Source organism: Tursiops truncatus, chromosome 11 (genome assembly GCF_011762595.2).
Source record: "Tursiops truncatus isolate mTurTru1 chromosome 11, mTurTru1.mat.Y, whole genome shotgun sequence".
Taxonomy (NCBI): Eukaryota; Metazoa; Chordata; class Mammalia; order Artiodactyla; family Delphinidae; genus Tursiops; species Tursiops truncatus.
In genome coordinates this window covers 83163177-83235265 of record NC_047044.1, presented here as the reverse complement: position 1 = coordinate 83235265, position 72089 = coordinate 83163177, and the positions used below count along the sequence as shown (strand labels likewise).

At 37.6% G+C, this 72089-nt stretch overlaps 2 long non-coding RNA genes across 3 annotated transcripts; both read left to right on the top strand.

Annotated features, from left to right (window-relative positions):
* The first annotated feature begins 7436 nt into the window (after positions 1-7436).
* Positions 7437-9125, top strand: LOC141275896 (uncharacterized). Its single transcript, XR_012324497.1, has 3 exons — positions 7437-7485; positions 7900-8063; positions 9015-9125. It is a non-coding gene; the product is annotated as an uncharacterized lncRNA (long non-coding RNA).
* Positions 9126-19753: 10628 nt separating this feature from the next.
* LOC141275898 (uncharacterized) lies at positions 19754-39290 on the top strand. Of its 2 annotated transcripts, none has more exons than XR_012324500.1 (3): positions 19754-19935; positions 29215-29374; positions 39208-39290. It is a non-coding gene; the product is annotated as an uncharacterized lncRNA (long non-coding RNA). The 2 variants fall into 2 exon arrangements; XR_012324501.1 differs by lacking the exon at positions 39208-39290 and adding an exon at positions 31546-31629.
* The last annotated feature ends 32799 nt before the right edge of the window (positions 39291-72089 follow it).

Here is a 72089-nt window from a genome sequence, read left to right as displayed (position 1 = left end):
AATACTAGAAGTATAGGACTCTGGAGTTAGAAAGACCTAGACTAGAGTGCCAGATGTGACACTGCATAACCGTAGCCTTGGGCAAATGATTCCCCTCAAGGACTTTGGGGGTCTTACAGCTCTCTGTCTATATAACTGTCACTATAGGTATAAAGCAAGCCATAGATGTGACTGACCTAAGCCACTCTCACTCCCACAGTCCCACGGCTGCTCAAATTCATACATATCCAGCTGTCTGGAAAGCAGATAGACTGTGCCCATCAGGTGTATATTTGCCTGAACCACAAACGGTATCCCGGGAGAAAATGAGAACAGAGGCTCATAAACTCAGTCTAAGGACAATGAGTTAGTTTCAGAGGAGAGTGGCACTTTTAAGTACAGCAGGTTACATGGCTTAAGATTGTTTTCTGAGCCCACAATTTCTCTCAGGGGCTCAGGTCAGAGTCCTGGGGAAAGAAAAAGACAAATACGAAATAAAAGGGCTGTTTCACAAAATTCATGGGGAACACTGAAAACACAAGGCAGCTGTCCTTTGCAGCCCATGAAACAGCAGGCAGCTCCAGTGCAAGAATAGGGAACTTGTGCCCTATTGCAAGGAGATCATAGGGTGGAAGGTGACGTTTCTGCTGTAGTCAGAGCAAAAGGGGAGAAATGGCGCAAACACCGCACATGGCTAAGCGCCATATTTGGGAGCACGTGTGAGACGTTCTCAGCTAGGAAGAAGCTAGAAGAAATGGCGGGATTCACTCTGCTTTTCCAGGTAAGGAAAATCTTTTTTTCTTTTTTTTTTTTAACCCTCAGAGGTACATAGTGATAGGAGACATAGACTTAAAGCTTGCTCTTGATACCTCTGTCATGTGTAGTTTTTCTCAGCCCACAACAAACCCCATCTCCCCACACATGTACACACGTATTGAACGTAAGCAGTACAATTTGAAAATCAATGAAGATTTACACTACTTTAGCAAAAAGATTTATACTACTTCGTTTGTGTTTAAACAAAATATCTCTATGAGTTTTTGCATACATAAATTATCAAGTGCATTATGAATACATATGGCACAAAATACTCTTCCCAATTATCAAAAATAATGGAATTTGGCTTCCATTCGTGAAGTTAATCTATTAGCCAAAGTGATGCTCTGCATTCAGAGGACACAGCATATTGGGATGCCACTAATGAGAGGCCTTTGCCAAGTAACCGCACCTCCACCGCTTCATCTACAACCTCATATGCATTCATGTAGAATCTGGGGATAATCACCCCTCCCCCTGAACCACCATAACGAAGAAATGTGTCTTGGCAAATAGCTATCCTACTGAAGCATCATTTTCAGCTCTGTTTGGTCCAGTGGGGTTCCAGAATTCAGTGACGCTTGGTAAGTCTGGTTACTAAATTAGAGTGCCTTAGAGACAGTACAAAATTGAAACGTGATAGTTTGTTCCCCATATATTTTACCTGTAAGCTTTTTCCTCTGCCCCCAAAAGATATTTTTTTATCTTTTGGGGGCAGAGGAAAACTAGCCCTAGTTTTACTTGTTTTTTTTTTCTTTTATTTAGTCAGCCAATAGTTTCTAAAGATTTGATTGGTATTTATTCAGCATTTTATTGAGTCACTGGAGAAAAACAAGTAAGGCCCAAAACTTGCCTTCAAATAGCATCTCTGGGGATACAACCATGTAATGCACTACCACTGCATGATTAGTGTAGCCTATGTACTTATGCCCTCTGTAGTGTTCTGTGGAGGGCATACAGAGATACCCCTGACGGGCTCTGATTGAGGGGAAAAGTCTCCATTTTTACAGAGAAAGAGGTATTGAAGTAGAGTCTTGAAGTTAGGGTTGGCATTTATGAAGTCTACTAGAGAGAAAGATAAATCTAAGAAAAAGAAGAGAATGTGGATAGACATGGAAGGATATGAGACTATGGCATTTTGAGGAATGACAATAATTCATTATGGCTGGAGAACTGTGTGTGAGTGTGGGTGTATATGTGTGTGCCCACACCGGTGTGCAAACAGGCTTGGAGGTCGGAAATAGTAACAAATTCTAGGCCCCAAACATGCCTTGTACACTGCTCTAAGTTTGGATTTAATACATCCTGCAGAATCACAGAAGGATTTCAAGCAGAGGAGTAACATGGTAACATTTCCTTTCAGAAAGTTTCCGTTTGGAATGGGGGAAGCGAACGAGGGGAGCCAGTATGGAGAGAAGTTCACAGAAACAGGCAGCAGGCTCTCTCTTGGCAGGAAAGAGAAAAACATCTGAGGGAAAAGCAGAAAGATGCAGGAGGTGACTGTCCCTACTGTGAAGAGAATGCAAGATTTTAAATATCAGAAATTTCAATTCAAATAAGTTAGAAAGACACAAACAGGTCCAATAAAGTATAGTCCATTTTGCTTTGAAAGCACAGTTTTCTCAAGTTGCAGGGCACAGGGATCCTAAATCTTTATTATTACACCCTTGATAGGACTTTATTAAAAGCACCCTAGGAATCTTTTCATAAAAATTAGGTGCTTCCCTTTGAAGTCGCACTTTCTATTTTAATGTGCAATAGCAGAAATTCCCAGAAACTAAAAATAAGGTTCACTGGGATGAGAGGAAGAAAAAAACCCCAACAAACAAAAAGAGGGATTGTGAGGTTGAAGCCCCAAAAGGGCCTGGCTCCTGATATCCTCAGGTCTTTCCTCTCCTCTCACCTCATCCAACCTGATCCAAACCATTGCAACATCTCACCTTCACACACATGTGGACACTTGAGTTTTGAGCCATAAATCTTGCAAAGTCTGTCAACTGACAGCCTAATAACATGAAAGGAGTATCTGCAAACAAGATGGTTTTGAGCCATTGTTCCTGACCCTGAACAAATCGGGGCCTGGTTCCCTTTGCAGTGTAGAGCCTCTCCTTTAATCACTTAACCGGGCAGATTGACGTGACTCTTAAGAAATAAACTAAGAGGTCTCTATTTTCCAGCTATCTACTGGTCTCATTTACTCTTTCCCTACAATTAAGTCCAGCTTGTCATATTTTGAGACTTAATCAATGCATAAATGAGGGGCAGCTGATAACACGGCCATTTCTGCCCTGTGTTAGTTATTCACAAGGAATGCAACCTTTTCCAGCTTTCTACGTGGTAATCATTGAGGAGTATTCAAATAACAACATGGTGAGGTTAAGGGCTAAGGCAATGGTTATCAATCTTGGCCACACAGAAAAAAATCACCTGTGGAGTCTGGTTGTGGGGAGAGGGGTACTTTAATATTTTAATAGAGAGGCTTAGGCTGTACACCAAACCTAATAAATCAGAATTTCTGCGTGTGAGGTCTAGGCGTTTTTATAAACATCCACTGTAAATTCTGATGTTCAGTCATAGATAAGAATAAGAAGGTATCAGAGGTGGAAATGATTGCTCCATAAAGCAAAGTTTCACTAGGGAAGCATGCAAAAATGCAGATTCTCAGGAGCCACTAACACCTATGGAATCAGAATCTTGGGAAGTGGGACCCAGAATTCCGAGTTTTGACAGACTTCTTAGATGAATTTTAGACTAATCCAACTTTTGAGAACCACTCAGTAAGAATTACAAATAGCTGCTTATTTTTTTCGATGTCAACTCTAGCAGATATTATCATTACTTGGGGAGTTCTGAGGAGCCTGGGGGAGAGTCCCTGGGACCATGCCCAATTACCATGCCACATATTAGTGAGGAAAGGCAATAGGGGAAAAAGCCAACACAAGACAAGGAGGAAATATAAATAAGTTTCCTGCCTTAAAAGAAGACACAACTCAGTGGAGAAAATAATCACCAAGCAACCAACTAATGATTACAGATTAACAGAAAGAGAAGTGCAGAAATGCTAAGGGGATGCATTGCAGCCAGCCTTTTTTTTTTTTTTTTTTTGCGGTACACGGGCCTCTCACTGTTGTGGCCTCTCCCGTTGCGGAGCACAGCCTCCGGACGCACAGGCTCAGCGGCCATCGCTCACGGGCCCAGCCGCTCCGCGGCATGTGGGATCCTCCCGGACCGGGGCACGAACCCGTGTCCCCTGCATCGGCAGGCGGACTCTCAACCACTTCGCCACCAGGGAGGCCCCAGCCATTTTTTGACTAGTCACATTTCTGGACGTATCTGTGCAGAGAACTAAGAGCTACTTTTTGATTATGAAGCATTCCTTGGCCCACCCTATCTAAAAGCCAAAAAGTATGGTTCATACTTGTCCCAAAACTAAAGACAGGATGTAAATATCCTCAACTTTTGCCAACTATTGTTAGAATTATACTTTAAACCCTTTACATGGCAATTAAATATCCCTCCTCTTGGGGCTTCCCAAAGGGGAAAAACAAAGGGGAAAAACAACCCCAAAGCAAAATAAAACTAGGACATATCAAAAAAGCACAGGGGTGATTTGGGTTGACAGTATTTCCTTGGAAGTAGTACTCTGCCCTCGGAAGCTCTGTTTCCACAATGGTGGATAAACCATCAATTTTCTGCACAGAAAGCACATCACTAGTTCACTGGAGGCAAAGGTGCAGTCTTTTGCATCTATAGACTATATTTTCATATACAGTCTCATATATGCCTCCCATTCATTCTCTGTTCATCCCTAGTGGGTACTATAGATGCCACAAGATCCCTGAAGCCATCATGAGAAGGGCCAATTACCAAAGAACTGTAAGAAACATCAAATAAAGTAGGAATGGGCATATTGACATTATCTGCTGCCTATACTAGCAAAATTTTAAAATACTTTCACTGGAGAGGGCCTCCATGAAGTCACAGACCTTGTTACTACGGAACTCTGGTTTCTCATCTTGGACACCCTGTCCTGGGCAATGACCCCTCTATCATAAAACTAGCTGGTTTCCCGGGTTCTTTTCCAAAGGCAAGGCCTGCCAGGTCCCATTAAAAACAATCCCAATGAGACTCCTCACACAGACAAAAACTGGGATTTTTTTTTTTAAAGCTAAAAAAAAAAAAAGAGGGGAATGGAGAGTAAATTTACTGTGGAAAGCACATATGATTAAATCTTTAAAGATGAGTGGGAAAAAACTTACTAACAGTATGTTTTAAATATTATATAAACATACAGTAGTTAGTATTAAGCTAAATCACTGGCCAGGTATCAGTGCCATTCACAGCCCGCTATGGTTTAAGAAGACCCCTGATATGAGTGTGTTTCACACCAAGTGAGTGAACAGATAGTGCAAATAAGTGTATGGCTCACAGACTGTAGAAAGTTTGACTTTAAATAAAGAAGGTCCATTGCCAAATCCAAGATCATCACATCAGTGAGAGGTCTCTTCCTGTTCCCTGGTGTATGTACTGCCTTGGAGTGGGGATGAGATAGAGACCAAGGAAATCTCGGACTTCAGCGTCCTACGTTTCTCCTATTTTCAACTCCCCCACCCCTCCTAACACTCTTAAAAGTCCCTGTTCACTGGTACCTGGATTTGCAGCTTTAGACTTTGGACAAACAGCTAATTTCTGATGATTACTTGTCGATTAGCAGACCAAATGGTTGCTTTTGGATGTGATAATTCACTGTACCTCACACTATATTCAGAGCATCCCAACCAAGCTTTATTTTCATTTTGTTTATATTGGGTGACTGGATTGAACCATCACAGAACACGTCTTCATCTAAACCTGGGCTGTGTTTGAAGTGCATCTTAGACTAAGTTAAGTATCAGTAACAACTAGCATTTATTTGGCCTTTCTGTGGGCTAAGACCTACGATCATTTGTTCTTCTCACTAACATTATTAGGAAGGAACTATTATTACCCCATTTTTTAGCTGAGGAAAGTGAGGTAATCTCGAGGTTAAGCAACTTGCTTAAGCTCCCATAACTGGCTAATAAGTGTTGGAGCCTGACTTCAAATACAATCTGATTCCAAAGACCTCTTTGAACCATTGCACTGTTGTGTCTTTCTAGACAGTATACTCAGAAAAATCATAATAAAGACCCTAGAAAAATGCAAATGTGATCTTTTGTCAAATTCACTGTGATACTTTATGGTTATTTCCTAAATATAAGATCATGGGGACAGTGTCAGAATAATCTAGAAACAAAATTCAAGTTTTCTGTCTCCAGAATCTTCTCTTCCATACATTCCACATTTTGGATTTACAGGCATGCCACTATTTCTATATTTAATGGTTGTTTCTATATTAAAGGAATGATTGTGCTTACCTCCCCGCCCCCGTAAGTATATTCTGTGGGGGACACTTAAGATTTGCTCATATAGATAATGGTGTACACTTGTAGCCTGAGGGCTAAACAATAGGTCCTATTTTCATTAGTCTCTCGGGACAGTAAAATTAATAACACTCAGCAGAGTCACCAGACTCTTGTCAAAGCAGCCACCGAGTCTTTCTCATTCAAAAGATACACTGCTATAACTGACCTAGCACTATGTTTTAATTTGTGTATCCCAATGGGATCCCCGCCGGAACATCAGATTAAAACCAATTCTAAATAGCTTTGCCATTTGTTTCAAGGATGAACATAGCACTTTAATTTTACAAATGCTGTGTAGTTGCCACCAGACTCCAGGGCATCCGGACAAGGGGGATAAAACTGTGAACACTACCTTGAAAATCCACAGTAACCAGTCAACAGCGTTAATTGGGTGTCCACGTGGTTCAGAGTCACAGTAACAAAGTTTTTTTTATGGAAGTCTCAGTTTTGAATATTTAGTGTCATCTTCAGATGCTGAGTCAACCTAGTTTTCAATTTGGAAAGTATGACCACCTTAGATGTAGCACAAAACATGAGCTTGATTTTTTTTTTTTTAATTTAAGCACTAAAATATCTATTTCTACTCAACCTTCATTTGTTCTTCTTTGGTCAAATATCATGAAATGAAGAGTTATCAGGAAAAGGATAATGTATTGAAGGAGTCCCAAACGCAAAGGCCTAGAGAGCTAATCTGAACGACTGAAGTGGGCTGGGGGTTCTGCAATGACGTCAGCAAATGCCTCATAGAAGGGGCAGCTGATACTCAGCTTCTGCCTATTGTTCAGGACAGAAGTGGGGATGCCACATCTCAGAAGACACAGTTTTTCAAGGAAAGTGAGAAATGCAGATTTTTCTATCGCAGTTACTGATGCTTAAAGTTGACAGTTACTTCAAAAATAATTGTTTTTTAAACTGTGTAGGCCATATTTGGCCTTTTGGTAAAAACTCAGGTTAAAAATATCTTAGGAATTTTTATTTCATCTTGTTTTCCTTCTAAGAACTTTTTATATAGAAAAAAAAGCCAGTTATTTAGCACCTATTATGTACCAGTTATTGTATTATATGCAACCCTATATAATAGGCTTAATTATTCCTATTTTACAGATAGAGAAACTACGAGAGAGATCAAGTACTATTCCTAACATCACTCAGCTAGTGTTTCATCTAGATCTGCCTAACTTCAAAACCTGTGTTTTTGCCACTATACCCATCACTGACAGGCCCTAAATAGAAAGAGAATTTGAGGGTAATCTCAGAGCATATAACCTTTTGAAATAAAATTTAATAAAAATCAATGTAAAAATGGACAGGTCTTACCACCTGCAGAAAAAAAAAAAATGACTTCGAGAAATGGTCTGTCAACACGTAAATGGTATCAGAATGCTCCTTAAATCTAATTAAATACCTCTAATGTTATCAAGGAATCTAAAACATAAGTAATACAAGTTACTTAAGCTGTGAGCTAAATAAACATTAAATGTTACAGAGGACTCTTTATATAACTGAATGGTACCTAGAAAACCAAAATACAAAGGAGCCAAAGAAAGAGAACTATTTATTTTTTAACACTTTCCATAAAAAAAGATGCCCTGATAAGTTACCTTGACAGCTGGCTGAATAATCTGGTCTATACAGTGAGATAATGAGTTAACTCTTCTAGGAGAGAAGCAGGCATATGAGGCCTCAGAACCCAGAGACTTCAGTTAAAACCATCTTACTGCCTCCATCCAAGTTCATGAAACAAGTTCATGAAACAAGCTTCAGAAGTATATTAACAAGTGGCCCAAGGAAATCTTTCTACTGAGGAGATTTCTAGTTATCTTGGTAACTAAATATCTCAACCGTATATATCAATTTCTTGTAAATTTGGTTAACAGGAATTAGTCCTCGGGATCCAATCACTCCTAGAAGGGCTACTGCAAATAAGTTTCTATATCTTAAGTCTAAGGGCCTGTAGTGACCATACAGACCCTTCAACATCCCAGTTGGCCCAGTCTGGAAGATGGCAATCCTTTAAAAACAATGGGGCGTGCATGAGGCCCTTTTATACCTGGCATCACTGTACCATTGTAATCTGTTCTCTCAGTCAGCATTCCCTTGGGTTCCTTCTTCATCTTTCCCTCCATCCAAAATTTTATGGAGCATAAATTCAAGCTTCACAGAAGTTAAAGCAATGCTTATGTTACAAACTATAAAATTTCCTTCATATATATATACTTCAAATTGCATGCTTGTATGTGCATTATACTTCAGTGTCATATCATACATACATTTTCTTATGAGAATTTCAATTTATTTTAATGTGTCAGAAATAGGAGAAAGTTTGTCATTTAGGTAACTAATATACCTTGCTACTCAGCTCACTCATGGCCCAGAGTAAGCATGAAATGGGAGATGGGAATCTGCCACTTTCTAGGCCTCAGATCTCCTGTGTCTCATGGTGTGAGCAGCTCACCATGAGGGTGATTCCGGTTTCTAAAGAGAAGTATTTTCATGTTGCATGGCTCCCAGCTCAAACTGTCTACTTCCCCTGCTTCTCACGTGCAGAGGCAGCAGAATGTTCTGATGCTTAAGACTGTGTTGCACCCTACGGAGGAATGGTGTTTTGGTCTCAGTGATAGGACTTACTGGGGCTTTTCAAAAATTCATGGTACCATATATATTCATCTTAAACGTTGACTCTATGACCCGACTCCTCTATATGGGTTTGGTTCCACTGAAATGCAAATTAGTGCCTAGCTAATTATGGTTCCACTCTCTTCTCTACTCTTGTAGGTTTGATCATCTTACCCTGCTGCTCCATAGTCTGTCAACCAATCCCACCTCAATTTTCATTCACCAAGGTTAACCAGGACAAAATGAATACAGCTAAATTAATGACAGAGTAAGAAAATATAGCTTGCTAATGACATACAAAAATATCAGACACAGATTCTGTTTTTACCTCTTTACGTTGTTTTAGTGTATGTATCTCTATTTACTAGGTAATCATGAGCAAGTTATTTAAGCTCCCTGTGCCTCAATTTCCTCTTATGTTGCTTTATGTCAAAGAGTGGAATTAAAAAAAAATGGTACTGATGAATCTAGTGGCAGGGCAGAAATAAAGATGCAGACATAGAGAATTGACTTGAGAACAGGGGGTGGGCGGGAGAGGGGGAAGCTTGGGCGAAGTGAGAGAGTGGCATTGACATATATACACTACCGAATGTAAAACAGATAGCTAGTGGGAAGCAGCTGCATAGCACAGGGAGATCAGCTCGGTGTTTTGTGATCACCTAGAGGGGTGGGATAGGGAGGGTGGGAGGGAGACTCAAGAGGGAGGGGATATGGGGATATATGTATGCATATGGCTGATTCACTTTGTTGTACAACAGAAACTAACACAGTACTGTGAAGTAATTATACTCCAATAAAGATGAATAAAAATAATTGTCTAATATAATGAGGTGCAGAGAACAGATACCTATCACTTTCATAAGGAGATCTTTTTTCTACGCCTGTAAATAACAGCAATTTAAAAGTTCTGATATACACACTATGATGGCAATTATATCTCAATAAAAAAGAGGTGCAATATTAAAAAAAGAAGAAAACAGACAACGTAAAAAAAAAATCTCCTCTTACGTGAATGAGATTGTAATATGGCCTGCCTTACAGAGTTGTGATGACAATTGAATGATATAACACATGGGAAGAACATAAACTAGTGTGTGGCACAGAGTAAGCAATTTTTAAAAATCAGAAATTATTACTATTCTATTTTTCAAATGTACTGAATATTGTTCTAGGTTCTGAGAGGCAAAGATGAATAGGCTTTTACCCTTAGACAGCTAAAGTTCAGCGGGAAAGAAAAATAAAATAAACGCTCATAATTCAAAATAGCTTTCTATGTATATGCCTCTTGGAAGTTGGTCTAGATTTGTCAAATGGGCTTGTTTACAACCTCCTTAGTTTCCAGCTCCATGTATGTACAATGTAAAACAAATACATTTTTTTTTTTCTTTTTTTTTGCAGTACGCGGGCCTCTCACTGCTGTGGCCTCTCCCACAGCGGAGCACAGGCTCCGGACGTGCAGGCTCAGTGGCCATGGCTCACGGGCCCAGCCGCTCCGCGGCATGCGGGATCTTCCCGGACCGGGGCACGAACCCGCGTCCCCCGCATCGGCAGGTGTACTCCCAACCACTGTGCCACCAGGGAAGTCCCAAATACAATTTTTGATTCTTTTGTGGAGCCAGATTTGTTTTCTGTAAAGTACCTTCTATTTAGAATTAACTTGGAAAATAATTCATAGATTATAAAAGCACGATAGATTTTGCAGTCAAATAACCTTTGAATATTGTCCCCCCAGTTTTTAGATATAATAGTTAGAAGTCAAGGAGATTTCAGGGTATGACAAGTGAAAAAGGCAGTGAACAAATACTTTCCTAAAGAACACAAAAGCATTAATGGACCACAACAAAATGGACCAAAAAGACAAGGTATATCATTTAAAGGGAAACGTCTTTTCCAAATGCCCTGAGTCAAGGAGGCCCATTCACAGCTCTGGGCTTATTAAATAACGTTGAGCGAGAACACTTAACTACTTACAAGAAGGACTTGTGAGCATAAATCAGACATCAGTCCACATATTTCAAGATCAAAGCTGTAAAGCAAAATGATTTGTGGGAGGAACTAAACAGTTCGAATATATTATGGCTCTTTTCAGAGAATACTTAAGCATATTAGTTGTCCAAATTACGGTTTGTTGTTGTTGACAGAGCCAGAAAGAAAAATAGATGCCACTGAGATGATTTTATTCTCACCTACATGATACCTTCAATGAAAGTAAAACTTTCTCAGCACATCTTAGCAACAGATTATTTAATATAGATATAATTTACTGGGAAAGCCCTCAATGTATGATTAGGGAAAAAATCCAAATTTCCAAATGATTAATTCTTATGAAGACAGCGTCACATTTACCAGGATTGTAATTTGCATCATTATGAAATTTCTTCCACAGAGAAGGCAAGAACCATATTCCAGCACCAAAACGCAAGACAACTGTATTTGCTATTGGTATTCATTTTCTAGAATGAATCTTTTGGGCCATACTTAGGCTATTTTTTTTTAACATTCCAATAAAACTATACTACTCCACTACTGGAAAAATATTTTGAGTCCTAATTTTCTTTCCATTTCACAAAGAGCTAATACTACCACAAATTCAAAAGCAAATTTAAAAGAGTATACATGAGTTTTCTTGCATTCAGTAAATGACTGCAAAGGCCTCCCTGTCATTCTCCACAGCTAAATTTATTTTGCATTTGCTACTGTGTTACCAGTGTACTAAAGGGAACAGAAAGAACTAAGCCATCCCCACATGTAATTTGTCTGAGTCAAAGTTTCTTCATCTATGTTCTCACTAGACAGCAGACACCTAGTAAGTCATTTTAAATATATAGGGTATGAATTATCTCAGGCATAAAGCAACATATTGGAAAATATTCCATATGTGAATTATTAGGGAAAAATTCTGAATTTTCAAAAATTTCCAAAATTCTTACCCAAACTGCCACATTGTGTCACTGTTTTGATTTTGTTTTTCTATAACCTGAGTCAACATGGATTGAGCACAGAATCTGGAGTCAAACTGCAAGGGTTTGAATCCTGACTCCACTGCTTTCCAGGTACATGAAGTTGGCAGGTGACAATTTCTGTGCCTCATTTTATTCATCTGCAAAATGTAGATAGTGATAGTACTTATTTCATTGTTTTTTTTTGTTGTTGTTGTTGTTTTGCGTGAGAATTAACTGAGTTAATGTATTAAATCACTCAGAAGAGTGCCTGGTACAGGGTTACAACTCTTTAGGTAGTTGTTGTTTTATTTACTCACAAATATATAATTTCACACTCTCTGCATCGTCTTTGTTCAAAAGGTTTATTTAAGCCCAGGAATCAGCAAAATGATTTGATTCTGATATCCAGCAGGGCCTTTAAAGGTAAGATGAAAAATTATAGGATAGATAAATGTACAATTAGATAGATTTATAGCTAATCAAATAACATCTAGCAAAGTCAGTGGAAAGTAGAAAGAAATCTTTACTAAAACATAAGCTCTAATTTTCTCTATCTTATTTGATATCAACAACAAAACTGAAGTTGTAAAAAAGTTTATGCAAATATGTACAAAAAAAGAAGCTTGGAGCAATAACTATTACACTAGATGATAGAATCACTGTTCAAGAAGATTGCAACCAAAACAATTAAATAATTTAAATATTGAGAAACCTAAAGTAGCCTACATGAGCTCAAGCAATCCACAGCACAGTTATGGGATGCCTCGCTTCCAGAACACTTAATGTAATTTGGAGCTGAGGTAATTAAAATAGTCACCCCAAATAAAGACTTGATGGCCTCACTGCTTCGGAACTGGGTAGAGTACATGGGCTGTTCTGACTCTGAGTACTAGAGCTAAAGAAAGAAAGGGGCCTCAGGTTGGTACACGGAATGAGGCAGAGTCTGGGTGATATATTATGTGGCTGGAGGGACTGGAACAGAAATATTTCAAATAACTGTCTTCCATTATTTGAAGGATTATCACAGAAGAGGATTTATACTTATTCAGTCTGGGTCCAAAAGGCAAAATTAAGTAGAATTATAGGAAGTTAGCTTTTTGGCTCAAAATGAAAAAATATCTTCTCACACGTAAAGCAATTTAATGGACTGCTTGGTGTGGCACAGAGTTCCTTGTTTCTGGAAAGCTTCAAGAAACGTATAATGATCTATCAAGTCATTCAGTCAATCAACAAGCATTTATTGTTTTGCTACATTTTGCAAAGTAGTATATTAGATCTGGTGGATACAGTAATGAGTGAAGAAGGACACCAGCATTTATTAAGTACTCATTGCAAGCCTGATACTGTGTTAGACACTTTCAAATATATCATGTCACTTTCCCCTTTACAGGTATTATATTACCATCTTTGCTGAAAAGCCTCTTCTATGCTGTAGCCTCACAGACCTTTATAAAATAAAAATATGCTCATGAAATCCCCTCCTTAAAAACACTGAATCACTTCGCATTGCTCTTACAATAGATAAGACTTAGCATGGCCTAAAGGACTCTGGGTCCCACCTAAATGCAACTCCAGCTCCTCTCCAGTCATGTTGCTGGCTCTCAGGCCCTTCCACAGGCCATATACCCTTTGACCACAGAGTTTTTCCACATTCTGTTTCCTGAACATGGTGGCATTCTTCCTTCCCTTCCTTACCTGGTTCACTCCTACTTCTCCTTCAGATCTAAGTTCAGATGGTACATTGTTAGGAAGAAGTTAGGAAGCATAGGCTAATTCCCATACATATGTAAAATGTATTATTGTTTCTCATAGTACTGTGCATGTCCCCTTCATAGCACTTACCGTCGTAAAATTTTATATTTGCTTGTGTTATACCATCGTATAATTTTATATTTGTTGTTGCTATTTATCTGATATATGCCTCCCCTACTTGCTTGAAAGTTCCAGAAAGGCAGAGTCTGTGTCTAATTTTGTTTGTTTTACGAGGCAATAAAGCATATTGACTATGAGAACAGATTCTGCAATCAGACCACCTGGGTTTGCATCCCTGTTTTGCTACTTACTAGCTGTGTGACCTTCATAAGTGCTTAACTGCTAGGTATCCTAATTTCCTCACTCATAAAACGTGGTTAGGAACAGAACCTGTTGTGAGGACTAAATGAGTTCACACATGAAAATACTTGGAACACAACCTGGCATATATTGTATAGTAAATATTTCCCATTATTAATATTATTTGTTTGTTGTATCTCAGAGTTTCCACACAAGGCCTGGCACACAGGAGGTACCTAATAGTATATATTAAATGAATGAATAAATGATGAAACTGAGATGGAGAAATTATAAGAGATGAATCTTGCCTTCACACCCAGGATGGACTGTCGAGTCCAAAGACTACGTGCTTCTTATTATAGTACGTCCTCCCATTAGATTACACAACAGGAGCAACAACAAAATGCTCTAGGAGCACAGAGGAAGAAGCAGTTAATTTGACTGAGAGGATGACGGAGGTGAATTTGTACTCACATTTTTTTTTTTTTTTTTTCTGGCGGTACGCGGGCCTCTCACTGCTGTGGCCTCTCCCGTTGCGGAGCACAGGCTCCGGACGCGCAGGCCCAGCAGCCATGGCTCACGGGCCCAGCCGCTCCGCGGCATGTGGGATCCTCCCGGTCAGGGGCACGAACCGTGTCCTCTGCATCGGCAGGCGAACTCCCAACCACTGCGCCACCAGGCAAGCCCTGTACTCACTTTTAAAGAATGAGTGGGATATTGCCAAGAAGAAACAAAAGTAAAAGGTGTTCTTGGCAAAAGAAAGAATACTGGCAAAGATATGGAAGTAGCAAAGTATTCAGGGAATCAAGAACAGTATGAATATACGTTAAATCATTGGTCCCCAACCTTTTTGGCACCAGGGACTGGTTTCGTGGAAGACAATTTTTCCACGGACCGGGGTCGGGGCATGGTTCAGGCAGTAATTGGAGCAATGGGGAGCGGCAGATGAAGCTTTGCTCCTTCCACCGCTGCTCACCTCCTGCTGTGCAGCCCAGGGGTTGAGGACCCCTGGGTTAAATCATGACTAAATTAGAGAAGAATCAAACATAAATGCTAAGAAATGTAAACTTTATCCTGAAGAAAACTGAAAATCATCAAAGCCTTTATTCAAGCCAGTCTTACGAGTCGTTCATTTTTTTGTTTTTGTTTTTTAACTTAGTATGGAAGGATTAGATAGTTCACTGGACACAAGCAATCATCTGAATTAACATTAAAATAGTCCAAGCAAGGCAGGATGAGAGCTTTGACTCTAGGAGTGGCAATGGGATTAGAAAGTAGGAAAGAGAAAGCAAAACCAATTGCCTCAAAACAAGGGGTTTGATGTATTAACTCTGGTATATTCGCATAGTTGAATACAGAACACTACACAGTCATTAAAATGATATATGAAGAATATTCAACTACATGAAAAGATGTTCATACTATTAAATTAAAAACTAGACTCTAAAAACATTACAGTATAAATCAGTTTCTATAAAAGTTATTGTTAATATACATTGTATCTTGACTATTATACAAATTTACTTTTTAAAATAAGAGACTGTATGCCAAAATCTTACTGGTCATCTTCTTTGGATAGCAGAATGAGGGTTGTATTTTCAATATTATTTTATTCTTTTTGCTCTTTTTTTCCCCTAGCATTGCTCCAGAGAACATGGAATGCTTTTGTAAAAAAAAAATAATAATAATAAAAAAAGATAAAACATATTGATAAAAAGTGAAAGCAGGGGAAAATTCCAACAGTAATCTGGGAATCAGAATCATCAAAACCTGGAAACAGTTAGATAGGACCATTGTCAAGGAGGAGAAGATGGAGAAAGAGAAGAAGAAGGAGAGAGAGGATTCCGAATTGATCTCAGCATGATCAGAAGTCCATGACACTGAGACAGGAACAACATGGGAGCGTGATCAATTTGTTCTATAATGCAATAATATTGTTACTTGGCAAGGCTTTAACGGCTTTGTTCTCTGACTATACACCTTTCTCCCTTGCAAAGACCAGCACTGTTTTCCTTCATCACTGAATTAATGTACTTATATGAAGCAAGCCAGATATCTGCTTTCACAAGAAAAAATTTTAAGTTGTATAATTGCCCAGGATCAAAGGATCTAGCAATGAATGAACCAACAGTCACAACTGACTGTAAAATCATATTAAACTCAGATATCCCTGGGACACTGGATATTTTAAAGACTCCCGAGCATTTTAAAATAGAAATAAGTGCTGGCTTAAAAAAATCAATCCCATCCAAGGATATTACAGCCAGGACTTTTACTCTGGGTAGCTCAGAAGAGTCTGGGTATCACATGCAGTAGAAAGACAACACCAGAAAAAATAATAGTATCATATTTTGTTAGTGTAACTGATTGATCTAAGACTTGGTGATGAAAAATCACCTGAGAAAACAGGGAAACACAGCATTCTAACCCACTGAAGTTTTGCTGCCTTCTGAGCTATAGATACGACATCTCAACATTAAATTTAATTCTTAAATATCTGAGAAGACAGTAAGATGCTGAGAGCATGCTAATTTATAGCAAAGAGTATAAAGCATCACATTCAAAGAAAGGCATCAGTTTGAAAAGGCACAGACAAATACATTGTCTTCATATCTGCACTTTATCTGAGTGTTTCTATAAACTGGTCATTGTGATTTTTTGGTTGCTATTAATCTATAAATTAGTTTAAATTTAAATCTCTATCCTTGACCTCTCACCCCTTCTCCTGTTTCATTTTTCTCATTATCTATAGGACAATTGCTTGGACACTCTCTCTCTCTGAGTCTATTATCACCCCTTCCTAGCATGTACTTTGCCAACTATCCTCATTACCACTTATCCTTGAGGTTGTCTGCTGTTTGTTAATGGAGTCTAGTATTGTTTTTCCGACATCAGAAAAGAATCAACTGTGTCTCAGTCATCTGTCCAAAATGTGATTTCATGGAATATGGGAAGCTATTCCTTGTACAGTCTTCCATGCCTCAAGGACAAGCCATGTTTGACTTTAAAATGGCCTACTAATATCACTACTTAGCAACAGAGTTTTAATGTAAAATCTTTCAGAAAAATCTTTACTACAGCAAAAGGAATATGTAACTTCTGCTGTTCTTATAGATTTTAATGGATTTTTAACCTGCTGATGGTAGGCTGTAAATTCAACCTCAAAGGAAACACAAGTGCAACTCAGTGGGAAGTTTTATTGGATTGCTTACAGAGACTTATAGTTATGAACAAAGGCTGAATGCCTCTCTTCTCTTTTCAAATAATTTGAATGCTTCATTTCGTCCTGTGCACTTCCTAAGGTAGAATTTAAATGAGTAAGGCAAAAAGCCTGAGTTAGGCAGCATGAGGAGGAAGCAAGAAAGGCAAGGTTTTTGGAATTCCCTGGTGGTCCAGAGGTTAGGACTCAGCACTTTCACTGCTGGGGCCTGGGTTCAATCCCTTGTTGGGGAACTAAGATCCCACAAGCTGCGCGGCGAGGCCAAAGTAAATAAATACATTTTTTAAAAAAAGCAAAGTTTTGGAAAATTCACAAGTGACAAAGAGTTCTCTGAATAATCAATACTTTGAGATATTTATACCCAAGCATTGTTAACAATTCATCCAATGTATTTTTGTTCTTTGCAAAGGCGTCTATTATGTATAGACTGCATGGAAAAACAAGATCAGTCCACTAACATATATTTATTTAATACTTAAAAGTGAAAAAAGAAAATACTATTGCCAAAACAATGAGTTAAGATTTTATAAATAAGAAGACATTTGACCTGGGCCTTAAAGGATGGCTAATAGTTGGTTAAGCATCAAGGACAGGGCCCGAGCATGTAGGGTCTTGAATATCAGACTAATAAGTTTGATGTCATTCAGCAGGTCATCCAGGGAGCCATTACCGTATCTGAACAGGGGAGTAACAGGACCAGAGCTGTGATTTAGGAAGACCAATCCATTTGTAGTGTGTACGACAGATTATCACAGGAAGACTAATTCATCTGTAGTGTGTACAACAGATTATCACAGGTTTATTAACCTCTTATCACAGCTAAGAGGTTAATAAAATGCTGCTGGTAATAAGAAGTGACAATGACCTACACATTCTCTTCTAATGAAGGAGATGTGTAATTATAGGACATGTTTTCCAAAAATGATTTGTTGAAAATGATATTACACTAGCTTCAGTGACACTGTATGAGTTATATTCCATCAGAAAATATTATCTACAAGGATAGAAAACCTAAAGTGGATGTCTACCCTAAGTCAAGTACACCACATCCCACCTCATTTTTGCTACAATAACTTTTCCCCATACGTGTCTCAAAGTTTCCTCTCACTCATTGGCAGTCATTGGAAACTTCCTCAATGGTCAGGACTTTGAGATGGCTGTTAGAACTTGAACTCTTATAGTCTCTCCTTGACTTCTAATTGATGAAATATATGATGAAAGCATAAGAAACAGGAACATGCCTGTTCTCTAATACTTCAAAGGCCTAAGAGCCAGAGATCCATCCATACTAAATAAACCCTTATTTGTCTATTAACTTCGTAAGTCTGAAACTCTGTGGAATTTATTTTTGTAAGAGAGTGCTTTCTCACATTCATGTTATCAGCGATATTCAGCATTCATACTCTTCCTTGGGGCGCTGTTGAGAGGTGATTTCAAACATCATTCTCTAACACTGTATGAATGCAGTACAAAATTAGTGGGTAGTTTCCAAGAAAGGACACCAAGGAAGTAAGAGTGTTTCTCAAGTCTCACTTAGGAGGTCTAATCTTAACACCTAATTCTCCCTCAGTGGAAGTTTGGTATCAACTTCAAATGAAGTCTTTGAGAAAAGCAGTGTATCAAAACCTACAATTCCTTATAAACAGCTCTTCTTTTTTACTCTATAATTCTAGCTCTTAGCCACAATCACTTCATTTCATTTTTCAAGTAAAGTCATATTGTACTTTCTTTTTCATTGGCCCTATACACTATTTTCTTCCTATGAAAACTTTATGTAAAGAATTTTATGCATACATGCTTTATAAAATCATGAAATCAAGACATTGCGAAAATATGAAGACATATTGAGATAAGTTTCCAAACTGGGCCACATTCCAAATACTCAACTTATCCATGGTAGATATCCTACAGCTCTTACAATAGGAGAAGAAAGGCTTCTACTTATGACAGAACAAAAATATGCTAATTCAAAAGAGAAAATTTAAGCAATGATGTATTTACCTTGCAAATATTTGTTTCCTTCAGGTAGGCAATGAGAAAAATTTTAAAGTTCCATGTGTTATTCAACAGTCCTAGTCGCAAATTTATGCTTCTTTTAGAGATAAAGATGAGAATTTTGGGAGAATAATGTGACCAAAGAAATCAATATTGAAAATGCAAAATTAAGCCTCAGTCTCAGGAAACCAAGCAGAATTCTGAAAACATGGTTCCTGTACTGGGACGGAATCCACCAAAGAAAGAAGATTCATTTTTATTTCCAAACACCAGGACATCACTTGTGGACACATGCAGATACGTAGATAGATGGAGAAAACAGGTATTACTGAAACACTGATTCATAAAATTCTATCAGGAGAAAGAATTCAGATACAGTAAATGCATTCCTACTCTGAAGGCAAAAGAGTTCTTAAAAACCTGTATGGTAGTCTCCTCTTTTGGAGAGCCCTCTCTGATTGCTCTTTTCCTCTATGATGAGAATGTGGCAAGATGGGGAAAAGGGGGATTTTACAAATTACTGTGGCTCTGTCAAGCCCCAGTGACAGTCAGTGTCAGTGACATCATGTGCTATCAGTGATATCATACGTCTTTATGATTCAGGTTGTCTTTGAAACCACTGTTGGCAACAATAGACTCTTAGGTAAGCTTTGTATTTCATCCAGGACTGGAGGACATCCCAAGAAAAATTCCCGTGGCAATTAAATTATGACATGCCATAGATTTAAGATGCATCACAATATCATATGTTTAAAAAGTGCTAATATGTGTCTTAAACCAATGAATTTCCTTGTAACTTTTGTACAACGATTACAGAAACTTCAAGGAGAAAAAGTTGATTGATGGCTGAGAGAAAACAGAACCAAATAAGGTAGGAAATCATCTTTTAGTTTGAGATAAAAGTGAAGACAATGAGAATCAGAATTTATGTAAATTCTCTCTTCTCCTGCCCTATGTGAATTTGGAAGTGAGACAGGAGGTGGCCAGTAGAGGAGCTTAGAGCAGGAAAGCCAAAGAGAATGATATTGATATGAGTTACTTCCCTGTCTGGTCTCAAACCAGGCAGACCTCTTAGTTCGAGATGCCAGGACCCCACTTTTTAGCACAAGTTCAGTAACTTAATGTTTGTGTTTTGCTTCCTTACTGAGTCTACACTTAGTTTCCATGATTTTTACCTCAGGTCTCTGCCATAAGGTTCTTTACCTTGTTGAAAATAGTCTCCTAGGATTGTCTGCTTCTTCTGCCCAGGGTCTCTGATACTCACAGCCAGCTTATCATTTTGATCGTTTCCTACTGTTTGTTGATGAAATTTCCAGTCATGACAGGCCACCCTTATTCCCAGGAACACCCCACTGCCCACAGCTAGACATTCAGTGCCTGTCCGACAAGATATTTTCCTACCCTGAGGTTACCTGATGCTTTGTATGAGCTTCCCCATATTGCTAAGATCTGTTCCAATTGCCTACTCCTTCTGGGTGATTTACTCTGATACTCAGTTTTCAAGCCTTCTGCACTCCCAATGACAACTGAGCTCTGATTCGGTCAGGTACAGGTATTTTCATATTAACTTGGCATGGCAAGGAAGTATTAAAATCTTTCATTTGCTTATGTGCCCTAGATATGGTAAAAAGATGAATTAGAGAAAAAGCAAAACTATCCAGTATTGGGAAGAGAACATTTCAGAGGCTGTGACATTGCAGAAGAGAAATACTTCACCATAAAGAACCCAGAATAGCTTTAATCATAAAGTAAGATTCCAGAAAATCTATGAAGAGTAATTTCTAATTGAGGAGTATATGTAAGACCAATCTGATGAAAGATGAAATATTAGTGAGGTATAAACAACAAGGTCCTACTGTATGACACAGGGAACTATATTCATTATCCTATGATAAAACATAATGGACAAGAGCATGAAAAAGAATATATATATGTATAACTGAGTCACTTTTCTGTACAGCAGAAATTAATGCAACACTGTAAATCAACTATACTTCAATAAAATTGTAAAAATAATAATAATATTAGTAAGGAAAGTACTATATTGTAGATTAGAGATTACTTCAAAAGAGAATGTATTTTCTTCCATTTGGAAAAAACTGTTTCAGTAGGTAGGTCAAAATATTACAATCATTCCTATTCACAATGAAAAAACTGAGACAAGGAAGTTAAGGAACTTACCCATTTGGAAATCATAGACTTTGTAAGAGCCAGCATTAAAAAACAGCTCTTTTGACACATGAGCTTATGCTTTTTCTACTATATAATGCTGTTGGCAGGGTAGGTTTTGAGATTAATGGATGAAATTTATGCTTGGGTTAGAACAAAATTACTCTGAATTTTGTTTTATCATTTTCCTTGCTGAATAAATAAAATAACAACAAAACTAAAAAAAAAAAAAAAAAAAAAAATCACTTTCAACCCAGTAGGGACGTAATAGGATGAATACTTGGTACAGTGTTTTTTGGACCAAATAAAATATCTTCAAGAGTAATACATCAAATGCAGTTCTTTTAATATGGATGGCATCCAATAAATGTTGATTTGATAGAATTTTATCTTCCTGTAGATTATGAAAAATGATCATGAGTGAAATATCTAATTCAAAACATGGCCATCAAAATTATGACATATCAAAATATTGCTCTTAAAATCAGATACATATCCTTCTGCCTTACAAATCCTAATTTAACATGCTTATCAATGGGATGAAAAAATTGACATTTAACATGGAAATGAACCATGTCATTCTTGGGCTCAAATGGAACTTTACCATTTTTTATTTCGAAGTGAACTAACACTTCTCATATTCTCTTGTGATTCCCTCCTCAAACCCAGCAAGTGTCATTCATCTTCTCTGCCTTCCAGAGTCCTCCTCCAAGGTAAAGGAGGTACACTTGGACCGTATCTCAAAGAGCAGCCCACGTCTATCACCATATTTGTCGCTCCTCATGCCACTATTCCTTTTCATTTGTTCTTTTATATGTGTCTCTTAAAAAATTAAACTAAAACAGAGTGTAAAAGGATGGAACACAAATCATTAATGCAGGCTGAAATAATATGCATCTAACAAAACTCTTCAGTTCTATTCTGGTATAGCCTAAAGAAGATTAAAAGCACACAGAGAGCTTAAAACCAAGGAGAGATGCACCCCCCAAAAACTACAGCTCCATAATGCAAGCAACAATAACAATAAAAACCCCAAACAAACAAATAAGCAGAAACAGAACCTGTAGGAAGACATTAGAAGGCAGAATACAATTACCAGATTTGGAAACTGACCAGGACACTGTGGTTAAAACCCTTTCTGCTGCAAAGGTTCTGAGGAATCTTTAATGACTACAAATGGTCAGGACTTCATTTGAAAGATGGTGACAACCAGCAGCTAGTCCTGCCTGCCACTACCCAGGGACTGGAGTCAATTCTGACTCAGAGAATAAAGGGCCACCTACCGCAATCACTAACAACATTTTCTATCCTTGGCTGCCTTTGCTAACAGATCTACGTGAAGCAAATTACTTAAATATCTCAAGTATCGCTGCCATATTCTAATTAAAATACACAGTGGTATCATTCTTCATCTCTGTATAGAATTATGAAGTAAAGCTATGCACACGCCTTGGGTGAAATGTGTTAAGTCCTACTCCTTGGCGAATACTGAGGAATGAGGACGCACCTATCAGGTAGGCATGAGATGCCTGTTTTTATATTCTCTGTATACTTACTATCACACTACCTTACTTTTGCTTCTTATATGTTTTAAGAAACTGACTCAAGTGAAGTAATTAAAATACATCACAGTAGTGCAAGTGAAATTTGGAAAACTGCCAACGTCTTCAAGAACTTATAATTTTCCTTTTCAGAGGAAAAAAGTCGTTTTGACATCTTTGTGCAAAACAGTCACTAACAGTTACTTACAATTTCAGGAAAATCACTGTTTTAATCATGACCTTTCAGCTGTCCTTGATTGAAAAATTTAGCCACCTACAGAAATAATTCTGTTGGGCCCTCATCTCTCTACTGATTGACTGATGGCCCCATGTGGTTCTACATGTTCACAATTACAAGTAAAACTATATAAAAGCGGCAGAGCTTAGCTTCCATCTAAGTAGATAAGAATAAAATAGTTCTAATTGACAATTAAGGGGACTATCTTTAAGTGACATCTTTCCCATGTACCTGTATCAAAATCAAACAGTACATTTGTCTCTGATTAAATATCTATTCTTTTGGTCACCATTCACTACAACCACTAATTTATCATCCATTGTGTAAAAGACACTGTATTACATACACTCTGTTGGGAGTGATGGAATGTGGATAAAACAGTTTCTGCATTAGAGAACCTATTTTCTGATGAAACACTCAACAGGCTAACTAATATATAATAAATATGGACACTATACATACACATGTGGAGAGATCTGCTTGTATATGCATACACATAGATAAAAATTGGGTTTGGTTAAATATATTTATATAAAAATATATACTTATACTTCAGGAACAATATATCAATATATACTTAAACTTGTATAAATATACTATGTATAAATATCTACATACTATGTTATACCAGAAAACTTTTTCTAAGATATTAGAAGTCCCTAAGTGTTGGTCCATGAGTTTTTCAGTGGAAATGAAAACAAAGACTCATCCTACTAGTTAAAGGTTTCCCACCTACTGTATAAGCAACAAAAATAGAGCTGGCATTCAGGACTCCTGTTAGAAGTTTATTGAAGCTCTGTGAGGCTGGAAAGCTTTTAGGAATTCAGCTTCATTCAATACCCTCAAAAAAAAAAAAGACTTAAAAAGATTTTTCTCTTTGTATTCAATTTCTATGAGTAATCTCCAATTTACACCTTATAGCCAACCCAGAAATTGAATTAATCAATACAATTATCTTTTTAGAAATCTTTTTTGTCAACTATAGGAGTTCACAGAATAGAAAGAAAGATTGAGATTCCTCAGATAGTAGACTTTATGGCAAGATTCAGCTATATTGAAGGGCTGGCATTAGAAATGGGCATGGTATAGGCTTCAATACTATGTTTTGGGCGATTACAAAAATTAAGTGAACCTTATCTCTAAAACACAAATCAGTTATCTACAGTTGCAGTATACAGTAAATTGTTTTATGGAAAACAACACTAAAATATGTATGTGATCAGATCACGAATACTGATTATCATGAGAAATTCTATACTAAAATAGTCATCTTTCCAAAACAAGTAAATTCACATTTCTGGAAGTCACCAACTTGTTCATAATCACCAATTTTTAAAACTTCACCTCACTCGCTGTTGCTGAAAAAGTCTTAGTAATGGTCTAAGGCCATAATTTCAACATATAAACTAAGAGGAACTAAGATACCTATTCAGCTAATTTAGGCCCATTTACTACTTTCACATGAAATAGTAAAATAATGAGAGCAAAAGATTTTATACTAATTAGCTTTATCATACATATTTACTTTATGCATATAGTAATCTTTGGCAAATTTATCATTAAAAAAGGAAAGAGAAGAATGCAATATACCTGCCCAATTAAAATTAAAAACAGTTAATGAGTAAGAGAGGAAGTTGTACACCTAAACGATCCTAACTGCTTATCTCTCTAGTCTATATTCACGATTGCCCAAAGTTCCTCTTGTGGAGCTGAGCCAAATTTGACAAGAATATATACAATTGATTTCAACGTTAAAAGTCTATAAATCCTTGCTTAAAAAGAATTCAATTAACGAACATCCTCAATCAATTAGAAAACACTGATGTTAGGGATTTATTAAGAACAAATCTAAAACTCCCAAGAAATATCCTGGAGTGAGTGTAGTCAAACTAATTGTTTACATGTTTTTCATACATAAAGCCACTGATAAGTATTTATTTGGTTTGGCCCAGCTTTGTCCTACCTGCTTTGAAGCACATGATGCTTATATATAAAGCAGTTGAAGATCCATTTGTTATCAAAACAATATATATATATTAACCACATTCACAATGACATAATAAAACAATAACTGTGTACTACAGACGTGTAAAAACAGGATAACATGCCGTTAGCATCGAGTTAGTCAGAATTCCTGTGAATTATCCTTCTATTGTAATACATCCTACTGACATAAACTCCACAGACAAATCCTATATATATGACAGCATTTTCTAAAGGAAGAAACTGAGGTAGCAGAGAAGACACAGGTAAGATTTTGTCAAAGGGAAGTGGATCAGGTAAAAAAAAATCCACTATATTCTACTGCAGTCTTCAACTAATACTCTCTCACTGCTTAAATGCAAACCTCTTGTTTTTATTCAAACGTTGGGATAAAGGAATAAATAAGTTCATGGAATTTTAGCCTCATGAAGTTGAAAGCATACTGCTTCCTGCGGATAATACACTGATTAGCAATTTTTGTTTCATCATGCTTGAAGAGGAACATATACAACTCAGAATGGTCTATCCTACAGGAAAACATTTCTATACCAATAATGAACCGTTTGTCAGTTAGCATTTTGGAAGATGGAGGCAGGGTTTACTCACTTGACAGTTTCTCTAAACTTGGGTAATGTTGTCTCAGTTCCCCATTTCCAGACCAATTATTAACATCTCCTTATAAGCAGGTGTGTGCTAAATATTTGCTAAAGATTCTATAGAATATATCCCATCAGAAGATGGATATCTTTCCATTCAAGAGGCATACATTTATACGTGTGTGTGTGTGTTTTAATAAGAATAACCATGGAGGAGACCCTAGACAAAGAAAAATTTCTGGTTTATTTTAAATAATTTAAAAAATTCCCTGTTCCTATTCTTAGGCTATAGGAAAATGCAGTATATCTGGGGGATTAAGAGCCATAACAGAGAACGCTAACTGGCCACCCAATATCCCTTCCCAATAATAAAGCAGACCAGTTAAATGTATAAATAGAATCCTACTAATAGCCCTGAGATATAAATGGAAGTTGGGAGAAGATTCAGTGAAAACCTTCTAGAAGGGGACAGCTCTGACTGCTTTGGCCTTTCTGTTCTTTGCTGTTTGTGCCTCTCCGACTTCCTGCCTTGATATGAGATAGAGCTACCCTACTAAAGCTGGAGCAGGTCTCTTGTGAGCGTTAGAATGAGGATCTTCCGCCATAAGTGTGGTGGAAGAGAAAACCGGAGGGAGTCTGGATCCCCAGCAGCATGGCAGAGCAGTTTGGACTGCATCTGACCCTCTTGTATTGTGGAAGATAAAAAAACTCCTATCTGGTTCAAACCACCACCACTCAGGTTTCTGTTACTTGAAACTGAATACAATTCCTAAGCGACAGGGACTCAGAATCTGGTGTCCGACAAAATCCTGTTGTGCCCACTTATGCGTTTGGGGATTGCCTGCTCTCACTTTGCATCAACTTGCTCATCTGTAGAACAAGGACGATAGTGATACCTTTCCCAAAGGGCTGCTCTGATAATTAAACGACATAATTCATCTAATACCATGAACCAAGGTCTATGTGTTCAATGATTATTATTCATTATTATTATCATTAATCTTATCAGGCTATCACACTATAAGAGGGCAGCTCATCCATGATTGAAAAGTAGGCAAAAGTCAGCCAACGGGACGTGGTAGACAGGAAACGTGGACCTTCTACCAAAACAACTATCCAACCAGGGGACAGAACAATGTTACAGGAGAAAGGAAGTGGGGGGAGAGAGAGAGAGAGAAGAGTAGTGGTGTAAATTTATGGAATTCTTATCCCCTTGGGTAATGATTTTCTATTTTTCAACCAGGATGTGATACACACTTCAAAGCCCTCCTTTCCATAAAACTTAAACAAACTCTCTAGTTGTTTATTAGAATCTCCTATTTGTGGACATGTTTACATCTATTGTTTTGAAGAACAACAAAAACTAACAAGCTCTATGTGATCTCACTGTGTGCCCCATGAGGACAGTCTGTGTTTTTTCTCTTTACCATTGAGTCCCCCGCATGATGATATATGAAATAACCCCATATGTTAACTCTCCGCATTCCAAGCACAGTCTTTCTCCTTTGGGTCACAAGCAACCAGAGGAAAAAAATCTTCTGCTTTTACATATGGAAAACCACTGTTTATGTGAAATAATGAAAGAGTTTGAGTGTTATGGGCATTTTTAATTTAGAAGGAAGAGTCACCAGGGGGAAGAGACCTCAAATGCTACTGTGAGGGTTTCATACACCTGCTCCCGCAGGGCAAGTCCAGGGTAGGTTGGGGTGAGATGGGAAATCGTATAAACTCCTCTATGTTTATGTGGCCTGCTTGCCGAATGGCATCTTGGGAGACATCAGCCTTGCAGCAGACATCCCATGACAAACTGAAGTAGAGAGAAAGGGCTCAGGTATGGCTGCACAGAGGGTCAAGGTTGCAAAGGCTGTGATGTCCCCTCTTGACTCTCCATGGTATGGGAGCTAGCTGAGGGAGAGCGCTGATGCTCTGAAGAGGTCTCACTGAGGGTTCTGATAAAGGGGTGCAGATGGAAGCCTCAGCATGGCCGGTGTGGCTGAGGTCATGAGAGGTGCCATCGGGGATGCGTGCCCATGACTAGAGATCATGACAGGACAATTATACAGCTCATGTTCTCCAATAACGAACAGGTGAGGGCTGGTAAGCAGACATCACTTCTCACCTTTCTTCCCACCCTTGAGCAGTTAAATGTATCAATATCCATGTGCCTGAACCAAAACACTGGAGTAATTATTTCATGACCCACAATTAAAGCACACTGCAATTTTCAATCATAAGAGCCAATTCTCTCTGAGTCATACATTGAACCAATTAAACCTAGAATCTCTATGCCTGAAAGGATGGCTTCTAATGAAAAAGGTGAACGCTCCTGTCCTCTACATCCAATCATATCTCTCTCTGTTTGCTAAACCAGGGGGAGAAGTTCAACTGCGTGGCTTGGAATGGAGCCCATGCCAGCAGATTGTGCTGGGTAGAAATAACACTAGTCTGTCTAGGTAAGATCGGTGCCAATGGTTCCAACTAAAATTAGAAAAAAGGAGACAGTACCTTGGCTCATGCTTATATTGGAGACAAGACTCTAACTCCTGCTAAAGCCAAATGATGGCAATTCAATTCCTGCCTGCCAGTTGCAAATCCCTACATTACCACTGCAGTACTATCAAAAGACATTTGTGATCCAGGGCACCTAACGAGAGAGGTGATTTCTCAGATTAGTCACTTAATGGATTAGCCGTTCAAGTGCTAGCAACTCAAAGGTATGCATGCATTTATTCTAAGAAAGGATTTTCCAAACCTATCAGCAGATTATTGGAAATAAAAAAAATTAGTGGGACCTTATTAACGTGGGGTAGATAGAGGATATTACTCATTTATTAATTGTAGTGTAAAACCAAAAAAAAAAAAACAAAATCAAGGATAGAATAAACTCACTCCCTCCACAAAACATCAACAAGAGACCCACAACGCTTTTCATGCATTTCAACAAAAATAATTTTGCTCTAATCTAATACGTGTCATAAGAAATCATGCCATAGTGGAAAGAAAGCTGGGCTAGGAATCAAGAAATCTGGGTTCTTTTTCTGGCTCTGTCGCTTATTAACTGTAAAAATGATGCAAAATTTAACCTCGCTGAGCCTCAGTTCCTTGTCTACAAAATCAGTGACTTAGATAAGCATTATCTAGCTCTTCGATTCCGTAGTAATCTCTAAATTATTAGTGATTAGATAAAATTTTATATTTTATATGGTCTTTGTAACATATATTGATATTAAGTCTTTAATAAATCCTGGGTTTGGAAGTCAAATATATATAATAGAAAAGGAACTCTTGTTTTAATGGTAAAGAATTAATAGTGTTTTTTTTAAAATTTCTGTTTCTGTCATAGCAATACACACACTATAAATAGGGACAATATTTGTGTGTCTTAGCAGATACCATAACCTTTTTGGCAAATGTCAAAGTCATATAAAAACTCTGACATCACTCAAAGCATTCTTCGAAGGAAAGAGTGTACTGCCACTGGACAGAAGGAACTTCTCCAATGTCCCGAGTAATTCACAAAGCTAAAAGTCTGGGGAGAGTTTCAGGTGCTGGATGAGATAACACATTCAGAATATTGATCCCAAGGCCTCTGCTAGATTTCAACTGCTTTTCATTCTACATAGGTAAGATAATTGACCTATGGCCTCTAACTCTACTCCCAAGATTTTCAAGCAACCTACAGAATTTTATTCAAATCACCATAATGTCCAAGATGTTCACTAATGTCTCAACACAGCGTCAGAACTCCACTGTCCAAGGCCCCTTTGGAACCAGCCTCTTCCGGTGAGTGGTACCCAGCCTGGGAAGCAGACCTCCAGTCTTCCTGGTTGGTGCTGGACTATCAAAGAACTATCTGCACTGAAGACAATTCATAATGCGGCCAACAGGATACTTTCTGCCCTGACTATGGACAACTAGAGTTCTCATTTTATTTCTGGCACTAACTCTTGGGATTCTGGGCAAGTCCTACAATCTCTGTGTTAAATACTATTGATAACGATGCTTCTTGAGTACATGCACTAGAAGAGTTATGTATTCCCAAGTTTGGCAAAAGTACTTCCACTCCATATTGTGCGCTAGTGTGGAAGGAAAATCTATATTTTATCTGATGCTAGAAGGTTAGTAAACTCAAGTGAACACTCTGGTCCAGCGTACAAATCCTTTCTGTACTTATTAGCTATAGGATTTTGGAAATGCTGAATCTGAGTTTCCTCATCTATAAAAACATAGGTAATGAAATCAGTCTCTCCACCTACATCTTACAACTATGTTAAACATTAAATTTTTGAGTATGAATGTATGTGAAACCAAGATGGTGGTACACAGAACTCCGTGCAACCACACGTTGCTACTGATCCTTCACTCTAGTCCTTTAATGCTGTCACAAAGCATTCGCAGCACTACCACCACCTCACTGGCATCATCAAGCTCATCATCACCAGACCCTGTTTCTAACTTAAGAATCTGGACTCTCAGAGACCCACTGACTGGCTATGCTGTGTACTGTGCCCATACTTCCTTTCTAGCTTTTATCTGATTATTGATCTCTTCACACACATCCATTGGACTGAATATACCAGCTCTGTCTTCCCTCCCTGGAAATATTCTGGAGTTTTATACCTACCAGAAGACACCTGGTCATTCACAGGCATTAAATTTTGATCTTCACTTGAGTGCTTCTTAAAATTATTGTTGTCAGGCTCTGTACTTGACATGCTCTCCTCTATTGATGTGATTAATTAGAAACCATAGTGCTAAGATCATTAACCTATTTTATCGGCAAATAGACTAGCAAATACAAAGGCATAGTAAGTACCCTCAAGGCTTACACGGTGTATGCCAGAGGCAGTTAACAGAATAAGACCCAATTCACAAGGCAACGTACATATCGCTCTATTACGACTTTTTTCTTCCTAGAGCCCAGTGATGTTACCCTCTTACATAGCAAACTTTTTCCTTTATGATAATAAAGAAGAATGGGTAATACATACATACATCTTATTTAAGGCACATGTTTTAATTTTTATTTTTCAAGTTAACATTTCATTTTGAAATAATTTCAGACTTAGAAAAAAATGCAAAAATAGTACGGAGTTCCCAGCTTCCTGGCATATTAACATCTTCAAATCCACAGTACAATGAGCAAAACTAAGAAATTAACTGAAACAACTGACTGACACACAGACCTTATTCAAATTTCAACAACTGTCCCACTCATGTCCTTTTCTTGGACCATGAGCGAATATTTAGTTATCCTGTCTTCTTAGTCTCTTTCCATTTGGGACAATTCCTCAGTCTTTCTTTGTTTTTCATGACCTTGACACTTTTTAAGAGTACTGCCCAGTTATTTTGTAATATGTCCTTCAATTTGAGTTGTCTGATATTTCCTCATGATAAAATTCATGCATTTTTGGCAAGAACATGACAGAAATGATTTTTTGTGCCTTCCTCAGTGAGTCACAGCAGTGGTACACGATGCTAGTAAGTCTCATTACTGGTGATACTAACTTTGATCACTACAAGCATTCTGAGAAGAGATATTTGGACACTATGTAAGTGTCCTATTTATCAGCATATTTGCACCACTAATTTAGCATCCAGTCATGATTCTTGCCTGAGAAAATCATTAATGTGGTGTTTACCAAATGGTCATTTTCTATTTCCAACATTCCTTCTACAGTTATTAATTGGTATTCTACTGTTACAAAAAGAGCTTTCCTTCTCTCCCATTTATTATTTTTCAACACTTTTTATAACATCATGGACTATGTTGCGTGTAATCCATTACTATCATTATTTCCTTGCTCAAATGTCTCCGATGTGGCCATTGGGAGCCATGTCAAAATGGCTCCTGTGTCCTTTCAACCTGTTTCGATTCTTTTTAGTCATGCCTTACTTTCTTGAACCATAAGATTTTCCAGTTTCTCACCATATAATTTTTCTTCTTGCCCTAGAATCATCCATTTCTACAAGGGTTCTTGGTGTCTTTTATTGGAGAATGATATTCAGAAACCAAGATCTAGGTAGTAGGTGTGCTCATCAGTACTGAGGTATTACTGCTTTCAAGCCCTCTCAGCAGATAGAGCTAGGGAATATATAAATGGACACACACACACACACACACACACACACACTCACAACTATTTCTTTATAACACACACCATGAGTTTTTATTGATACGTCATTCCATTCAACCTCACAGGGTTCATTCTAGCCCTCTTTATTTCTTTTAAAGTAGGAAAATGGCTCTCATTATCCACAGTCCTAGGATATGCTCAAAGCAGTTCAGAAGTGTTAACTCTCACCTCCATGAAAAGCAGAATTATTAATCCGTATTGTGTGAAAAGCAAATTTTCTGATGAAAATACAATAGTTCATTTTTTTTAAATCTTAGAGTATAAAGTCAAAAATCTGTATGGCAAAGTTACTTAAATTTGCTCTTTTCCCCCACCCCCTTCATTTGTAATTCATATGAATACAATTAATCAAATGTTATTTTCTGTTTTCATGTGAGGCTCCCTAAACACCCTAGCTCATTTTAATTAATTATTTGTTTTTGAGTATGTCAAACATTAACACAGTTCCAAAAATGAGATCTATACGAAAGAAAAAGGATATTCAGATAAGTGTCACACTCTCCTGTCACCACTTGTACCTTATTTTCATTCTCTCAATACCCATTTGCTGGGCCCAACCTCTGTAAGTAAAAACCAATTTCATGAGTTTCCAGCTTATCTTTCCTATTTTTTTTTTGCCCCAATTAGCAGATACAAGTGTATTTTCTTATTTCCCTTTCATTCTAGATATTACTTTTCTGCACTTTTTTCACTTAGCAGTATAGACTGGAAATTACTCTGTATCCTTTCATTCTTTTTACAGCTGCACAGTACCTCATTATGTGGAGGTTCCATAGCGTTCTAACGTATTCAGCTATTCTCCTATGCATGAGCATTTAGGTAGTTTTTAATATTTTACAATTATAAACAATGCCACAATGATTAAACTTGGGCATGTGATCCTCATATTGTCAAAGATGTATCTTCAGGATAAATTCCAAAAAATGGGATTGCTGGATCAAATAGTGTATACACGTAGATGTGTTAGATATTGCCTAATTCCTGTCCAAAGGCTTGTACTAATTTTCATGCCATTTGGCAATGTAAGAGAATAAAACCTCTGTTTTCAACTCTTCCCCCAAATCATTTTAGCAGAGATGCTGAGCGGCATTTGAGTGTTGATTTATGTTTACCTCTTGTCTCTGAGTACAGATATCATCTAACCATGATGCTAACAATCAAAGAAAAAGTTTACATAAATGTAAAAGAAGAAGAATAGAAAGAACAAGGAACTGGGAAAAAATCACTGGAAAAAAAATAGTTGGCTTTGATCACAACGGCTCAGGGTGCAAATACATAGCATCTTTCCTTTGAAAACTTAAAAAACCAAGATTTTACAGTAATTTTTTCCACGGCCAAGATCAAGCCCTACCTCCATTTTTTTTTTTTTTTTTTTGCTGCGCCATGCAGCTTATGGGATCTCAGTTCCCCTATCAGGGATTGATCCCGGGCCACGGCAGTGAAAGCCCAGAATCCTAACCACTAGGCCATCAGGGAACTCTCCAGTCCTGCCTCCTTTATGTCCACTAGACCTATACCAATACAACAAGTGGCACACAGCATCTGAGTTATCTGCTAAAATGTCTGTCTTGCATTAAAGATTTTAATTTTGAAGTGGAGACCATATATTGATCCACATATTTACCTCAATTTCTAGCACAAAATTTAACATGTAACCTTCCTGATAAAAGTGTGTTAGAAGTTCATTAATATAAAAACAAACATTCTCTGGGTGCTCACTCTGTGCCAGACACCATCCTAAATGTTTCACATGTATTGTCTCATTACATCCACGGAACAATCATACAAGGTTGGTTTTGTTATTATTCCCAATTTATAGATGAGGAAACAAAGACTTAGAGAAGACGCATAACTTGCCTACAATAATACATCATGCAAAAAAAGAGTTGGGACGTGAGTAGGATTTGAACTGAGGTCTGTCTCATTCCAAAGCACATGCTTCTTTGCTTCCCCCTCGATGACACTTAGAAATAGGAGCCTTCCTGATGTCCCACACGTCACACTTATGTAGGCTAGTTCTAACTCTGCCTACTATAAGGCCAGAGCTAATTCTATATTATGGCTCTCAGGCCAGTATGTCGCTATTAAGAAGGGAAGGAAAGGCGGTAATTTCAGTGGTTTCCAAATAGACTCTTAAAAAGCTTTCTGAGATTTTTACCTTTTGGCAAACAAAGCTTTGGCTCCTCTGATACATGCACACATTTACTACACCCTTGTGACTGTGGTTTACATATAAGCATCTTATTAAAAGAGTTTTTAAAAAACTGAAATGTGATTCCCTTCCTGACAGCAAAGGAAAAATAAAAAGATGTTCTTTGCCCTCCTGTTCTAATCTGTGTTTGGAAGTCAAGTCTGCAATTCCCAGAACTCTATCACCAGCTTGTTACATTTCCATAAATCTGTCCAAGAATACAACACTGTTCACACAAAAAAATGTAATATAAACTGTAAAACACATGCACTTGATACCTGGATCCAATTTGCCCCCATTTTGTATGTAAGTCAAAATAAGGCGATGCTTTAAGTCTTTGAAATGACAATATCACATTATTTAGATAAATGCCACCCAATCATGATTGAAATTCTGATAGCATGTGCCTTACTGGTAAAAGAAAAATACCTGTAATGCATAGTTTAAATCATTACTTTGAAACAAAAGCTCCTTTTCTACATTGCTTATTTATTTTTTGAGACCAACTCAGCAGGGCTATGTATTTTATTAAAATTGCCTTCAGACTGCTAATGGCAGGGCGTCTGTTAGCACAGGAAAAGTGATGGCAGTTTGACTCCTATTCCTAATATTGGGAGTTAGTCCAGACACTTAAGAGCCAGAACTCTGCTGTGCATTTGACTATGTTATCAACACTTTACTTGCTAATGATACTAGTGACAGCATTTCAATATGATGGGTCAGACTTAAATAGGAAAGCTTATAATTGTGCTTACAGAACCAAAGAAACTCCCTCCCCCCTCCCCACAAGAATATCCCTTTCATCAGCAGATCAGCTGGTGTTAACTTCATGACTGGGAATTATTTGGTAAGCTTCTGCTCAATATTTTTTTCTCCTTTTCCACTTCCCACCTTGAATGGAGAGCCTCCATCAGCACCTGATATCTACCCGTTCAGAAAATGACAACCGAAAGCCTTCCCGTGGTGCAGCCATGTGCCAACTACCCAGCAGAAGGTCACACTGATGACTTCCCTGTGGCTTTTATTTTCCCCAGGGAAATCCACAGCCAGGGCTGACTGCTTGCCAAATATGCCGAGTGCCACAAACCAGCAGTGCTAAGAACCCCCCATCCTTCTTGATGGGAAGCAGTAAGCAACTGTGCTGAACACCTGTGTCAGCTCCTGTTTCTGGGGACACCCCAGGCAAGCACTCATTCAGCACTCAGGGATAGGGCTCCCCTCTTCTAACTGGTACTTCTGTCCAAAAACTTCTCAGTAGTCGTATGATAATAGTTATGTTTGTCAGATCTCTATAACACTAGCGTGTTTAACTACTGTTGAGGATGATTTAAATCATTTATGAGTTAAGTATTTTACTCTAATCATCTAAAGGGAATCAGGATAATGAATGTATTTCCTATTATTATAAATGTAAAAGTAACACTCTCCATCACTTCCTCCAACCAACTTGAGGAAGAGGAGACATAGTCTGAGATTTGGATGGCATGATTCCATAGATGGACAAGATCGAAATCAATCAGTATTTTTCCTATAACTAACTGGGAATAATATGCTAAACTGAACCGGTGAAAATTCTAGTCAAGAATGGATGGAGAAAAATCAGGCAATATAACTAAAAGATTGCCTGCCACAGGTTAAGACTTAGTAAGAATATATGAATGAATGAATGAATGAATGAACCAATGAATGAAGGAACATCTAAACAATTTTCAATACTTCAAAAAATTCCATAATCCAGAAATGATTATATTCTAGGGAGCCAACTGAGTCTGCGCTTAGTGTTTATGATTTGCAGACTACTCAGGCAGGACTTGTGCAGAGATTCAAAATAAATAAATGAATAAAGAAACCAAAGCCTACTTCAGGACCACATAGCTTGTCAAGCAGCAAAACTACAATTCAAGCTTCAGAGTTTCTTCTACTTTGACTGTTCCATTTGGTCTTCTCCAAAATTCCACATGGCATTCAGACTGTTGGTCTTTCAGGGTGTTTCCTAAGCCTGGATTGCTCTTCCACCAAGGAGGCAAATTTTGCTGTTGGATGTAATCTCGCATAGCTTCGTTCTCAACTCCCCTGCCTAGTTCCAGAATCTCTGCATGGAATGCTTCTTCGATATATCAACATTGGTATTTCAAATGTACAGACGCTCAAAACAATTCACTTACCTCCCACTAATTAAAAATATGTAAATAAATACAAACAATTAAATTTTCCAATTTCCTATATCTGTGAATTGCATGGCTTATATTTCAATTACTTAAGGTTAAAATTCATCCCTTATTGCTCCAGAAAGTCTACCCTAACGATTCCGTCTTTGGATTTCTGCTCCTATCTGTCCCCAGGTTTTACCATCTTGGTCCTGACTTTCTGGATCTCTTGCTTAAATGACTACAATGGTCTCCTACCTTCCCCTTTTAGCTTCTCCCCTTTCAATCAACCTCATACTGCCAGCATATTAACTAATTAATCCAAGGCATAGACCTAATCACCACCCACGTTCCCTTAAAAAACAAACAAAAATTTTTAATGGCTCCCCAAGTCCTCTTAAGTCTAATCACTAGCATGAGATTCAAAGCCCTCTTTACAGATTTGAACTGTAAAGTTTCTGTATGTTGTAAACAGCCCACCATATCTTTACAGTTATTATCTCCCTTTTGTATACCCTGTGCTGAATCCAAACTTACCCAAGCCGAAAAAGACACTTAAGATACCAGGATCTTAAATATATACTAGTTAAGCCCTACCAGTATCTAACATCTCTGCTAGGAAAATCATCCTTTAAGATCCAGCTCAAATACTGTTTTGTTTATGAAACTTTCTTTCTCTTTTCTCTGAACCCTCATAGAACGTCAGGTTGTAGCTCTTTTGTAAGCTTTTTGACATTATATCTCACACTATAATATTTGGTTCATTTAGCACAAGCTATAAGCAAAGCACTTTGAAAAATATTTTAGGGATACAGTGGAGAACAAGACATTCATTCAGCAAAATGCAAAGAGAAAAAAAAACTTTTTTAACTGGAGTGGAAAGTGGAAAGTCATTCAAGCAGTTGAAAGAACTCAAGGGCCGAATAAGATAATGACTGACAATCACCATATGGATTTAGTGTGATGGAGATAACTGATGACCTTAGCAATGGTTGGCAGGATAGAAGTAGAAGAGGACTGACGAGCAAGAAGGAAGAAAGAAAATGGAGACAGTAAGTTAAAACTTGGGGAAAATAAGTATATGAAGGGAGTGGTAGCTGGAGGGAGAAGTAAGATCAAAGGGAAGCTTTTGTTTATTTATTATTTAAGAGAGGAAACTTGACATGTTTAACCATTAAAGTTTCCAATAAAGAAGAAGTTGAAGATACTCAATTGAAGAATCAACGTTTTTGGAACTGCCAGAGGAAGTAGGTTTAAGCATGGGGGAGGAACTGGCCCTTCCAGGAGAAGGAGAACCTCCCAGCAAAAAAGGGACTGGAATCACAGCAGATTCAACAATTTTAGGTGCATATGTGAAGCTGAGGCTGCATACCCTCTCCTTCAAAAAACAGTGTCAAAGAGTAATTTCCTTATTTCTCCGTTTAAACATAAACCTGATTCTTATTCTTACGACTAAAAGGGAAAGCATTTAGAATAAACAAGAATTTTTAAGAAAATTATACTAAGTATTCATAAGCAAACAGATTTATATATTTGTTTATGAAAACAAAATCTATATTTATTACATGAATATTCTAAAAGTCAAATAATGAAACTCTAAGCTTATATACCTACTTATAGGTTTAAGATAGTTTTTAATGCATTGATTCAAAAGTCTGACACATTTCTAGTAAACAGTTATTGGGCAATTGGAAACTTCTGCCGTAAGACTGATAGGAGAAGGCACTCCCACCTCCTCAACTCCTTTTTCAATAATCACTTTGATTCTTTGACATGACAGTAATAATAAGTTTAGAAATAACCCTTCCTTCCAAATATCAATAATACCTTCTACAACCTAATTTTTCTGAAAATAAATATGAACATTTTCCTCTGTTATTTATATAGTATATCCCTATTTTTTCATTTATATTAAAAATGGTCACTTCTAACATAAGTGATTCCTAATTCAACCGATTTTTATTTACACATTGCACACATTGGTTTAACAAATGTAGAGGAACTGCAGAGATAACAGTAGCAATGCAATTCTCCTTATGGGAGAAGCAGGGGTCGTCATTTAGCAGGCAAACACAGGTTAAAGACCTCAAGTCGTCCTCCTGGTAGGTTTCAGAGCTGGTTCCAGAATTCATGCCCTATAAGTCCCATGAAGCTGTTTTTTTCTTTTTTTTTTTTTAAACTGATCCGTGTTTCCTTCTCATAGTCTTATCAATCATGTGATCATTACAATAAACCATCACATAATTTTCAAATATCCTCCCTTACAACTAGGAGAGAAAAATTCACGACTTGTTTATGGACTTACACAAGGCTATGTAGTTTTGGCTGAAATTAAAAATGACAAACAAATGGGAAATTCAGCTATGCAAAGCAACTAACTGGACACACCAATTTCTAAATATTACATACCCTTGTCATTAATGTGCCTATTATGAAAAAATAAGTTATACAGAACCGAAGGACATGATTCAAAATCAAAAGAATTCTGCAAATTAAAGACATGAAAATGAAAAATGATAGCTCTACTATTTAACATGAGCTCCCTGAACACAATCATCAGTCAAAATCTTAATCAGATAATGTTGCCCTAATCATTGTTAAAGTCTATTTTCATTCATAATTTATATTCTGTGTATAAAGAAAGAAATTTTTAATGTTTTACCCAAGCTGTAAGTCCAAGTGATCCTTAAACCTTGAGAGCCACATCATGCCCCTTTATGGGCTGAAATCCCCTTAGTGATTCCCATCTCACTCAGAATAATAGTCAAGGTCCTGCCATGGTCTACCAGGCCTTATAAAATGGTCATCACAACACCCTACCCTTTCTCATCTCTTACTTGTCCACTCCATACTCTCTCTGGCCACAGTGCCCTTCTTGACGCTCCTTCAACATACCAAGCACACTCATTATACTTGTTCTTCCCACTGAATGTAACTCTCTTCACCCATAAATCTAAATCATTCCCTCTCACTACATTCAAGTCTGTGCTCCGTTCTCTCCTTTTCAGAAAGGCCTACCCTAGACATGGTATTGGATACAGTCTCCCACCATCCTCAATTTACTCTGCTTTATTTCCTCCTTAGCATGTATCCCCCTTAACATATATATTAAAATCCTCGTGTTATGTTTTCCTCCACTAGAATGAAAACTCCAGAAGAGCAGGAACTTCTGTTATATGTATGAATGAATGATCATCTTATCGTTTCATCCAGCTGAATAGGGAACTTCTCCAGAGAAACAACAGTAAAAAAATCTTAACGTTCTTGAGTTCTTCAAATATCAATACAATTCCAAGTCAAGTATGAGTATCAATGGTATTCTTTATAAAATATAAATTGGTGAAGATGACAAATGATGATGGTATTTTTCATGTGTGTGTACAATGTTGTGTGCACAATGTGGTGTGCACAGTTGTTTGTGTTCCATAACCTGTAAGGCACGTAATTCAGTGGGTCTGCATCATATCAAGAAACATAGATTAATCTCTGTTACTAATATTTCATGTGACAGTGGGAAGCAAGGTAGGTTTGTAAAATAGATGCATTAGACTGAAGTTCTTTCTATGTGTCAAGACTATAAGGGATCTATGAGGTCTCTTCCTTCTCGATCTCACTTCCAAACAGGAAAAACTCAAACAACTGTATTCAATTTAACATCAATATATACATACAGCTGGATGCCAAGAAAATGCACTACTTTTGGCTTCAATTTATTTCTTTATAATGTTTAGTTCAATGATATTTATAAGCTGAAAATTGGGAGATGTTTACTACCAGAAAACTCTTTATACACGTATCACCAAAAAGTGGTTCTCAACTCTGCAAGAATCAGTGCAGACATACTTACAAACCCAATTACTTGGGCATATCATTCTAAACACAGCTTTTTGCAAGACTCTTTCTTAATTTAGCCAAGAACAGAGACCCGAGTATATGCAATGCATCAAGATATACTTGAAATTATCTTTCCTTTAAGCTGGAGAGTGGTGTTCTCTCAAGATGCATACAATAATAATCTGTTTAGTCCATAATTCTAGAAAATAACTAAATCCCTGAAGCATCCTGGCAGAAGAACTTTAAGCTTAGATCCTTTCTGAATAAGCCATTTCACTTGAAGAGATGTGATCAGACTGAAGAACAAAGCTATTTATCTCTCTGTGTGATGGAACCCGAAAAGCCCACTGGTAGCTGCTCTCCAGGAGGCCTGGATGTGGACGAGCTAAGTCAAATTCCAGGAGAGTTGTGGAAGTGGTAACACTAGAGGGGTAACAGAAAGGGAGAGGACTCCCAAGCTTCTATAAATAACTAAGCAATAGTAGCAAAAGTTGTAATCACTATTTAAGACAACCGGTAGTCTTCCTTGAAGCAGGAGATGAACACGAGCCATCAGTCACTCATGGTGACACACAGGGAAATGGGGACTGCAAAGGCCAGCATGGCTGCATCCAGCTTACTGAGGAGTGTGACTTACACTAAACTTTCCACAATGGCTGACAAATGCTCACAGTAGACCCTTTGACTGATTAACCTTCAATTTACATATGGTAGTCAACATTCAGTAGTTAAAATTAGCGTTGGTAAACATATTGACTCTAAGAGCATCAAGAGCTTTTAGAGGTGTCCCTGTGCCCAGAGCACGGGGCAGAAAAGAAAGGAAACTTGACTTTCATGATCCAAGTGTTCTCCCACTACAGTTACACAATTAATAACACTATATATGTTTTAAAGTTTTGATTCTGGAAAAGTCATCAAAAAGTCTTCATTTCAAAATTGTTTACACCCTAAAAAGGATAATAGAAATCAGGGTAACTGTGTACCATATTAGGTAAGAAATCTTCTATTCCTGAAAATCTCTTCGAATTATTTTTTCATCTTCAAATCCTAAAAAGAGAATGCCTAAATGCTGGACTTATTATCTAAAGGCTTTAGTCGTTACTTGCAAAACTGAAGACCACACCAAGTAAGCATGGATAAGAAATAAACAAGTGGCAAGAGATCAAGAACTCCAAAATTAATGACAAAAGAATGATCAGCAAATGATAATAATACAGTGTTCTGACCTGCTGAGTCTGCAATCTCTCCCACTCCTGATGTCCTTGATATTATCTATTTCTTGCAATGCTAAGAAAAAAATAACAAAGAAAGACAAGTATTTAGGGAAAAAAATCAAAGCAATTCTGAAATACTTAGGTGAAAAAAAATTAAACATTATAAAGAGAGTTAAGATTTCTACTACATAACTTTGGAAGAAATATTAAGTAATTTCATTCTAAAATTTTTTCTAGACCAGATTCATAGCCACACAACGTCAGACTCATAGGACTATGCCAGTTAATAGCTGATGAATGAATAATAAATGAACACTCAAAAGACAAACTTTCATAAATGACAGGCAAGATATAATGATAGTTGAAATGTAAAAAAAATGTGAACCAATTATCTTGAAGCTGTTTCAATTAAATCACTTTTAAAATTTTTATATTATTACTTCAGTCATGTAAGCACATGTGCATGTATGTAGCCTATGATCACCCTGGGCCCAGTTTTATTGAGAGAAACAATTTTAACCATTCTTATAATCCATAATGGTTAACTTGAAATATATTTATAATGCAACCTTACTTACAACTACAATACTTCAAGGATAACAGGCTAACAGGCACTGAAATTTATTAACTACAGACTAGCACTTACCAAAGCACAGTGCTACATTGTACTAGGATACTAAGTTGTATAAGAATAAAGGGTTTACAAACTCACTGGATAATTTCTATGTTAAAACAATAAAAACAAAAATAGCAAACTAAACCCAGAAACACTGTATTGATACTTAGTCACTTTATCTGAGCCAGACCCCAAATACCAGGATTTAAGCATTGGTCCCATGACAGAAGAGCTTTATGTCTTTAGAAATTTACCCAACCTCTTTGAAGGTTTATTTTCTTGATCTGTAATATGGTTTCATAGCCTTGATATAAATCCAAAAATTTAAAAAATTTTCAATACATGTAACTATATTATCATTATTTTATTATTTATTTATCGGTATAGAATTCTTTTTATAAGGAGAGATTCATTATCTATTCTCAGCTGTTTAAACTTTGGCCTCAGAATGATTATGGTTTCAAAATGGTTTCAAAATGTCTAAACATTTGTTACTGACTTTTATGATCTTGAAACATGATCATTAAAATTGTATAAATATAAATTACATAATGTTTATGCCCTAGGAGGGTACAGTTACGTGTACCATCAATCAGATTATGTGGTTAGTATTTTATTTCATTTATGTATTGTTAACTAATTAATTAATTAATTTTTGGATGCATTGGGTCTTCGTTGCTGCACGCCGGCTTTCTCTAGTCATGGAGGGTGGGGGCTACTCTTCATTGTGGGTGCGGGCTTCTCATTGCGGTGGCTTCTCTTGTTGCAAAGCATGGGTAATAGGCACGTGGGCTTCAGTAGTTGTGGCATGTGGGCTCCGCAGTTGTGGCTTGTGGGCTCTAGAGCACAAGATCAGTAGTTGTGGCACACGGGTTTAGTTGCTCCACAGCATGTGGGATCTTCGCAGACCAGGGATCAAACCCATGTCCCCTGCATTGGCAGGCAGTTCTTAACCACTGTGCCACCAGGGAAGCCCTGTGGTTAGTATTTTAAATAAGACTGCAAAATGATATGCTCAGGGTAACAGAATTCTACTTCTAGGATATTGATCTAACATACTAGAGCCAGGGATTTAGAGATGATCTAGAACCAGGTTACCTGTATAACTTTTGATTATTAGTTTATATAAGACTTCTCATTTTTGAAAGAAACAATAATTTGGGGTGGTTTCTGGGGTACCTAAATTCTTTTAAAGGCTACAAAATAGTAAAAGAAATTACACACCAAGACTAAGTGGGATTTATCCTAGGAATGCAAAGTTGGTTTAACATCTAAGTATCAAATAATGTAACATATCATACTAATAAAATAAAACACAAAACCATACGATCACCTCTATAGATGCTGAAAAACATTTGACAAAATCCAACACCCTTCCATGATATAAACATTCAACAAACTAGCAACAGAAGGGAACTTCCTGAACCTAATAAATGGCATCTACAAAAACCTCACAACTGTCATATGTAGTAGTAAACGACTGACTGGTTTCCCACTATGATCAGAAATAAGACAAGGGTGTCCACTCATGTCACTTCTATTCAAGACTGTACTGGAGGGAGACCTTCAAGATGGCAGAGGAGTAGGACGCGCAGATCACCTTCCTCCCCACAAATACATCAGAAATACATCTACACGTGGAATAACTCCTACAGAACACCTACTGAACGCTGGCAGAAGACCTCAGACTTCCCAAAAGGCAAGAAAATCCCCACATACCTGGATAGGGCAAAAGAAAAAAGAAAAAACAGAGACAAAAGAATAGGGATGGGATCTGCACCTCCGGGAGGGAGCTGTGAAGGAGGAAAAGTTTCCACACACTAGAAAACCCCTTAACTGGTGGAAACGAGGGGAGGGTTGGGGGGAAGCTTTGGAGCCATGGAGGAGAGCTCAGCAACAGGGGTGCAGGGGGCAAAGCAGAGAGATTCCCGTACAGAGGATCGGTGCCAACCAGCACTCACCAGCCCGAGGGGCTTGTCTGCTCACCCACCAGGACGGGTGGAGGCTGGGAGCCGAGACTCGGGCTTCAAAGGTCAGATCCCAGGGAGAGGACTGGGGTTGGCTGCGTGAACAAAGCCTGAAGAGAGCTAGTGCACCACAGCTAGCCAGGAGGGAGTCCAGGAAAAAGTCTAGACCTGCCTAAAAGGCAAGAGACCATTGTTTCGGGGTGCACGAGGAGAGGGGTTTCAGAGCACCACCTAAACAAGCTCCAGACACAGGCGCGAGCCGCGGCTATCAGCACGGACACCAGAGACAGGCATGAAGTGCTAAGGCTGCTGCTGCGGCCACCAAGAAGCCTGTGTGCGAGCACAGGTCACTATCCACACCTCCCCTCGCAAGAGCCTGTGCAGCCCGCCACTGCCAGCGTCCCATGATCCAGGGACAACTTCCCCGGGAGAACACACAGCACACCTCAGGCTGCTGCAATGTCAAGCTGGCTTCTGCCACCGCAGGCTTGCCCGCCTTCCGTACCCCTCCTTCCCCCCAGCCTGAGTGAGACAGAGCCCCCTAATCAGCTGATCCTTTAACCCCATCCTGTCTGGGCAGGCACAGATGCCCTCAGTTGACCCACACGCAGAGGTGGGGCCAAATACAAAGCTGAACCCCAGGAGCTGTGCGAACAAAGAAGAGAAAGGGAAATTTCTCAGAGCAGCCTCAGCAGCAGTGGATTAAATTTGGACAATCAACGTGATGTACACTGCATCTGTGGAATACCTGAATACACAACGAATCATCCCAAAATTGAGGAGGTAGACTTTGGGAGCAACTGTAGCCTTGGGGTTTGCTTCCTGCATCTAATTTGTTTCTGGTTTTATGCTTATCTTAGTTTAGTATTTAGAGTTTATTATCATTGGTAGATTTGTTTATTGATTTGGTTGCTCTCTTCCTCCTTTTTTTTTCTTATATATAAATACATATATTTTTTCTCTTTCTCTTTTTGTTAGTGTTTATGTGTATGCTTCGGTGTGTGATTTTGTCTGTATAGCTTTGCTTTTACCATTTGTACTTGGGTTCTGTCTCTCCGTTGTTTTGGTTTGTTTGTTTCTTTGTTTTAGTATACTTTTTAGTGCTTGTTATCATTGGTGGATGTGTTTTTTGGTTTGGTTGCTCTCTTCTTTCCTTTTTTTAATCACTTTTTAAATTTTTTTATTTTTAATAATTTTTTATTTATTATTTTAATAATTTTATTTTACTCTTTCTTTCTTTTTTTCTCCCTTTTCATTTGAGCCATGTAGCTGACAGGGTCTTGGTGCTCCAGCCAGGTGTCAGTACTGTGCCTCTGACGTGGAGATCCAAGATCAGGACATTGGTCCAACAGACACCTCCGAGCTCCACGTAATATCAAATGGTGAAAGCTCGCCCGGAGATCTCCATCTCAATGCTAAGACACAGCTGCACTCAACGACCAGCAAGGTACAGTGCTGGACACACTATGCCAAACAACTAGCAAGACAGGAACACAACCGCACCCATTAGCAGAGAGGCTGCGTAAAATCATAATAATGTCACAGACACAACAAAACACACCGCCAGACGTAGACCTACCCACCACAAAGACAAGATCCAGCCTCATCCATGAGGAAGGCACTACTCCCCTCCAACAGGAAGCCTACAAAACCCACTGAAGCAACCTTAGCCACTGGGGGCAGACACCAAAAACAACAGGAACTACGAACATGCAGCCTGCAAAAAGGAGACCCCAAACACAGTAAGTTAAGCAAAATGAGAAGACAGAGAAACACACAGCAGATGAAGAAGCAAGATAAAAACCCACCAGACCTAACAAATGAAAAGGAAATAGGCAGTCTACCTAAAAAAGAACTCAGAGTAATGACAGTAAAGATGACCCAAAATCTTGGAAATAGAATGGAGAAAATACAAGAAACGTTTAACAAGGACCTAGAAGAACTAAAAGGAAACAAACAATGATGAACAATGCAATAAATGAAATTAAAAATTCTCTAGAAAGAATCAATACAAGACTAACTGAGGCAGAAGAACGGATAAGTGACCTGGAAGATAAAATAGTGGAAATAACTATTGCAGAGCAGAAAAAAGAAAAAAGAATGAAAAGAATTCACGACAGTCTCAGAGACATCTGGGACAACATTAAACACATCAACATTCAAATTATAGGGGTCACAAAAGAAGACAAAAAGGGACTGAGAAAATATTTGAAGAAATTATAGCTGAAAACGTCCCTAATATGGGAAAGGTAATAGTCAATCAAGTCCAGGAAGTGCAGAGAGTCCTATACAGGATAAAGCCAAGGAGAAACATGCCAAGACACATATTAATCAAACTATCAAAAATTAAATACAAAGAAAAAATACTAAAAGCAGCAAGGGAAAAGCAACAAATAACATACAAGGGAATCACCATAAGGTTAACAGCTGATCTTTCAGCAGAAATTCTGCAAGCCAGAAGGGAGTGACAGGATATATTTAAAGTGATGAAAGGGAAGAAACTACAACTAAGATTACTCTACCCAGCAAGGATCTCATTCAGATTCAATGGAGAAATTAAAACCTTACAGACAAGCAAAAGCTAAGAGAAAACAGCACCATCAAACCAGCTTTACAACAAATGCTGAAGGAACTTCTCTAGGCAGGAAATACAAGAGAAGGAAAAGACCTACAATAACGAACCCAAAACAATTAAGAAAATGGTAATAGGAGCACACATATTGATAACTACCTTAAATGTAAATGGATTAAATGCTCCAACCAAAAGACAAAGACTCATAGACTGGCTGAATGGATACAAAAACAAGACCCGTACATATGCTGTCTACAAGAGACCCACTTCAGACCTAGGGATATATACAAACTGAAACTGAGGGGATGGTAAAAGATGATCAATGCAAATGGAAATCAAAAGAAAGCTGGAGTAGCAATTCTCATATTAGACAAAATAGACTTTAAAATAAAGACTATTACAAGAGACAAAGAAGGACACTACATAATGATCAATCCAAGAAGAAGATATAACAATTGTAAATATTTATACACCTAACATAGGAGTACCTCAATACATAAGGCAAATACTAACAGCCATAAAAGGGGAAATCAACAGTAACACAATCATAGTAGGGGACTTTAACACCCCACTTTCACCAATGGACAGATCACCGAAAATGAAAGGAAACACAAGCTTTAAATGACACATTAGACCAGATGGACTTAATCGATACTTATAGGACAGTCCATCCAAAACAACAGAATACACTTTCTTCTCAAGTGCTCATGGAACATTCTCCAGGATAGATCATAACTTGGGTCACAAATCAAGCCTTGGTAAATTTAAGGAAATTTAAATAGTATCAAGTAACTTTTCCAACCAAAGTGCTATGAGACTAGATATCACTTACAGGAAAAACTCTGTAAAAAATACAAACACATGGAGGCTAAACAATACACTACTAAATAACCAAGAGATCACTGAAGAAATCAAAGGGGAAATGAAAAGATACCTAGAAACAAATGACAATGAAAACACAATGACCCAAAACCTATGGGATGCAGCAAAAGTACTTCTAAGAGGGAAGTTTATAGCAATACCATCAATCCTACCTCAAGAAACAAGAAACATCTCAAATAAACAACCTAACATTATACCTAAAGCAATTACAGAAAGAGAACAAAAGAACGCCAAAGATAGCAGAAGTAAAGAAATCATAAAGATCAGATCAGAAATAAATGAAAAAGAAATGAAGGAAACACTAGCAAATATCAATAAAACGAAAAGCTGGTTCTTTGAGAAGATAAACAAAATTGATAAACCATTAGCCAGACTCAACAAGAAAAAAAGGGAGAAGACTCAAATCAATAGAATTAGAAATGAAAATGGAGAAGTAACAACTGACACTGCAGAAATACAAAGGATGATGAGCGATTACTACCAGCAACTATATGCCAATAAAATGGACAACCTGGAAGAAATGGACAAATTCTTATAAAAGCACAACCTTCCGAGACTGAACCAGGAAAAAATAGAAAACATAAACAGACCAATCACAAGCACTGAAATTGAAACTGTGATTAAAAATCTTCCAACAAACAAAAGCCCAGCACCAGATGGCTTCCCAGGTGAATTCTATCAAACATTTAGAGAAGAGTTAACACCTATCCTTCTCAAACTCTTCCAAAATATAGCAGAGGGAGGAACACTCCCAAACTCATTCTATGAGGCCACCGTCACTGATACCAAAACCAGACAAGGATGCCACAGAGAAAGAAACCTACAGGCCAGTATCACTGATGAACATAAATATAAAAATCCTCAACAAAATACTAGCAAACAGAATCCAGCAGCACATTAAAAGGATCATACACCATGATCAAGTGGGGTTTATCCCAGGAATGCAAGGATCCTTTGTATATTCAAATCAATCAGTGTGATAAACCATATTAACAAATTGAAGGAGAAAAACCATATGATCATCTCAATAGATGCAGAAAAAGCTTTTGACAAATTCAACACCCATTTATGATAAAAACCCTCCACAAAGAAGGCATAGAGGGAACTTACCTCAACATAATAAAGGCCATATATGACAAACCCACAGTCAACATCATTCTCAATGGTGAAACACTGAAACCATTTCCCCTAAGATCAGAAACAAGACAAGGTTGTGCACTCTCACCACTATTATTCAACATAGTTTTGGAAGTTTTAACCACAGCAATCAGAGCAGAAAAAGAAATAAAAGGAATCCAGATTGGAAAAGAAGAAGTAAAGCTGTTACTGTTTGCAGATGACATGATACTATACATAGAGAATCCGAAAGATGCTACCAGAAAACTACTAGAGCTAATCAATGACTTTGGTAAAGTAGCAGGATACAAAATTAATGCACAGAAGTCTCTGGCATTCCTATACACTAACAGCAAAAGATCAGAAAGGGACACTAAGGAAACACTCTTATTTACCATTGCAGCAAAAAGAATAAAATACCTAGGAATAAACCTACCTAAGGAGACAAAAGACCTATATGCAGAAAACTAGAAGACACTGATGAAAGAAATTCAAGATGATACAAACAGATGGACAGATGTACCATGTTCTTGGATTGGAAGAATCAACATTGTGAAAATGACTCTACTACCCAGAGCAGTTTACAGATTCAGTTCAATCCCTATCAAACTACCAATGGCATTTTTCACAGAACTGGAACAAAAAATTTCAGTTTGTATGGACACAGAAAAGACTCCGAATGGCCAAAGCAATCTTGAGAAAGAAAAACGGAGCTGGAGGAATCAGGCTCCCAGTCAGACTATACTACAAAGCTATACTACAAAGCTACAGTAATCAAGACAATATGGTACTGCCACAAAAACAGAAATAGAGATCAATGGAACAGGATAGAAAGCCCAGAGATAAACCCACGCACACATGGTCACCTTATTTTTGATAAAGGAAGCAAGAACATACAAAGGAGAAAAAACAGCCTCTTCAATAAGTAATGCTGGGAAAACTGGACAGGTACATGTAAAAGAATGAAATTACAACACTTCTTAATATCTTACACAAAAATAAACTCAAAATGGATTAAAGACCTAAATGTAAGGTCAGACACTATAAGACTCTTAGAGGAAAACATAGGCAGACACTCTATAACATAAATTACAGCAAGATCCTTTTTGACCCACCTCCTAGAGAAATGGAAATAAAAACAAAAATAAACAAATGGCACCTAATGACACTTGAAAGCTTTTGCACAGCAAAGAAAACCATAAACAAGACGAAAAGACAACTCTCAGAATGGGAGAAAATATTTGCAAATGAAGCAACTGACAAAGAATTAATGTCCGAAATTTATAAACAACTTATGCAGCTCAATATCAGAAAAACAAACAACCCAACCCAAAAATGGGCAGAAGACCTAAATAGACATTTCTCCAAAGAAACAAACAACCCAACCCAAAAATGGGCAGAAGACCTAAATAGACATTTCTGCCAATAAATACATGAAAGGATGCTTAGCGTCATTAATCGTTAAGAGAAATGCAAATCAAAAGTACAATGAGGTGTCACCTCACACCAGTCAGAATGGCCATCATCAAAAATCTATAAACAATAAATGCTGGAGAGGGTGTGGAGAAAAGGGAACCTTCTTGTACTGTTGGTAGGAATGTAAATTGATACAGCCACTATGGAGAACAGTATAGAGGCTCTTAAAATACCAAAAATAGAACTACCATACAGCCCAGCAATCCCACTCCTGGGCATATACCTTGAGGAAATCATAATTCAAAAAGAGTCATGTAGCACAATGTTCATTGCAGCACTATTTACAATAGCCAGGACATGGAAGCAACCTAAGTGTCCATCGACAGATGAATGGATAAAGAAGATGTGGCACATATATACAATGGAATATTATTCAGCCATAAAAAGAAATGAAATTGAGTTATTTGTTGTGAGGTGGATGGACCTACAGACTGTCATACAGAGTGAAGTATGTCAGAAAAAGAAAAATAAATATTGTATGCTAACACATATATATGGAATCTAAAAAAAAGGTTCTGAAAAACCTAGGGGCAGGACAGAAATAAAGACATAGACATAGACAAGGGACTTGAGGACACAGGGAGTGGGAAGGGTAAGCTGGGACGAAGTGAGAGAGTGGCATGGGCATATATACACTACCAAATGTAAAATAGATAGCTAGCGAGAAACAGCCGCATAGCACAGGGAGATCAGCTCGGTGCTTTGTGACCATCTAGAGGGGTGGGATAGGGAGGGCAGGAGGGGGGAAGGCGCAGGAGGGGGGATATGGGGATATATGTATATGTATAGCTGATTCACTTTGTTATAAAGCAGAAACTAACACACTATTGTAAAGCAATTATACTCCAATAAAGATGTTTAAAAAATAGTAAAATAATTTTTAAAAAAAGACTGTACTGGGGCTTTCCTGGTGGCGCAGTGGTTGAGAGTCCGCCTGCCAATGCAGGGGACGCGGGTTCGTGCCTGGGTCCAGGAGGATCCCACATGCCACAGAGCAGCTGGGCCCGTGAGCCACGGCCACTGAGCCTGTGCTCCACAATGGGAGAGGCCACAACAGTGAGAGGCCCGTGTACTGCCAAAAAAAAAGACTGTACTGGAGGTTACAGCCAGGTTTATTATGAAAGAACAGAAATAAAACACATCCAGATTGAAAAGGAAGAAGTAAACTATACTTGTAGACAATGTTAGTTTTATTTAGAAAATCCTAAGTAATTCACTAAAAAAAACTATTAAAACTATGAACAGGTTCAGTAATATTGCAGGATACTTGATCAATATAAAAATCAGTTGGGGACTTCCCTGGTGGTCCAATGCTCCCAATGCAGGGGGCCCGGGTTCATTCCCAAGTCAGGAAACTAAATCCCACATACCACAACTAAGAGTGCACATGCCGCAACTAAAAGATGCCGCATGCCTCAACTAAAAAGATCTCACATGCTGCAACAAAGATCCCACACATACCAGGTAAGATCCTGTGTGTTGCAACTAAGGCCTGGCGCAGCCAAATAAATAAATAAATATTTTTAAAAATCAACTGGATTCCTATATACTAGTAATAAACACTACAAAAATAAAATTAAGAAACAATTTCATTTACAACAGCATGAAGAAAATAAAATAATTATCAATTCAATAGTGTAAGTGGAAGACTTGTACATTAAAAATTAAAACACTACTGAAAGAAATGAAAGAATATCTAAAAGAGATGAAAATGCATCCCACATTCATGGATCAGAGAACTTAATATTCTTAATATGAAATATTCCCCAAATTGATCTATGGATTCAACACAATCTCTATAAAATTTCAGCTGGCTTTTTTGGTAAAAACTGACAAACTGTTCCTAAAATTCATAAGGCAATGCAAGGTATCCAGTATAGCTAAATCAATCCTGAGAAAGAAGAAAAAGTTGGGGAATGCATCCTTTACCACTTCAAAACTAAAGACAAAGCTACAGTAATCAATACAGTGTGGTACTGGCATAAGGATGCAAATATAGATAAATGGTATAGAATTGAGAGTACAGAAATAAACCTAGACATTTATGGTCAATTGAGTTTCGACACACTTGCCCAGACAATTCAATGGGGGAAAGAACAGTTATGGTATGACAAAAAATAAATAAATAAATAAAGTCTTTGTTTCTGGTTCTTTTTTTTTTTTTTTTTGTATTTTTACATTTTATTTATTTTTTTACACAGCAGGTTCTTATTAGTTATCCATTTTATACATATTAGTGTATACATGTCAATCCCAATCTCCCAGTTCATCACACCATCACCACCACCCCTGCCACGTTCCCCCCTTGGTGTCCATACATTTGTTCTCTACATCTGTGTCTCAATTTCTGCCCTGCAAACTGGTTAATCTGTACCATTTTTCTACGTTCCACATATATGCGTTAATATATGATATTTGTCTTTCTCTCTCTGACTTACTTCACTCTGTATGACAGTCTCTAGATCCATCCACGTCTCTACAAATGACCCAGTTTCGTTCCTTTTTATGGCTGAGTAATATTCCACTGTATATATGTACCACATCTTCTTTATCCATTCGTCTGTCGATGGGCATTTAGGTTGCTTCCATGACCTGGCTATTGTTCCTGATTCTTGACACAGAGCTTTGAAAACCCTTGGAATTCCCTGAGTGGCATGTGTGACTTTGTTATGCTATGAGGTGACTCTTGTCAGAGTTCCCAGATAGCTTCAGGCTGGGAGAGAATGTCAGAAAAAGCAACCAAGTGATTTGAGGGATGGAACTTTGAGACACCTCCCCACCCCCCAACCCCTGACCCTCCCCCATGCAACCTCTGGGGAGAAGAGATTGAGAGGCTGGAGATTGAGTTTAATGACATAGCCAATGATTTAATCAACCATGTCTATAATTATGTCAATAAAAACTCTGAACAACAAGCTCAGAGAGCTTCCTGCTTGGTGAATACATTGATGTACTAGGAGGGTGGCAATCCTGGCTCCACAAGGACAGAAACTCCCATTCCACAACCCTTTCGGCCTTGTTCTATATACCTCTTCATCTGGCTGCTCATCTGAATTCCTTACAATAAAACAGTCATCATAATTAAGCACTTACATGAATTCTGTAAGTCATTCTAGTGAATTACGGAACCTAAAGAAGTGCCGTGGGAGCTTCCAAATCTGTAGCCAATTCAACCGGGCAGAAGTGCCCCTTGTCTGGGGACCCCACTTGCAGCTCTCTTCTGAAGTAAGGGCGGTCCTACTGGGGACCTTAGCCTTTGGTTCGTGGGATCTGGTGCTAACTCCAAATAGTTAGCATCAGATTGATTTGAATGATAGGACACTCAGCGGATGTCAGAGAACTGGTATTGGGACATAATCGTCTTTTCAGCAAATGGTTCTGAGAAAACTAGATACCCACATGCAAAAGAATGGAATTAGATCTTTACTTCAAAACCGTATAAAAAATTAACTCAAAATGGATGATATAACTAAATGTAAGAGCTAAAACCATAAAACTCTTAGAAGAAAGCATAAATATTTGTAACCCTGAGTTTGGCAATGGTTTCTCAAATACAACACCAACAGATAAAATGAGTAACAAAAGAAAAAAATCAATAAATTGGACTACACCAAAATACAAAATGTCTGTGTTTCAAAGTACACCATCAAGAAAGTGAAAAGGCAACCTACAGAATGAGAGAAAATGTTTGCAAATCATAGATCTGATAAAGGACTTGTATCCAAAATATAGAAAGCACTCTTAAAACTCTACATTAAAAAGCCAAACAATCCAAATAAAAAATGGACAAAGAATCTGAATAGATATTTTACCAGAGAAGATATAAAAATGGCCAATTAGACTAGGAAATATACTCAACATTAGCCATTAGGTAAATGCAAGCCAAAACCACAATGATATACTACTTCACATCCACTAGGATGGCTATTTTTAAAAAAGAGATAATAACAAGTGCTGATAAGAATGTAGAGAAATTGGAACCATCTATGTCACAGGTAAGAATGTGAAATTCTGCAGGTGTTCTGGAAAATAGTTTGGTGGTTCCTAAAATGTTACATACAGAGTTACCATATGACCCAGCAATTCCACCCCTATGTACTTACATACACAAGAGAAATGAAACATGTGTCCATACAAAAACTTGCACCCGAATGTTCATGGTAGCATTACTTATAATAGCCGAAATGTGGCAACAATCTAAATGTCCATCAACTGACGAATGGATAAGCAAAATGTGATACATCCATACAGTGGGATATTATTCAGCCATAAAAAGGAATGGAGTACGTGTTACAGCATTGATGAACCCTGAAAATATTATACCAAATAAAAGAAGCCGGTAACAAAAGACCATATATTGTATGATTTCATTTATAAGTCCAGAATATTACCTATTCTATAGATTTACCATCTATAGAAACATCGAGCAGATTAGCAGTTACTTAGAATTATAGGGAAAGGAGATTTGTGGGGTAATGGGAAGCAACTGTTAATAGCTTCTTTTTGTTAGATGAAAATGTTCTAAAATTATACTGTGGTGATATTGAACAACTCCTTGAATTTACTGAAAAACACTGAATTGCACACTTTCAATGAGTGGATTGTATAGTATATAAACGATAACTCAATAAAGCAGTTTTTAAAAATTTACACAGATAAAACAAAGACATGTTAACACATTATCCCCATTTTTAAAAGGAAAGGTACCCACATCTGTCTTGAAAAAGTTTATGTTAAGATGATACCAAAGAAATTATATATTTTGATAGATCATTGCTTGACAGATAACATTAATGGCATGCCAAGATTAAATACCAATAATAAAATAATAGTAAGGTGTTCTACTTTTAAACTAGTCTTCAGAGATTAGTCTTCCAATAGAACTCAAGTAGTATAATAAAATCCAAGTATAATTTTCACTTTTTCAGGGCTGGTAGTGTAGAAAAAAATCTTTTCATCCAAAGTATGGTGATAGTTCAGAATACAATTTGTTAAAAGCTGTAAATCATGTAGACACTTTTGTGATTTTAGAATTCTCTACTTAAGAATGACTGTTAAAAAGGAATACTTTAGCTGCCAAACAAAATTAGACACGTATGTGAGGAAACATATACTTTGAAAATATCAAGTTTCAGCGACATAAAATTCAAGTTTACCAATCCTATCTATTTAAACCTTCAATTTTAATATGAATTCATTTAAACAAGTACTCAGAAGCTACATTACCCTATGGGGCTATCTCATATTTACCCAATTTCAATGATATAATAAGAGTTGTAAGATTAAGCAATGTGATCAATTCTAGTTACACAACCTAAAATGACTAAACTCTTTGTCAGTCAATACATGTTTGACTATTCAAGTATAATTTCTGCCATTGAAATTTATATAAGGTCTGCTGCCTTCTCTTAACTGTGCATGCACATTGCTTCGAGTTCAGCTGCAAATCTGTTGAATAGCAACCATCTACCTATTCATCTATTCATTTATTCAACAAAAAAGTTACTGAGCACTTACCATAAGATATTGCTTATATAATAAGGCAGAATGGAGAAATAAAAAGAACACGTTTTGAGATCATCTAGACTTGAGTTTAAGTTCAGGCCTCAACTTATTATAGGTGGTAAAACCTTTCTGAACCTTAGTTTTCTCATTTTCAAAGTGAGAATTAATTAAAGTAATAAATGTTACAGAACCCAATAATAAATGTTCTTTTTTCAGCCTAATTTGAAGGCTAAGAAGATTAATCAGATATGAATTCTGCCTTTTATAAATTAACAGTACAGCAGACATTATAATGTATATAAGTAAATTAAATAAGGTGAAAAATTATACAATAGAAATTTCCAGTGATAAAATAAGAAATGAGATGATCCATACCAGATGTACATAACATGGCATCATCATCATCACCAAATAGAAACAGCATTTATATAGTTGGTTACCAAGCTAATTAAATAATTATCAACTGAAAAATAGAAGATCAATAATCTTGGTTTGTTCCAAGGAAATTCTGAGTAATTGCAAGTAAAGTTTAATGTTAGAAGATTATAACGTTACAGAAGATTATATATAGAAAAGATGCTTACTTATTAGTATTGTTTCTTATGGTAATGAATAAAAATGCCACATTTCCTCTATCAAGAATTTGTTAATTCTGGCTATCCCATCTCCAGCCTATATGGATGACCACTGGCAAGTTACTTTAAGTCTTGGTTCCTTCCTTTCCTCATCTGTTAAATGGGAATTAAAATCATGCACGCTTTATTGGGTGAACAATAGAATAAAATGAGTGCATGTCAAGTGCACGAGTGCCTAGTCCATTAAGTACCTAACACTGTAGGTATTCAAACAACGTTCGACAGTCTTATCCCTCTTATTATAATCTTTCACACCACAGCAAGAACATGTACAGGCATTTTAACTAAATTTTAATTACCATTCAATGGGAGGTGAAATATCATAGCAAAAAAGATTTTTGCATGCATATTGCGAAAACTAGGGCTTTTTCTTTATATCATTCATAATGGCCAGCAGAATGAAGTTCTATGACTGGCCAAGACTATATCATGTGCCTTTGTGGTGGGCAGATAATGAGAAACAGTTCAACGAAAAGAAAGAGTATGTATATAGGTATGGGGGGATGCTCTTTCTAGAAGAAGGGAGTGGTAAGCCATGCTGAAAGATAAAACAACATGCCTACCTACTTCTACCAAGTGAACAGGGATAGTCTTTGCCATAAGTTATGATTTCTAATTTAACTGAACTCAGAAGATGGTAAATAAATGAGTGATTTATATAAATTTAGAACTCTTTAATTAAAAAGTCCTCATGATAATAATGGAGGGAGTCTCCTCTCCCTTACCTGTTGCATCTAATTGGCCATTGAATTATCCTCACCCAATCTCTCAAATATCTATAAAATATGTCCCTTCCTCTCTGTTTCCATAGGTATCACCCTTCTCCACACTCATGTTCTTCTCTTACCTTGACTATTATGAGTGATACCTTCCTTAGCTGTTCTCCTTGCTTTAAGTCTCAAACCCTACATGAGACAATTTTTCCATGTTCTGCCATTCTTCTCTACCTATTCTTCCCTCAAGACCCAATCCAATCATTGTACCTTCTCAGTGAAGTCTTTCCTAACTCTCCAAGGGATATTGAGGAACTTTTCATTTCATGGGACTTAACAAACGGCAACTTAGCATATATATGGAAGTATCCACTTATGGGTGGATACTTAACACAAGTTAAGTATCCACTTGTGTCAAAGTAACACAAGTTTTTATTATAATACCCCATGCTGGAAAGGTATGGTAAAGTGGGGCGTTTCATATGTTGCTACTAAAAGTTAAAAGTGGTTCAAATATTTTGAAAAATATTTGGATCATCTATGCCAGCAGTCTTACACATGTTCCTATGTAATTTCATTTCTGGAAAATATATCCTGAGGAAAGAATTCCAAAAACAAGTAAAGTTTATCCACAAATACATTTTTCTAGAAATTATTGATAATATGAAAAAAGGAATGAGTCAAAATGCCTAACAATAGGGCATTACTCAAATAAACTACAGATCATCTCCCTACTAATCTGCTGAGGAAAAGAGGCTTAGTAATTAGCAGAGCCCAGATGCAAATACACATTCCTGTGACTCCAGTGCCTGAAAGTTCCTAAACAGTAATTCTCTTCCAAAATATTAATGTTCTAAAAGATTAATTTTGGTTAATAGAAGATTTGTAGTTTACATAACCAATGATACATACACACACACACACACACACACACTCACACACAAGATATAAAAATGACTCAAAGGATTAATGCCAAAATGTTACAATACTAATTTTAGAATTACAAAAATTGCTTAGTTTCTTTTGCTAATCTACATTTTCTAAACATTTCTCCAATAAATTATATAACTTTCATAATAACAAAAGTTTATTAAATAGAATATCAAAACTTTTATACCAATTGTATAATGCTATTTAAGCGTGGGGATCAAAGGGTTTTGCAAAAGTTCTGAGTTGGCACTTAGTGCCCTTATAATAACCCCATCTTCCTCCTCAGAAAACAGACACCCACCGGAGCACCCCATCCAGGTCCATTTCCTATGTATTAACCAAAAATCTTTTTTAAAAAACATTTACTGACTTATTTTATTATCCATTAGACATCTCATCTACACTGACTCTTCATTAACTTCACAACCACCCTGTGAAGTGTGCGTTGTTAACACACAGCAAATGAGGATACTGAGTTAAACTTAGTTGCTCATGGTCACATGGTCAGCATGTGGCAGAGGTGGGATTTGAACTCAAGACTTCCTGACATCAGCAACGAGATATCACCTCACACCTGTCAGAATGGCTATTATCAAAAAGTCTACGAATAACAAATGCTAGAGAGGGTGTGGAGAAAAAGGAACCCTCCTACACTGTTGGTGGGAATGTAAATTGATACAGCCACTATGGAGAACAGTATGGAGGTTCCTCAAAAAACTAAAAATAGAACTACCATATGAGCAATTCCACTCCTGGGTATATATCCGGAAAAAAATGAAAAGGCTAATTTGAAAAGATACATGTGCCCTGGTGTTCATAGCAGCACTATTTATAATAGCCAAAACATGAAAGCAACTCAAATGCCCAAGAGACGATTGGAATATTATCCAGCCATAAAAAAGAATGAAATTCTGCCATTTGCAGCAATGTGGATAGACCTAGGGAATATTACACTTGGTGAAATACGTCAGACAAAGACAAATAATATATGATATCACTTACATGTGGAATCGAAAAAAATGCAAATGAATGTATACGCAAAACAGAAACAGAGTCACAGATATAGAAAACAAATCTGTGGTTACCAAAGGGGTGAGGGAAAGGGGGAGGAAGAAATTAGGGGTATAGGATTAACAGATACAAACTACTATGTATAAAATAGATAAACAACAAGGATATACTGTATAGCACAGGGTATTACAGCCATTATCTTGTAATAACCTATAATGGAATATAATCCACAAAAATATGGAATCACTGTGCCATGCCCCTGAAAGTAACACAATATTGTAAATCAACTATACTTCAATTTAAAAAAATCCATTTTCTTTCCAACAGACCACACAGATCACTTCAAAACATACTTGTCCATGTACCAATTCCCCATTTCTTTCTCTTTTCAAGTGTTTGTGAATGTATCCAGTAAAGTACTTGTTACTAATATGGAAATGAGCTATAGTCAGGTTACAGTGGCATAAGCCCAAAAACTGGAGGCCTCTCCCCATCACCACCTGTCACTGTCCCTTCTTCCTTTTCTTTTATTTCCTGCATAGCACTTCGCATCTCTAAAACTAGTTTGTTTTAGAGATCTAAAACATTTTAGGCAAAATAGACCTTGCCTATTTTGTTCATTGCTTTACCTTTAGCACCTAGAACAGTGCCTGATTTAAATTGGAGTTTAATAAATACTTAGCAGATGAATAAATAAAGGTACTTATGAGAACAGGTGCAAATCCCTCTCTTTACTAAGCTATGTGTCTCGACAAATCTACTAGCCTCTCAGCTTTTAAATGCCCACTTCTTTAATGCAATACTGCCCAAGGTTGTTATGAGTAATTCATTCATTTCAAAAACTACTTATTGAGCGCCTATCGTATGCCAAATATTATTCTACGCAATGTGAGAGTAGCAGGGAACAAAACAGGCAAAAATCTCTTACGCAGCTCAAAGTCTGGTGAGTGAAGACAGAAAAGAATGTAGCTTAATATGTTAGATGTTGACAAGTATTTTGGAGACAAAACAGCTTGTGGATAGGAATCTGAAAGGAGGATCTGCAGTTTTAAGCAGGGTAACTGAGAAAGAGGACAGTTGAGTAAGGAGGTGAGGGAGCCAGACATGCATATTGGGGAAAGAACTTTTCAGGCAGCAGGAATAGCATGCTGGCGCGACTGTATTTTCAGAGTGGTTGCAATGTAGTAAGTGACGAGAGAACAGTAAGAAATGAGATCAGATAAGCGCGGCAGGGGAAAGGACTGACTGTGTAAGACCTGTACACCATCGTAAGGATACTGGCTTTTGTTCTTAGAAAAATTAGCAGTCATTGGAGGGGGTTGAGCAGAAGCGGGATATTCTGTGACTTAGATTTTTAATGGGCTCAGTATTTCTCAATAGGGTTGCTATTGGCATTGTGAGTGGCCAACCTCTCTTTGTCCTTACCACCAAGCACATGGCAGGTCATCTCTAAACTCAGCTCACCAAATGCCAGTAGTAATTCCCAGAACTTTTTTTTTTTTAATTTTTTAACATCTTTATTGGAGTATAATTACTTTACAATGTTGTGTTAGTTTCTGCTTTATAACACAGTGCATCAGTTTTACATATACATATATTCCCATATCTCTTCCCTCTTGCGTCTCCCTCCCTCCCACCCTCCCTATCCCACCCCTCTAGGTGGTCACAAAGCACTGAGCTGATCTCCCTGTGCTATGCGGCTGCTTCCCACTAGCTATCGGTTTTACATTTGGTAGTGTATATATGTCCATGCCACTCAACAACCAAAAATGCCCCCATTTATTTCCAGAGCTACGTTAGAAATAGACAATGGTAGGTGTAAAGGTAGAGTCTATTTTAATATTCCAGGCAATACTTTATGTCATCTTCAGCCAGAGTGGCAGTGGTGAATCAGAATATGTATCTTTTAGAGATAGGATTTGCAAATGAATTGGATATGGGTGTAAATGAAAGCTAGGAGTCAATGAAGACTCCCAGGTGTTTGGAATGAGCAAATAGAAGGATGGAGTTGCTCTTCCCTGAAAGACTGAATGTCGATGGAACAGATTTGGTGAAGAAAGCAGGCATTCAGTCAAGACACGTTAAGAACTACTACATAGGGCTTCCCTGGTGGCGCAGTGGTTGAGAATCTGCCTGCCAATGCAGGGGACACGGGTTCGAGCCCTGGTCTGGGAAGGTCCCACATGCCACGGGGCAACTAGGCCTGGGAGCCACAACTACTGAGCCTGTGCGTCTGGAGCCTGTGCTCCGCAACGAGAGGAAGCGACAGTGAAAGGCCCGCGCACCGCGATGAAGAGTGGCCCCCGCTTGCCACAACTACAGAAAGCCCTCGCATAGAAACGAAGACCCAACACAGCCAAAAAAAAAAAAGAAAGAAAGAACTACTACATAAAAGCAGATATGTCTATATTTCATGCAAGAATTTTGTGAAATGAGGTAATGAGTAGTTCTGAACTGATGGATTTTGTTAGTGTATTTTGTGAAAGAATAGAGTTAACAGAAATAAATGTTAGCTAAATAAATGAACAAACGATTACTAATAACTAATTGTAGGTTATTACTGGTCTAAGCAATTAGATGATATCAAGAAAAGTGATTTTTTTTAAAAAATATAACCCAAAGGAATGAATTTAACTGTGGTATTTCGAACAATAAATGGTGTGTGAGTATGCAGGCTTTTAATGCTGTTTTAATCCCACCAGGCCCACACTGCTTGGAGTAGATGTCCTACAGTGAGATTAGGCTCAGCCTTGGGAAAACAGTGAGTGCCACAACTCTCCTGTACCCCATACTGACTATGCACCACCAATTCCAACACTGTGGAGCCGATTGGTCAATACATGCAACGTGTTCTACATTCATGGGCCATTCGAGGTTTTCGGAGAAAAGATGTGTCCAGACATTGTTTAGCCACCCTTCACAGGTAGAGTTGAGTCATTCTTCCGTGGACAGAACAAATTAGCTGAATCAACACAATGACTGATAGATACAAACATACAATTTAGAGCTGCTAGGAGGAAGTGTCCACTTGCATCACTGCTAGAACCTTCTCCCTAGTAGTAGCATTCTGCCTGCTCATCAGAGTAGAAAAGCAGCATTTTGAACAGCAATGCTCATCACATACATCGGAAGATTCTTCCCAAATGTGTTAAATAACCAAGCTCATACAGTCAGAATGCTTTCATTCTCTGGATTTATATCACATTTATGAATATTCTATCTCAGTATTTTCTACTAATATTCCCTGTGATTTATTACAGGGGAGGTATCTGTATTCCAAAAGTAGTCCCTGTACACACGTACAAAGGAACGCACCTTGCTTCCTTCAGAACATGGCATCATTTTCCAGACTGACTTGGCCTATTGTTAGATACCCTCTTTCCCTCAGTAACATTAGTGGAGGGAAACTGGATGTAATTCTTGAGTCAAGGTGCACTTCCAATCACCAGTTAACTAAAGAAGTTAGAAGGTTCATACAAAGGTGGTCGCTTGAACTAAAGTGGGAAGGAATGTGATAAAGAAGAACTAGTGGCAGACAGATGCCCTAGGGGCTTTGCATTGTTGTTTCACTGGAAGGACATAGTGTGTCATAATGAATTACCATTAATTTGAGCCAGCAGTACTGTTAGATGAGCCTAGCAACCCAGGATGACAAACAGTGCCTGCAAGATCATCTAATGAGGGGACAAGACTGCTTCAGTAGTGCCGCTTCACTCAATTAGTGGACAAGGCTTTTAATGCCGCTCTGCACAACTAAAGCAATTTTGATTACTTAGAGCTAAGTCTCCATTTAGGGTGTTTTGGAAGCTGAAACAGGGTTCCTTCTTTTTTTTTTTTTAATATAATTTAGCTTGAGAGTATTTGAATGGTAATAAGCTATTTGAAAGCCAATCACATTCTTATTTTTCCCTAAGTAATATTGAAATATATTTTTTAAAAGTTCAAATGATAGAATTTACTCTAGTAAATGAAATGTAAATAAGATAGCAAATGATTAAGGATATGCTGAGGGTGTGTATGTGTGTGCGTATGTGTGCGTGTGTGCACGCAGGCACTATATGTGTCTCTCGGTGCCAGAATTACAGTTGGCAAATTTCATTTCATCAGCCAACATTATCAGGAGGGTTGCATATTTATTCTATATATCCACATTTTTAAAAAATTCCAGATCTTGCCTTCTTTGGCTGGGAGCACTTATCTTTCATAGCTTTTGATACAGGGAACTGACTTTTCCACTTCATTATTTTTTTCACTATGTCACTGCATGATGAAAAGCACTGATAAGTGCAATGGTATGACTTTCTTTAATAACGTGATCACTGACTTATCTCATAACTAAAACCTTAGCTTCCCAGAGGCTATTTAGGCTTACTAAATTCCTTTCATTCTCATTAGAAACATACAGGGTGCTCACTCCACACATCACTCTAGTCATCTAGCTTTTAATCTCCTTGGTGTGTTTAATCCTCAGAATGCTTGCACTATGTGAAATTCTATGAAATTTTGCCTTTTTAATTAGAAAGACATTAGGTAAAAGGAATGACTCAAGTCCACAAGGAGTTACCCAAGACACATAGTAGGTGCTCATAAAATTTTATTAAATTGAACACAATTCTACAGAGACAAAGAAAGTGAACCTGAGGGTGACACACACATGCCCCCTTTTCCTTTGCTTCCCTCAGGTGAGCAGCGGTAACAGGATCAAGAGTTGAGAATGAGAATCTACAGCTACACCTACCTATTGCCAAAATCAGACGGGGGACAATTAAAAAAAAACCCATTGCCTAAAGTAGGCCCAAGACAAACCAATTTGAAAATGATACACATCTTCACACCCTTGTTTTACAAAGAAGCCCATGTGAACATGCTGAATCAGAGTCATCCAGGGCAGAAGCTACGAAACTTTTTATAATACTTTGGGCCACTGGAAAACCCATTAGTTGAATAAATTAGAAATTATCAGACCTTTTTTTCTTCTTTTCCATAGGCGTATTTCATTTCCTCAAAATAGTTTTAGTAATTGTTACTTTCTTGTCTCCTAAAGGATTAACTCCTAAAGCACGTTGCACAGTCAGGGAGCTACTTACGTATTAGTAGAAAATGGTATATTATTGGCATTGTTTGTGTTGTAAGTAAAAAGTAAAGAGAAAAAACAATACGGCTCAGGAAGCAAGTAATACTTCCTATAATGTGTTTTTTTTTATAATTATAATGACTTAGAAACTGGCAAAGAATATGCACTGATTCTGTATCCTCCCCTCGCCCCTGAATACATGATATGAAATCACATCACTGACTCAAATTATTGCCAAGGTTGAGAAAACTATTAATAGTTTCATTTTTTCTCCTCTCTTGACAAAAGGAATAGCATGAGAGAAGGAAAAGGGATCCCTATTAGTTGTAGAAATTAAGCATAAATAAAATGTGAAGATTAAATTTAATAGGAAAGTACCAGTAATATACATACAATTCAATAGGTATCAATCTCTTAAATGCTTCCCTCTTCACTTCCTCTTTGTTCTTTAGTAGAGTATTTGTCCAAAGTGCCATCAACAATGATTACCATTTAGCTTTCCATCAATGTTAGTAACGAACATCACAGATATTTTCCCATCCTTGTTGATTAAATTTTATTTCTTAACTATGTATGATATTTACATAGTCAAAACTATCTATAAAGGTAACTCTTAGGAGGCTTGTTTCCATCTCTATCCCTTCTATTCATTTCCACCCACACATTATATGTAATTATTTTCATTAGTTCTGGCTTATCGTTCCTGTATTCCTTTTTGTAAAAATAAGCTTATATATGTATTTATTCTTATTTGCCCTTCTTTCTAATGCAAAAGATAGCATATTGTCTCCACTCTTTGAAGTTTCTAAAATTTTTCACCTAAATATATTCTGGAAATGTCTCCATATTAGTGCATAGAGATCTTCCTCATTATTTTTTATAACTGCGTGATACTTGTATGGACATATTTTAATTCATTCAACATGTCTTTTATGAATGGGGATTTAGGTTATTTCCAATATTTTGCAACTGTAAATAATGTTACAATTAATAACCTGAAATAATGTTTTGTAACTCCTCATGTTACTTCTCAGGAAACCACTGGTGGGTAAGGAGGTTGCCTAAGTCTCCTTGAGCTGGTGTCAACTGACTCCACATTTCTGATATGGGAGAGGAGTAGGACGGGAAGCCTGAAATACCTTTGATGCTTTTACTGGAGCTCAAATTTATTTCTAGTCTTGAATATAGATCTCTGTGAATAAAGCAATTATGAAATAGTTTTGGTTGACATTAAGGGAGAGAAAATGCATTTTAGAACTTTGCTAAATATTTCTTCATTTCACAAGATGTTTTTGAAACCCTAAACTAACCTAAACCTACTAGAAGTCCTAAAAACATAAGAGCCAGCAAACATTCTCCTACGTACAAACATCTAGGTAGCAAGGAGCAACCCTTAACTTTCCTTAAATTTAGAACTTTAGGGGCTTGAAAATAGCGATAGAATGAATGAATAAATGAATGAATGAATCTACTGGATGCAACAGAAGTCTGACACAAAAGCTTGCAAAGAGTTTCAAGGAAATAATATAGTATTCCGAAGGCAGGCAGGTGTGTTTAGCAATAGCTTTCTCCACTCTTCCAAAAATAAGGCAGCTTATAAATAATGCCCAGGTCACCTCTGCTGCAGTCCTGATGTAATGGATGGACGTGAATTTTGGTTTGTGGCTTGAGGTCACAGTGTGTCACATTCCCTGTTGTTGTAACGGTTAAAGGAATGATGATTAATGGCTTTGAGGAAGAGTCGAGGTTAGACAGTAAGTCCAGCAAAAACTGTCAGCACCAAGAAGATGTACTCAACAAGAGCCTTTGAGGCATCACACTTTTGCTGAAGGGACCAGAGGTTCCTCAGAGGAGAAGAGGAAGAAGAGAGAGAAATGAAGAATGGTAGTGTTAGTGTTTTCCAAAAAATAAAAGTCTGAGAAATCCCCGAGAGAACCCAAGAGGGTGGTAAAATTTCCCTTTCTTAAGACTGTGGTTGACTTTACCTTTGCCCTTGGAATAGCATGAAGTAAAACTAATGCTCAGAAGAAAACCCAGGGATTCTAATAAAGATTATGGAACAGGTTAATGCTTTTCACCAAGATTTGATTTCTAACACCAGGTTTTTTATTCACTTGCATCATTTTTAATTCAACTATCTGACCCTCCTGTATTCCTTTAGGGTGAAAAAGACCTGGGTTTGGATGGCTCCCTAAGCAGCAAAATCATTGCTAATATAAGCATTTTGTTGCATCATCATCTCATTATCACATGCAGGGCATTAATCGAAGCACCTCATTTAAGGTGGGAAAGAACTTTGCTCCGGGAAGATAATTCAGCACAGTATCTTCCGATGAGTACTGTCATCTCCAGTCCCTTTTAGAAACAGGTGGAGTGTAACTAATAATGTGAGCATTTATTATATTTATGCATCAGTAAGTTAACATGTCCCATTTTTAAAAGGTTCTGAAATCACAATCTTATCCATTTTTCTCTAAAACTGCCCTGTCACATCATGATATGTATATATACTCAACTTATTTCATTTTTAAAAGGCATCCCAGAGAGATGAGATGTGGATGGGTGTGAAGAACGGATCTGGGGAACCAAATGGGTGCAGATGCCTCCATTGACAAAAGGAAAAGGCATATGGCTTCCTTCCTTCCCGGTGTACCCGGGGCTCAGAGAGTCCTCTAGATTTCCCAGTGATAAGTTTCTGCTTGCGAGCGCCACTGGGAAGATATTTTGTATGCCACAGAAAACCAAGATGTTTGCATTCCCACCAATTCAGGGATAAGGCATTTTCCTCATACAGACACAAAACATACAGTATATGAATGTTTAATGGGGGCTAAAACTGGGAGAGGAACAGAAAACAAGAACAGAGCAGGTTAAAAAAATATCTGGTTTCTCTCTATCAAAATACTAATTAAAATTCATCTTCATGGGGATGATTATACATATGTTTTTGAACTAAAAGTCTAACCTGGCACTATTTTTTGGCCTTATTTTTGTGACAACATTTTTGTCCATATGGCATGAAGTGAATCATTTTACATCTTTTTTTAAGCTCTATGTGTTTTTCTTGTTGTCTATTCCCTCTTCTCTCACCACACACACACTGGCAGCCGCTACCAAGTTACCAAATGCCAACTCAACCCTGCAAGCTGGCTGCGTGGAGCTATATAGTACTGGCATTTTCCTTTCTTTGCAGAAATATTCTCTCTCTCTCTGTCTCTCTGTCTCTCCTTCTCTCTCTGTCTCTCCTTCTCTCTCTCTCTCTCTCACGGGCACGCGCGCGCACACACACACACACACACACACACACACACACACACCCCACTGAAGCACCCTGAATATTTTTCCTTCGTTTCCATGCATGTCTCATGGTTTCTCAGATTCTTCCTGGCTCCAGTGTGCGTGTGACACTGGCTGCTGGTCTGCCTCACCAGAGTACTCAGTGCCTCTGGCCTGCTTTCTCTGTGGCCCTATGACAATTAGTGGTTCACTTAAGAACTGCTATAAATTAATGGTTAATCAAGCCCATGTAATTAGTTTAGTCACAGCAAAGCACGACAACCAGGATTGTCCAGTGGTATCCTTTTCTTTCCTCCTTTTCATCATCATAATCCATGCTCCTGCTTTTTCAGACAGAAGAGTGCTTCTTACCTGCAGCCCAGCCACACTGCCTGACCAGTCAGGTCCTGGATGGTACATGTTTCCTACCTGTGCTTCCTACATCAGTATCAGGCACTGCTTGAGTTTGTTTGGAAGGGCAGCAACTCCACCTAACAAATGTAACTTTAACAACAGTAAAACAACCTAACAGCTTAGCATGCCAGGGGGCTAATGTGGAGGGCCATTTACTGCTGCACTAAATAGCCCAGGTTTGATTCTCATTGCCAAATGTTGAACTGAGATTTGCACGGCAGGAGTAGCTCCTAATTCATCAGATAAAGAGGGTCATTGCTCATAGGGCTGGGGAAACTGTAGAAGGGTAAGAAATTGAACAAGGCAGTCCCCTTTCAAGTGACATCAAAACCTGGGCTACCTGTGATTGGAGACCTCAAAGTCACTGAAACACGACAGCTCTGTTCCTGGAACTCATATGCCAAGTTCTAACTTTGGGCAAGTTTGCTTTATTTAGCAACGTTCATCTGGAAAGAGGCTAGAAGGGGGAGAGATCTTAATACTGCAGCTATTATTTATTCTTTGTAAATCACTTTGACACTCTTGGAACAAAAGCTACAACACAAGAACAAAGTATGATTTAGCCTTGGCTGTAAAATGAGCCACTACTAAGCTGTCCTTGTCTGCTATGCCAGCAATTCTGCCTCCTGTGCTCTGGAAAAGTTGCTGTGGACAGTTGTGACCTGGCTAATAGGCTGGGCATGAAAAAGACTGCTAGCAATAAAAGGGAGACTACAATTCTTGTTAGCTTTGCTCTATCTCATAATATTGTCTCTTTCTTTTATTCCTTTTTATTTTTCTTCCAGGCAGTTATAAAGAGTTCTAAGTTGAAACTGCCCCGAATAGTCATGGTAAGGTTATGTGGGCAAAAATTCCCTTATCTTGTTTTCTTTAATAGAAAAGAAAAATAATCAAAAACTTCAAATGAGATCTCTAAAATGGGACATCTTTATTTCCTGAACATTAGCCCTAAAACAACTGATTTCTCTAATTCCTGCCATCACTCAGATTGGCCTTGAATTACCTCCCAATAGGCCTCCCCTGTGCTTCTAGATGAGAGTGTGTAATGGGGGATCTGTTAATTAACTAGAAGCAAAGTTGCGCGGTGGGGATCAAACACTGGATACGTCCTAAAACTCCCACAGAGAAGATGAAATGCAGCGCAAACTTTAAAGACTTCCCGTCATTAGCTGAGACCTTGCTGCTCCTGGCCCAGACCCCTCCTGTTTCAGAGAACAATGAGAACAATGATGGCAGAAATGAAATAGTGCAGCCAGGAACAAAGGAACTAGCTATTTACCCATAGAAAAAGAAAGGAAGGGGGGAAGGGGAGAAGAAAGGAGAACTTTCTTTTTCTGTGGTTCCTGTCTACTTTTAATTAATTTATGACTGGCAGGGAATTGCACAGAGAGCACACCCAAACACACTGTACTGGAGCAGTGTTAATATACGTAACATCTCCTGTTTACATCCAGGAAAAAATGCAACGGGCTGGGGGAGAGAAAGAAGCTGAGTAAGGACAGAGAGAACAGGAGGCAGCGAATGAATAAGGACAAACTGTTGGACTGAACTTTCACTCCTAGGATCAGGGTTCAATCTGGAAGACGATAAAAACAAAAGAAAACAAAGCAAGACTGTCCCAGGAGTAACACATCCACCTAGATCAGTTCTGGATCTCAGGAAAAGATAGGAACCGTACCCTAATACAGAGGTCACATTTTGCCATTTTCAGAGGTCTCCTAGTAACTCCCATAGAAATATACATAAATATTATTTCAATAGCAAAAGCACACAGTCATGATATTGACCTGTTGTTCTTTCTTATTTCTTGACAAGATATAAATAGAAAAAAATTATACTGAAAATTGAGAGAACTACTGAAGAACCTCGTGCTCATTTTGCATTATGTGTTTTTGCAGAATTCAAATCAGGAGCTTTTCCATATATCTAACATGCAAGGCTTCCACAGAACTAAGAGAACAAATAATAACATCAATAAAGTGCATAGAGAGGACATCTTGGTTCTCTCTGCTTCATGTAGAAGCTCTTGCTTTGAGAGGGACCAACAGGATGATGGGAGTCATTATTTAGAGAGGCTCATGGCCCTGCTGCCTCTCTTCAAATTTCAGATGAAAATGGCCACACTAGAATTATTTTATTTGGAAAGCTCAGTGACAAGGCGTCTTCTCTGTTTTCAAGCCACATGCTTAGAACAATCAGTGGAAACTCTGCGCATGGACGAAAACAAGAAAATCCCCCAGGATTATGTTTTCTTACTGCTTCCCTTACTTCTCATGTATTTAATATAAAGTGTTTAGATTTAATAAGTTCAATCAACAAACGCAACTCTAGGAAAACAATTCTTAAGTATATAGTACACCCAACTGAAATCACTATATATCAAAAAGGAGTGTAGGTTAGAGGTTTACCATTAGCTGCTTGTACATTCTAAGCAGTATTAAAAAAAAAAACAAAAAAACAGAAAACTCTACATTGAAGTGAAATACGAATTGTCAATTATTGAGAATTCTTATCTAGTGTCCCCACATATACACCCTCAAAGAGTAAGGGATTCCCCAGTTTGCTTTACGATTGATATGACTGTGCCATCTACTAATGATGCTATAGCAGAACAGCAGAACGGCATGATAGACTAGGAAGGAAAGGGCCTAGAGTTACATTAAAGACATCTAAAAACTGTGTGTCTTAGGAAACATTATTTATTCTCCTTGGTCTCAAGTTCCATGGGGATGATAATGCTCCTGATTACTCACAGGGTTGTTTTAAGTGTCTAATGTTACAACATACATCAAACATTCAAAACACCATCACTTTACTTTCACTTTGACCTCTACTATTCCAAGCACAGTGCGGGGTCCAAAATACAAAGTTTAGGACCTATACATCTACAACAGGATTAACAGGATTACCAATTCCTTCTGGATTTCATAATTCCCTTCAAACGTTCTGAGCAAGTTTGGAAATCAGTCTCGGAACAATGACTTTCTGTAATTTATCCCAGTTAACTTCATCTTGCCTTCATTCATTAATGTAAGAATCTTTTTCTCTGTATCAATTTACTGTGATACCTGTAAACCAGATTATATTTTTTACAAAGATAGCAATGACTTACCTAATTTCCACTTCATTCAAAAATTCTCACCTTTCTATTTATGCAACATTCTATTTATGCAATATTCTCTATAAGTCTTAATATCTTTCGCTAATCTTTTTGTCCTTATGATAATTTGGGGGGAATTCTAGAAATTCCCTGTACACTTAACAAGAAATCTATAGGCAGTATTAAAATCAAAATAACAAAGAACAATAAAACAGGACCACACATGATGGCTGTTAATGTTTAAGGGCAATTTCTTAACACAAAGAAGACTCTACTAATACTTAATATCTTCAAAATTCAAGTAACAAAAACTTATAAAATTAATCTATTACTAAAGGAGGGAAGAATCCTGAACGCTAAGGTTATAATTGCTAGAGCAGGGCCATACGACAGAAAGGAAGGCTAAACATTGCTCATTTCTGACTCTGAGAATGACAGTAAGAGTGAACTTCTTGATTTAATTATACATGTTTTGAATTTTATTTCTTTATACAGCAGGTTCTTATTAGTTGTCTATTTTATACATATTACTGTATATATGTCAATCCCAATCTCCCAATTCATCCCCCACCCCGGGCACTTTCTCCCCTGGTGTCCATACATTTGTCCTCTACAACTGTGTCTCTATTTCTGCCTTGCAAACCAGTTCATCTGTACCATTTTTCTAGATTCCACATATAAGCAATAGTATACAATATTTGTTTTTCTCTTTCTGACTTACTTCACTCTGTATGACAGTCTCTAGGTCCATCCACGTCTCTACAAATGACCCACTTTCATTCCTTCTTATGGCTGAGTAATATTCCATTGTATATATGGACAACATCTTCTTTATGCATTCGTCCGTCGATGGGCATTTAGGTTGCTTCCATGACCTGGCTACTGTAAATAGTGCTGCAATGAACACTGGGCTGCATGTGTCTTTTTGAATTATGGCTTTCTCTGGGTATATGACCAGTAGTGGGATTGCTGGGTCAAATGGTAATTCTATTTTTAGTTTTTTAAGGAACCTCCATACTGTTCTCCATAGTGGCTGTATCAATTTACATTCCTACCAACAGTGCAAGAGGGTTCCCTTTTCTCCACACCCTCTCCAGCATTTGTTGTTTGTAGACTTGCTGATGATGCCCATTCTAACCAGTGTGAGGTGATACCTCATTGTAGTTTTGATTTGCATTTCTCTAATAATTAGTGATGTTGAGCAGGTTTTCATGTGCCTCTTGGCCAACTGTAGGTCTTCTTTGGAGAAATGTCTATTTAGGTCTTCAGTGCATTTTTGGATTGGGTTGTATGTTTTTTTAATGTTGAGCTGCATGAACTGTTTGTATATTTTGGAGATTAATCCTTTCTCCATTGATTCATATGCAAATATTTTCTCCCATTCTGCGGGTTGTCTTTTCATCCTGTTTATAGCTTCCTTTGCTGTTCAAAAGCTTTTAAGTTTCATTAGGTCCCATTTGTTTATTTTTGTTTTTATTTCCATTACTCTAGGAGGTGGGTCCAAAAAGATCTTGCTGTGTTTTATGTCAAAGAGTGTTCTTCCTATGTCTTCCTCTAAAAGTTTTATAGTGTCTGGTCTTACATTTAGGTCTCTAATCCATTTTGAGTTTATTTTTGTGTATGGTGTTAGGGAGTGTTCTAATTTCATTCTTTTACATGTAGCTGTCCAGTTTTCCCAACACCACTTA